The sequence below is a fragment of the Hyla sarda genome, chromosome 9 (assembly GCF_029499605.1).
Source record: "Hyla sarda isolate aHylSar1 chromosome 9, aHylSar1.hap1, whole genome shotgun sequence".
NCBI classification, from domain to species: Eukaryota; Metazoa; Chordata; class Amphibia; order Anura; family Hylidae; genus Hyla; species Hyla sarda.
Genome location: NC_079197.1, coordinates 150,969,677 through 151,041,765, shown reverse-complemented (window position 1 = coordinate 151,041,765; position 72,089 = coordinate 150,969,677). Strand labels below are relative to the sequence as shown.

The 72,089-nt window shown below is 43.2% G+C and overlaps 1 protein-coding gene across 4 annotated transcripts; it reads right to left on the bottom strand.

The window, feature by feature from the left end:
- Positions 1-15,230: 15,230 nt before the first annotated feature.
- LOC130290728 (galectin-9-like) lies at positions 15,231-63,526 on the bottom strand. Of its 4 annotated transcripts, XM_056538758.1 has the most exons (14): positions 63,266-63,526; positions 62,914-63,021; positions 59,572-59,674; positions 54,090-54,154; positions 31,585-31,673; positions 30,511-30,706; positions 28,935-29,051; positions 27,364-27,405; positions 24,996-25,037; positions 21,826-21,864; positions 21,701-21,733; positions 21,534-21,622; positions 16,828-16,993; positions 15,231-15,457 (listed from the first exon to the last, which is right to left on the bottom strand). In XM_056538758.1, exons 4-14 carry the CDS (start codon positions 54,114-54,116, stop codon positions 15,314-15,316), a joined length of 984 nt encoding a protein of 327 aa, XP_056394733.1. In that variant the 5' UTR covers positions 54,117-54,154; positions 59,572-59,674; positions 62,914-63,021; positions 63,266-63,526; the 3' UTR covers positions 15,231-15,313. The 4 variants fall into 4 exon arrangements, with proteins under 4 accessions (XP_056394733.1, XP_056394734.1, XP_056394731.1 ...); XM_056538759.1 differs by lacking the exon at positions 54,090-54,154; XM_056538756.1 differs by lacking the exons at positions 59,572-59,674; positions 62,914-63,021; positions 63,266-63,526 and having other exon boundaries at positions 54,090-54,211.
- Between the last annotated feature and the right edge of the window lie 8,563 nt (positions 63,527-72,089).

The window sequence follows — 72,089 nt, the reverse complement described above, 5'->3', positions numbered from 1 at the left end:
TTGTAATGAATATTAGCACTATATCCACAAATGGGAATATCCATTAGGTAGATATATCACAGTGTATATACATGTATAACTACAGCAGGCATGGAAAGAGCAGCATAACAACCAGCAGGCGAGTGTAATAGTAGCCCGTATGGGAACAGTAGCATAAAGCCCACAACAAGGTGTTAGAGGCAGCATGGTAAAACTAGCACAGTGCTGTAGATATAACCGTGATCAGTCTAGGAATAGCCATAACAACCTTACCTCAGTAAGCAGAGGGCCCAGGCCTACTAGCAGAGTGAGACTCAGGAATCAGGACGCCATTTTGGTACACCTTCAGGTCGAGGGACATACATTACTCCCTTTTCACAGCTTGTATACGTGGAGCTGAGGGACAGAGATCACTCCCTGTATATGTGGTGCCGGGTTTTGGGCTGTGGTGATTTGGGGTGTACGGATGTCAATTCGTGACGCCAGGGCACAGTTACCCTACACGGTCCGAGCAGGAGATAGCTTCTCCTGGGCCAGGCGCGGGATAAAGAATACACCAATGCCAGGTTACAGATAACTATCTTTACTGTTGCTGGAGGTAGCAGCTATCAAACAGTACAGACCTTTGGGCAGAGTGTAACCCGGGGAGCTTGTCGCCTTGCTGGAAGTTTAAGTGGCTGTTGAATGCAGCCTTAAAAGGGGTACTCTGCCCTAGACATCTTATACCCTAGCCAAAGGATAGGAGATAAGATGTCTGATCATGGGGGTCCTGCTGCTGGGAACCCCTGCAATCTCTTCTGCAGCACCGCCTGTCATCTGGTTCACAGAGCAAGCTTCACTCCATGCCTGATGACTAGCGAGGCAAGGGGCCAGGGGATCATGACGACACGGCCCCGCCCCCTCCTGATGTCATGCCCTGCCCCCTAAATGCCAGTCTATTGGAGGGTGCATGGCGGCTGTTACGCCCCCTCCCATAGACTTGCATTGAGGGGGCGTGATGTCACAATCCTCTGGCCCCTGCATCGTCGGTCATCAGGCACGGAGCAAAGCTCACTCCGTGCACCAGATGACGGGGTGCTGCAGGAGAGATTGCGGGGGTTCCCAGCATCTGATCTTATCCCCTATCCTTTGGATAGGGGATAAGATGTCTAGGAGAGGAGTACTCCTTTAAGATTAGTAGCAGTGCACGCTGACTTGAAGTTTTAGCTGGATTGACTGGAGAGCTTTTCTCCAAGAGCTTTGCTTACCGCCAGGCTTTGACATTCACCTGAGACCTTTTCTTGAGATTTTGTGTGGCTGTAGAATTTTTTGTCTTCTCCCTCGGCTTCTCTTCACAGTACTTTACACTCCACTCACTGCAACTCACTCTAACTCCTAACACACTGAACTCAACTCCCCCCCCCCCCCCCCCCCCTACACTACTTAAAGGACATCTGTACTGCATGAATTTTACGTATTCCTGTGCTTGGGCTGTAAAAATAAACAAAATAAACTTCCTCACCTTCCTACGTTCCCCCATTGCTCCGGTACCGGCCTCACGGTCCTCCGCTGCGGTCCTTTTGCTGCTTCCTGGGGACGGGAACATCACAGAGCCGTCAGCGTATAACCGGCCGCAGCGATCTCCCGCCTCGGCCGGTGATAGGCTGAGCGCACTGTCATGTAAGGAGCCGGCCATACATGACAATGCGCTCACCCTATCACCGGCCGAGGCAGGACATCGCTGCGGCCAGTGATACGCTGACGGCTCTGTGACGTTCCCGTCCCCAGAAAGCAGCAAAAGGACCGCAATGGGGGGAATGTAGGAAGGTGAGTTGTAGTTTTTGTTTATTTTTACAGCCCAGCCACAGGAATATGTAAAATTCATGCAGTACAGATGTCCTTTTTAAAGGGCTAGGTTTTAGGGGTCCCTCATTGGAGCATCAGGGTTACTTGGTCACTCTGCCTTCCTTAACCCCTTAAGGACCCAGCCAATTTTCACTGTAGGACCTGACCATTTTTTGCACATCTGACCACTGTCACTTTAAACATTAATAACTCTGAGATGTTTTTACCTTTCATTCTGATTCCAAGACTGTTTTTTCGTGACATATTCTACTTTGTTAGTGGTAAAAAAAATTTCGATACTTGCATCGTTTCTTGGTGAGAAATTCCAAAATTTGATAAAAAAATTTAAAATGTTGCATTTTTTTTTTACTTTGAAGCTCTCTGCTTACAAGGAAAATGAATATTCCAAATAAATTATATATTGATTCACATATACAATAAAGTTGACCTACTTTTACATTTGGAAGACATCAGAGGGCTAGCAGCAATTTTTCACAAAATTTTCTAAATCGAAAATTTTTCTGGGACCAGTTCTGTTTTGAAGTGGATTTGAAGGGTCTTCTTATTAGAAATTACTCCACAAATGACCCCATTATAAAAACTACACCCCCCAAAGTATTCAAAATGACATTCAAAAGGTTTTTTAACCCTTTAGGTGTTTCACAGGAATACCAACAAATTGAAGGAGAAAATGCAAAATCTTCATTTTTTTTACACTCGCATGTTCTTGTAGACCCAGTTTTTGTATTTTTACAAGGGGTAAAAGGAGAGAAATTTTCCTAAAATGTGTAACCCAAATTCTCTCGAGTAAGGAAATACCTCATATGTGTATGTCAAGTGTTCGGCGGGTGCAGTAAAGAGGGCTCAGAAAGGAAGGAGCGACAGTGGGATTTTGGAGAGTGAGTTTTTCTGAAATGGTTTTCGTGGGGCATGTCGCATTTAGGAAGCCCCTATGGTGCCAGAACAGCAAAAAGAAAAAAAAAAACGCATGGCATACTATTTTGGAAACTACACCCCTCAAGGCACGTAACAAGGGGTCCAGTGAGCCTTAACACCCCACAGGTTTTTCACAACTTTTTGTTGAAGTTGGATGTGTAAATGATGATTTTTTTTTTTTCACTAAAATGCTAGTTTTCCCCCAAATTTTAAATTTTAACAAGGGATAATAGGACAAAATGCCCCCGAAAATTTGTAACCCCATCTCTTCTGAGTATGGAAAGTGGACGTCAAGTGCTCTGCTGGCGCACTACAATGCTCAGAAGAAAAGGAGTCACATTTGGCTTTTGAAAAGCGAATTTTGCTGAAATGGTTTTTGGAGGGCATGTCGCATTTAGGAAGCCCCTATGGTGCCAGGACAGCAAAAAAAAAAAACACATGGCATACTATTTTGGAAACTATACCCCTCAAGGAACACAACAAGGGGTACAGTGAGCCTTAACACCTCACAGGTGTTTGACGACTTTTTGTTAAAGTCGGATGTGTAAATGGAAAAAAAAAATTTTTTTCATTAAAATGCTGGTTTTTCCCCCAAATTTTAAATGTTTACAAGGGGTAATAGGAGAAAATGACCCCCAAAATTTGTAACCCCATTTCTTTTGAGTATGGAAATACTCAATGTGTGGATGTCAAGTCAAGTGCCTCTGCTGGCGCACTACAATGCTCAGAAGAGGAGGAGCGCCATTGATCTTTTGGAAAGAGAATTTGGTTGGAATAGAAGTCAGGGTCCATGTGCGTTTACAAAGCCCCCTGTGGTGCCAGAACAGTGGAACCCCCCCCCCCCCACATGTGACCCCATTTTGTACACTACACCCCTCACAGAATTTAATAAGGGGTGCAGTGAGTATTTACACCCCACTGGCGTATTTACACCCCACTGGTATCATATTTTTATTTGACATATAAGTGATGTGACCAAGTATTGAAATATCTCCAGCTGTTTTGAAGTTATACTGCAACTCCCAGCATGCCAAGTTTTGCAGCACTTGGAGGCGTTCTGGTTGGTAAACACTGATATAGAAGTAAGGGGACAGATTGGGTTAAAAATGTTTGGGGAGATTCTCAAAAACTACTGTAATTTCTGTTCCAGCGATATTATTCACACCTTTTTTTTTTTCTCCTCACATTTTCAAAGGTCTCTTTTGCTGCTATGAAAATATGTGAAAATTCATTTTCGCGCCACTTTTGTTTTTTTTCCGCACCCAAAATTATTTTTTTGCAGCCATGTTTTTTTTTTTGCGACAAAATTGTACATTTTTGCGGCAAATTTTACATCCCAGAAAATTCTGGCGGAAACATCTCACAAAATATTCATAAATATTCCATGGTTACTAGCACCCAGACAAGCGATAACTGTATAAATAAAACATTTCTGATCTTAAAGGGTACCGCTCATCAAAAAAACTTTTGATATATTATAGATTCATGTATGCAGAATAACTTTACAATTGCATGTTATTAAAAAATATGCTTCTTTCTATTTAATTTTACACTTTGAAGAAATGACCACTAGGGGTCTCCCTACCAGTCCCGGCAGCAAGCATTTCAGACTCATGCCGGAGTCCTAAACACTACCAGCTGCCAGTCTGCTTTGTTCACAAAGGAGAACACTCAGAGCTGCCAGCCTGCTTTGTTCACAGCCTGTTTGGCTGTGAACAAAGCAGGCTGGCAGCTGTGAGTGTTTAGGACTCCAGCATGAGTCAGAAATGCTTGCTGACAGGACTGATCGGGAAAAATACAATAGAAAGAAGCCTATTTTTCATTAACATGCTATTGGAAAGTTATTCAACATTCATTAATCTAAAATATATCAAAAGTTTATTTGATGAGAGGTACCCTTTAAATGTGAGTGCAGGTGCAGTGACCGAGAAAAAAATAAAAAAATGTTTGGTTTTAAAAAAAAATATTTTTCAATAATTTTATTTTTTTTTTATAATTAATTACTGATAATTTAATAATAAAAAAAAGCATAAAACTACAACCATTTCTGTGATTTCTACACTATCAAAAAGCTGGTGTGAAATTTTAAATGTAAACTGGACTCTCACCTCTTTTAAAATATCATGTAAAGCAGACAATATGCGTGGACACGCCCACTTTTACAAAACTGATGTGAACAGTCTAAACCGCGTCAAAATTTTTTTTGAGAATCTCCCCTCTGCACGGTAGAGCGAGGGAGGGCGTTTCTACATTTGCACAAAATTTATCGAAGGACGTGCACAACTTTAGTACCCCATAAAACCAGATCTTCAGAAAATACCTCAATTGTGATTATAGGTCATATAATTTTCTCCTCATGGCAATTTAACATTTCTGGGGGGGAAAAAAATGCACTTCAAATAAGAAAACACATTAAGGGTGCGATCAGACGAGCGGATTTGCAGTGGATGTTACGCTGCAGATCCGCCGCTGAGGCACCTCTATATGCTGTCTTTACATGTGCCTGCTCGTAGCAACAATACACACGTGCAGACACAATGAAACGATGTGCGAGTCGCCGCGCATGCGCGTTGTACTTGCACACATCGCGACTGCTCCCCCTGCTCAAAGAGCTGCTGCCTGCGATGTGCGAGTATACTGCGCATGCGCGTGGCGACTCATATCGCAGTGTGTCTGCTCACATCGCAGTGCGTATTGCCGCTCCAAGCAGGCACATGTAAAGCCAGCATATAGGAGGTCCTTCAGCGGCAGATCCGCAGCGAAATCCGCTGCGAAAATCCGCTTGTCTGAACGTACCCTAAATCTGCAAACAATGTGAAATGACACCAACCCATGTATGCGTATAAGCAGTTTATCTAATCAGATCACCTATGGGCTACTGGTGCCGGAGTTCAACCAACTGAACGGCTGAGACCCATAAGTGGGTTGGTGTCAGTTCACATTATGTGCGTTTTCTTATTTAACTGGTTAACGACCAAGGACGTGTATACACGTCCTTGTGTCGTTAACTGTATGACGCGGGCTCCACACTTGAGCCCGCACAATACTGGCCGGCCCCAAGCTGATTCTTGTAACTGAGGGCTGGCGATAATAGCCGACATGCAGCGATTGCGGGCTGACAGCGGCGTCTAAAGGGGCATTTAAACAGTCATTGGTCCAGTGGGGTGGATCCCCCCCCCCAGCACAATCAAGGGGGACATGCAATTCTGAAGTAGCCAAGGGGGCTCACCTCTCCTGCTGCGCTGGTCCCGGCTCTCGCATTGATAAAGCCTGGTTGAACCAAGCTTTATCAATTGACTGCAGAGAACACAGATCAATGTAGTTTTATGGACCTCCATTGATCTGTATGAGGAATCTACTGATTCCTCCTAAAAGTTCCCTAAGGGAACTAATAAAGTGTAAAAAAAAAAAAAAAAAAGTCAATTAACCCCTTCCTTATTAAAGGTTTAAATCACCCCCGTTTCCCAAATTCCTCATAAAAATATATATAATAAAAATAAATGTGTGTATTGCCGCGCGTGTAAATGTCCCAACTATAAAAATATAATGTTAATTAAACCGTGCGGTCAATGGCGTATACGTAAAAAAATACCAAATTCCAAAATTGTATTTTTGGTCACTTTGTATACCATAAAAATTTTTTTTTATATAAAATGAACAAAGTCCCATGAAAACAAAAATGGTACCGATAAAAAAAATACAGATCATGGCGCAAAAAATTAGCCCTTAAACATCCCCGTATACAGAAAAATAAAGTTATAGGGGCTCAGAAGAGGACATTTTTAAACCTACCAATTTTCCTGCATAAAGTTATAGTTGCTTAACCTCTTAAGGATGCAGGGCTATTAACCCTTAAGACGTGGCATTCAAAGTTGATCACCACGTCTAAAGTGACAAAAATATACTCCCGGCAGCTGGTGAAATCGCAATGTCCCGATCAGCTAGAACGCGAGCAGAGGGTGCCTTACGTCCAATCAGAGATTGATTGCTCCAAGCCTGAAATCCGCCGATAACACTGATCATTGCCATGTTACTGCATGGCAGTGATCTGTGTAGCAGGTCAGTGTGTGCAGTGCTATAGCCACTAGAGGGGGCTATAACACTGCAAAAAAAAAAAGTGTTAAAAAAAAGTTAATAAAGATCATTTAACTATTTCCCTAATAAAAGTAAGAATCACCCTCCCCCCCTCCTTTTCCCATTTAGAAAAAAACTGTGAATAAAAATGTGGTATAACTGCGTGCGTAAATGTCCGAACTATAAACATATATCATTAATTAAACTGCACAGTCAATAGTGTAACTGCAAAAAAATTCAAAAGTCCAATTTAGCGTATTTATGGTCACGTTTTATATCATGAAAAAATGAATTAAAAGCGATTAAAAAGTCAGATCAATACAAAAATGGTACCACTAAAAAATTTAGATCACTGCGCAATAAATGAGCCCTCATACCGGCCCGTACGCATAAAAATAAAAAAGATATTGGGGTCAAAATATGACAATTTTAAACGTATACATTTTTGTGCATGTAGGTTATGATTTTTTCCAGAAGACAAAATGAAACCTCTATAAGTAGGGAATCATTCTAATCATATGGACCTACAGAATAAAGATAAGGTGTCATTTTTACCAAAAAGCCCCCAAAAGTTAAAAAAAAAAATTTATTTTTATTTTTTTAGCCTCACAAATATTTTTTTCTAGTTTTGCTGTAGATTTTGTGGTGAAATTATTGATGTCATTACAAAGTAAAATTGGTGGCGCAAAAAACAAGCCCTTATATGGGTCTGTAAGTGAATAATTGCAAGCGTTATGATTTTTAGAAGGTGTGGAGGAAAAAACTCAAAAATGAAAAAACCTGTGGTCCTTATATAGGGTAAAATCTGATGATTGGTTCTCTTTAACGCTTGGCAAAGCTTGATTGACGTTCCGCGTCATCGCTCTGCTCACTGAACAGACGGAGCAGAGCGATGACGCGGCCCATCAATCAAGTGGAGGGGGCGTCGCTTCCTGCCGAAGGATGGGACTAGGTGAGTGGAGCTCCCCCTCCCAGGGGACTACTTACAGGCATGGCGGTGACTAGTTTTTAACTTCATATCTTCACCATCCCTGGGGGCAGGAACGTCCCCGGGGATGGTGAGGATAAAGATTTTACCCTATATAACCCTTTGCCAAGCGGTATTATATAGGGTAAAATCTGATGATTGGTTTTTAAAAAAACAGAGCTTATTTCTTTCAAAAACCACTCCCTGTCTGTCTCTAAATTGGGTGTGGTTCTGCAGCTCGGTTCCATTGAAGTGAATGGAGCCAAGTTGTAATACCACACCCAACCTGGAGACAGAGAGGGAGCTGTTTTTGAAAGAAATAATCTCTGTTTTCGATTCCTGGATAACCCTTAAAAAAAATGCTGCAATGTGGAGAAAACAATTTGCCCTATAACAACAATGAATGTGTTTTTATGAAGCTGAAGTTTGTCAGGGTTGGTGTATGCAATAATCAGTGTATAGACTAGCCTGCTATATCTCCTGATCCAATAGAGATAGCAGCAGCAGTATACAGATAGTACTGTGAAGGGTAGGGTCTGGAAGCTGCTAGGAGGGATTTGATAGGAAGTCAGCTGGTCAGATATGGCTGGATCTGAGCTGGAATGAAACAAATGGTACTGTAGAAATTGTAATGTTGAGTGCACATCGTATGGGCCAAAAACGAAACTGGAGTATTTACAGTATTCAATAGCACATTGTCAGTACTTTAGATAAGTACTTTATACTTCTCTGCTCATCTTTACGGTGCTTCATTTCCCATCTGTTCTTAGGACTGCCACACAGCGTACACGTAAAAGTGTCATAAAGTACATGTATACAGTATAACACTGACCCTCAGTGCACATAATCCGGTCATAATGAGTGCAGACATACCAGGCCAGCAACATACAGTGCACAGACATGATGCAGTATATATTATAGTGATAGTACCCAGATATAAAGTGCCACACATAATATTATAGTTTATTATTATTATTTTTATTTTTTTACAAAATAACATAGAACAACTAGTAAAGTGCTCCGGGTGTGCCTTGGCACACCCGGAGCACTTTACTAGTTGTTCTACAGGGTGGGCCATATGGATACACCTTAATAAAATGGGAATGGTTGGTGATATTAACTTCCTGTTTGTGGCACATTAGTATATGTGAGGGGGGAAACTTATCAAGATGGGTGGTGACCATGGCGGCCATTTTGAATCCAACTTTAGTTTTTTCAATAGGAAGAGGGTCATGTGACACAACAAACTTATTGGGAATTTCACAAGAAAACAATGATGTGCTTGGTTTTAATGTAACTTTATTCGTTCATGAGTTATTTACAAGTTTCTGACCACTTATAAAATGTGTTCAATGTGCTGCCCATTGTGTTGGATTGTCAATGCAACCCTCTTCTCTATATACTACTATATACACCGCAGGAGAAATGCTAGAACAGGCTTCCAGTATCCGTATACACTGCTATATACTACTATATACACCGCAGGAGAAATGCTAGCACAGGCTTCCAGTATACGTATACACTGCTATATACTACTATATACACCACAGGAGAAATGCTAGCACAGGCTTCCAGTATCCGTATACACTGCTATACACTGCTATATACTACTATATACACCGCAGGAGAAATGCCAGCACAGGCTTCCAGTATCCGTATACACTGCTATATACTACTATATACACCGCAGGAGAAATACTAGCACAGGCTTCCAGTATCCGTAGTTTCAGGTGCTGCACATCTCGTATCTTCACAGCATAGACAATTGCCTTCAGATGACCCCAAAGATAAAAGTCTAAGGGGGTCAGATCGGGAGACCTTGGGGGCCATTCAACTGTCCCACGATGACCAATCCACTTTCCAGGAAACTGTTCATCTAGGAATGCTCGGACCTGACACCCATAATGTGGTGGTCACCATCTTGCTGGAAAAACTCAGGGAACGTGCCAGCTTCAGTTCATAAAGAGGGAAACACATCATCATGTAGCAATTTCACATATCCAGTGGCCTTGAGGTTTCCATTGATGAAGAATGGCCCCACTATCTTTGTACCCCATATACCACACCAGACCATCAATTTTTGTGTTCCAACAGTCTTGGAGGGATCTATCCAATGTGGGTTAGTGTCAGACCAATAGCGGTGGTTTTGTTTGTTATCTTCACCATTCACATAAGTTTCCTCATCACTGAACAAAATCTTCTGCGTAAACTGAGGGTCCTGTTCCAATTTTTGTTTTGCCCATTCTGCAGCACCTGAAACTACGGATACTGGAAGCCTGTGCTAGCATTTCTCCTGCGGTGTATATAGTAGTATATAGCAGTGTATACGGATACTGGAAGCCTGTGCTAGCATTTCTCCTGCGGTGTATATAGTAGTATATAGCAGTGTATACGGATACTGGAAGCCTGTGCTAGCATTTCTCCTGCGGTGTATATAGTAGTATATAGCAGTGTATACTGATACTGGAAGCCTGTACTATAATTTCTCCTTCGGTGTATATAGTAGTATATAGCAGTGTATACGGATACTGGAAGCCTATGCTAGCATTTCTCCTGCGGTGTATATAGTAGTATATAGCAGTGTATACGGATACTGGAAGCCTGTGCTAGCATTTCTCCTGCGGTGTATATAGTAGTATATAGCAGTGTATACGGATACTGGAAGCCTGTGCTAGCATTTCTCCTGCGGTGTATATAGTAGTATATAGCAGTGTATACGGATACTGGAAGCCTGTGCTATAATTTCTCCTTCGGTGTATATAGTAGTATATAGCAGTGTATACGGATACTGGAAGCCTATGCTAGCATTTCTCCTGCGGTGTATATAGTAGTATATAGCAGTGTATACGGATACTGGAAGCCTGTGCTATAATTTCTCCTGCGGTGTATATAGTAGTATATAGCAGTGTATACGAATACTGGAAGCCTGTGCTATCATTTCTCCTGCGGTGTATATAGTAGTATATAGCAGTGTATACGGACACTGGAAGCCTGTGCTAGCATTTCTACTGCGGTGTATATAGTAGTATATAGCAGTGTATACGGATACTGGAAGCCTGTGCTAGCATTTCTCCTGCGGTGTATATAGTAGTATATAGCAGTGTATACGGATACTGGAAGCCTGTGCTAGCATTTCTCCTGCGGTGTATATAGTAGTATATAGCAGTGTATACTGATACTGGAAGCCTGTACTATAATTTCTCCTTCGGTGTATATAGTAGTATATAGCAGTGTATACGGATACTGGAAGCCTATGCTAGCATTTCTCCTGCGGTGTATATAGTAGTATATAGCAGTGTATACGGATACTGGAAGCCTGTGCTAGCATTTCTCCTGCGGTGTATATAGTAGTATATAGCAGTGTATACGGATACTGGAAGCCTGTGCTAGCATTTCTCCTGCGGTGTATATAGTAGTATATAGCAGTGTATACGGATACTGGAAGCCTGTGCTATAATTTCTCCTTCGGTGTATATAGTAGTATATAGCAGTGTATACGGATACTGGAAGCCTATGCTAGCATTTCTCCTGCGGTGTATATAGTAGTATATAGCAGTGTATACGGATACTGGAAGCCTGTGCTATAATTTCTCCTGCGGTGTATATAGTAGTATATAGCAGTGTATACGAATACTGGAAGCCTGTGCTATCATTTCTCCTGCGGTGTATATAGTAGTATATAGCAGTGTATACGGACACTGGAAGCCTGTGCTAGCATTTCTACTGCGGTGTATATAGTAGTATATAGCAGTGTATACGGATACTGGAAGCCTGTGCTAGCATTTCTCCTGCGGTGTATATAGTAGTATATAGCAGTGTATACGGATACTGGAAGCCTGTGCTAGCATTTCTCCTGCGGTGTATATAGTAGTATATAGCAGTGTATACGGATACTGGAAGCCTGTGCTAGCATTTCTCCTGCAGTGTATATAGTAGTATATAGCAGTGTATACGGATACTGGAAGCCTGTGCTAGCATTTCTCCTGCGGTGTATATAGTAGTATATAGCAGTGTATACGGATACTGGAAGCCTGTGCTAGCATTTCTCCTGCGGTGTATATAGTAGTATATAGCAGTATATAGAGAAGAGGGTTGCATTGACAATCCAACACAATGGGCAGCACATTGAACACATTATATAAATGGTCAGAAACTTGTAAATAACTCATGAAAGAATAAAGTTACGTTAAAACCAAGCACATCATTGTTTTTCTTGTGAAATTCCCAATAAGTTTGATGTGTCACATGACCCTCTTCCTATTGAAAAAAAACTAAAGTTGGATTCAAAATGGCCGACTTCAAAATGGCCGCCATGGACACCACCCATCTTGATAAGTTTACCCCCTCACATATACTAATGTGCCACAAACAGGAAGTTAATATCACCAACCATTCCCATTTTATTAAGGTGTATCTATATAAATGGCTCACCCTGTATATTATTTAATCTCTGATGCTGGGTGACATTTTCGCATAAGCGTGGTTCTACGCAGAACCAATCATTTAATGCTGCGTTATTTTATTTATTTTTTTATTAATTTATTTAGTTTTTACTAGTCAAGAACATACGAGACAATCCATTCATTATGCAGTCAAAATACAAAGCATGTCAGACTGCTCCTAGTCAGATACCTATATATATATATATATATATATATATATATATACACATATATATACACAGAGGAAGAGGTACCCTATCCAGAGAACCCATTGATATCCTACGGATATATTATTTTTTAGTCGATTATGGAAAATCAAATAAACCTATGTCTACTGTAAGCTAAGTCAGGTATCAAATTACAGGCAATACAAGTCTATGGAGGGGGGAGGAGGGAGATGGAGGAGGAGTCCCTGTGAACACAGCAGCAGGACAGAGAGAGATAATACAGCAGATAGAAGTCTGTGAGTAAGGGCGGGTTCACACCACGTTTTTCAAGTACGGTTCCCGTATAAGTTTTCATTATAGAAAACGTATGGAACCATATTGAAAACTGTATACATAGACAAACAATTGAATATGGTATGCATCCGGTTGCGTACGGTTTGCTTGCAATACGTTTTTTTTCCTGTACTCAAAACCGTGGTTGACTACGGTTTTGTCTCCGGGTTAAAACCGTACTGCAACCGCATATGTCTTTTTTTTTTTTTTTTTTTTAACATGGACGTCAATGGGAAACGCACATGTATACGGTTCCATACGGGAAACCATATACGGTTTTTACTTTGCACATGCACATTTGCATCCTAAAGTTTTAAAATTTTCAAAAATGAATTTATTTTAAATAAAATTTTCAAAAACGCATACAGTTAATTTTTTTCCCATACTTTCCATCCGTTTTTTTTTTGCCATCCGGTTTTCTTTAGAAAAACTGATTGAAAACAGTATGGCAAAAACGTTGTGTGAACCCAGCTAAGGCTGGGTTCACACCACGTTTTTTTAAATAAGGTTCCCGTATACGGCTGTGAGGAGGGGGGGCGGGGCTTAATTGCGGCGCCCGCACTCAGCCGTATTCGGGAACCGTATTTAATGCATGTCTATGAGCCAATCGGAGTGAACCGCAGCCTCCGGCTCGGCTTCGTTTTCGGCCGTATGCGGTTTCCCGACCGTAGGCAAAAACGCGGTAGACCATGTTTTTGCCTCTGGTTGGAAAACCGTATGCAAACCGTATGCGGTTCTTTTAACATTGTTGTCTATGAGAACCGTACACAGAATTTCAGAATACGATTGCACATGGTTTTTGTAATCCGTTTTTGGAGTTGACACATGCGCAGAAGGAATTTCAATAGAACAATAGTAACTTTATTAAATTGCTGGAAAACTAATTCCAACAAAATTGCAAAACCGTTGGCAAAAACTGATGCAAACAGATAGAACCGTACATACTTTTTGGAACCGTATATGGGGAAAAACTGTATTTGGAGTCATACAGTTGCATACGGTTTTTGCCATACGTTTTTTAGTGGAAAACCGTATACAGTAACCGTATCTGAAAAACGTGGTGTGAACCCAGCCTACGAGGCCTCACCCCAGGGCTGTATTGACATATTAGACTGTTCACTGCTGATTTTATATATTTTTTTTCTTCCCTCAGGCTGTATAGTCTTCTTATGGAGACATAAAAGTCTGCTTCCCCCCTCTGTGTGTGAAATGTACGGCCTTTATGCTCTACTCACCAGCTCTGGGAGAACTGCAAATTACACATGAAGCCTGGAGAGCAGAAATCTGGTGAAAAATACCATTTGCAAGTCATATAATGGCCAGAAATAGTGCTGTTCCTCATGTTCACATACAGGGCAGTTTATCCTGATAAGTCACCTAAAATTACAGCTACGCTTTATAGTAAGTTTTTATGTTAAAGGGGTTATCCAGAAAAAAACTTTATATATATATATATATATATATATATATATATATATATATATATATATATAGATATATATATATAGATATATATAGATAGATAGATAGATATCAACTGGCCGCAGAAAGTTAAACAGATTTGTAAATGACCTATTAAAAAAAATCTTAATCCTTTCAGTACTTATCGCTGCTGAAGTTGAGTTGTTCTTTTCTGTCTAAGTGCTCTCTGATGACACCTGTCTCGGGAACGGTCCAGAGTAGAAGCAAATCCCCATAGCAAACCTCTTCTACTCTCTGCAGTTCCCGGGACAAGCAGAGATGTCAGCAGAGAGCACTGTTGCCAGACAGAAAAGAACAACTCCTCTTCAGCAGCTGATAATTATTGGAAGGATTATGAGTTTTTAATAGAAGTAAAATTTACAAATCTGTTTTAACTTTCTGGAGCCAGTTGATATAAAAGAAAAGTGTTTTCCTGGAATACCCCTTCAAACATTTTTTCAAAAATGTTTTTGCTGATGTTTTGCTCTATTTTTATAATAATCCTGAAATCCTGCAGTATTCATTCTCCCCACTAGGCCTAAACCTAGGCTATGATTTACTGTTCTGTCTGTGATGATAAGGGGGAGACTGCTTGAAAGTGATCACGAGTAGATAGAAAAGACAATAGAAGCTCAGCCTCCCCTTCACATATAGAATGACTTCTGCACAGGTCACAGAGCTTGCTTGCAGACCTGTCCCATACAAAGAATAAGGTCGGGAGTTTATTGTGTATGTCCATGAGGCTGTTTAAAATAGCTCAAGCAAATTGGCTTGCCCCGTAATGTACTAAAAACAAAATAAAAAAAATCATAATATAGAGACAAATGTAATTTGTTTTCATTATCTGGCAGTAATCGGTAAGAAAGAAATCTGGGTGACATATTCCCTTTAAGATTTGGAGACCATGGGGGAGATTTATCAAAACCTGTCCAGAGGAAAAGTGGTCCAGTTGCCCATAGCAACCAATCAGATCGCTTCTTTCATTTTTAACAAGGCCTCTGCAAAATGAAAGAAGCCATCTGATTGGTTGCTATGGGCAACTGGGCAACTTTTCCTCTGGACAGGTTTTGATAAATCTCCCCCCATGTGTCTGGTTTAGGCTCCATCTAATTCTTCAATCCTGAATGAGGTTAGTACTGGACAAAGGTCAAGGTGACTTCTCCTCCAACTTCAATCATGTCAATTTGGTTGAATGGTAGGCGGTGGACATAGCCGAATAGTTTTGTTCCATTAGAATAGACGCCAAAGGAGCCTCCCTCATTCCTGATTTCCATCTGGTAATGAATAATATGAAAGATAAATGATTATTTACAGTACAGTGATCCCTCAACTTACAATGGCCTCAACATACAATAGTTTCAACATACAATGGTCTTTTCTGGACCATCGTAAGTTGAAACCAGACTCAACATACAATGTACAGACAGTCCAGATCTGCGAAACGTGTCAATGGCCAGAAGAACCGACCAATCAGAATGGCCATTCACTGGTAAAACCCCTGTATTACTGAAGTGTATGCACTGACTGGTGTCTGGTAGCGCCCCCTACAGTACAGGGAGGTATAACATGTTCTGTACTCTTTACCTGTATTACTGAAGTGTATGCACTGACTGGTGTCTGGTAGCGCCCCCTACAGTACAGGGAGGTATTACATGTTCTGTACTCTTTACCTGTATTACTGAAGTGTATGCACTGACTGGTGTCTGGTAGCGCCCCCTACAGTACAGGGAGGTATTACATGTTCTGTACTCTTTACCTGTATTACTGAAGTGTATGCACTGACTGGTGTCTGGTAGCGCCCCCTACAGTACAGGGAGGTATTACATGTTCTGTACTCTTTACCTGTATTACTGAAGTGTATGCACTGACTGGTGTCTGGTAGTGCCCCCTACAGTACAGGGAGGTATTACATGTTCTGTACTCTTTACCTGTACCAGGATTAGCTGCTCCTTTGGACACCAGGTGAGGACGGCTCCATTACTTTTTTACTTACAGGACCCTGAAGAAGCTCCTGTCCTCTACATAGACCAGTGTTTCCCAAGCAGGGTGGCCCCAGCTGTTGCAAAACTACAACTCCCAGCATGCCCGGACAGCATTTGGCTGTCCGGGCATGCTGGGAGTTGTAGTTTTGCAACAGCTGGAGGCTCCCTTCTTGGGAAACACTCACATAGACAGTGATTACAGCTCCCAGCAGATCTTTCTTACTTTTATATGTAAGGATTTGCTTTATCTATATTAGTTATCTACTTTTTTTATTTTATTTTAATTCTCACTTTTTCCTATTTTTGGATGACATTTTGGTGCATTTAGAACCAATTACCAGGTTTCCATAGAGTTCTGGTCTCAACATACAATGGTTTCAACATACAATGGTCGTCCCGGAACCAATTAATATTGTAACTTGAGGGAGCACTGTACTGGTGTCCAATCTCTTTAATGGCGTCGTCCAGGATTAGAAAACATGGCAGCTATAGAAATAACATTACACCTCTTCATGGTTTGTGTCTGGTATTGCAGCTCAGCTTTGTTGAATTGGGTTAAGTTGCAATACCACACACCACCTGTCCACAGGGGGGCGCACTGTTTTAAGATAGCCACCGTGTTTTCGAACCCCTGAGCTTTAGCTTTGAACACTTGTCTTTACCTGAAAGCTTTGTCCGGGATAGAATGGCATGTATGAGGTCTGCCTTTCCTCAGGACCCCAGGTGCCTCTGTCCTGAGTATTTCTTACTAATGCTCCTTCTCTGAAACGAGGGTTGATATGAAGGTGAATATTCCTTGTCCTGCTGTTTAGAAGATTGACGTGGAACCTGGAATGGTGACAATCACATGTATTTTAACTGTAACCCAACTTAGACTCATAACTCAAGGTGTGTCGTAAAAGCAGTGCCTTTTTTATTACAGCTATGAAAAAGCAAAGAACCCCTTTAACGGGGTACTGCGGAGAACTTAACCTATAGCACATCATTTTCCTCTCACTAACTTATTTAATTGTCTAAATATCATTCATTAGCTATATAGAGCAGTTTCCCCTCTCTCAAGTTGTCACTTACAACGAAGGAAACAAATCATCCAGCCATCCACCCTGTCTCTGTCTAAGTCTCTCTCTGAAAGCAGCCCCCACCTCCCTGAGAAACACAGACCATGAGATTTCTGCCCTGCACGGGTGAGTCATGTTTCCTTTAGTGCTGGGAGGTGTTTGCAGCCTCAGCCAATCACAGACTGAATCTCTCTGCTTACAGAGAAGGAGGGTGTGGGCTGCTCTCAGACACGGAGCTGGCCGCAGTGAGAGCAGAGCTGCAGTGATTGTCAGGACTCGTAGTATTATGCTGCAGGAGGTGGGAAGGTTGGCAAAGAATATCAAGCAGCCAGAGAAGTCAACAGGGGCCACAAGAGCCATGCACATCAGGCAGGATCATTAAGGCGAAGTCTCCACTTGGTTTTTTGTCCTGCGTTTTTAGGGATTAAAAAAACGCCTGAAAAATCGCCATTACAATCTCCGTCATCATGCGTTTTTTCTGGCTTTTTTTCCGGCGTTTTTTCTATTTGTGTGGAAATTGCACCTTGGTGTTTTATTAAACGCAATGTATATATTTTATAACCCAATTTTTATTATTTTTTTTAATAAAGTGTGTGTTTCACTTTTTTTTTCTCTATTTTTTTACATTTTTTAGGTAGTACTACTACTCCCAGCATGGAACACACTGTTCCATGCTGGGAGTAGCAGTACCTGTAGTAATAGACTGATCGCCCCGGGTCTCAGTCCTGACACCCGATGCGATCGTCCATTATATAGCAGAGATGCCGCTGTATACAGCGCTCACATCTCTGCACTATAGTCCGGCCAGTGATGTCATTCATGTTTCCCACCCAGAGCTGTGATTGGCCGGATGGTTGCAGCCGGAGTATAGTGCAGAGCAGGGATGTGAGCGATGTGTACAGCCGCTCCATCTCTGCTATAGACAGGACGATCACAGAGGGTGTCAGTAGTGACATCCACTGTGATGTGTCCTTAGGCAGGCACTACTACTCTCAACATGGAGCACACTCTGCTCCATGCTGGGAGCTGTAGTACCTGTATTAATAGACAGATCGCAGCGAGTGTAACTTCTGACACCCGCTGCTATCTGTCTATTAATGCAGGTACTACAGCTCCCAGCATGAGGCAGAGTGTGCTCCTTGTTAGGAGTAGTAGTAGCTGCAGTTATGGAAAGATCACAGCGGATGTCACTCCTCCTCAAACCCGCTGTGATCCTCCTGTGTAATGTATGGATGCGGCCGGTGCTCTCCTATGGTCCCCTGCACGGCCGTATATATACACACATTCCTATTTCTCACAGAGAATCTGGCCAATCACAGCTCTGCGGGAAATATGAATATGTGTATACATATACATCAGGGCAGGGGACCATAGAAGAGCGCCCGCCGCATCTATATATTATACAGGAGAATCGCAATGGGCGATCTGTCTATTAGTACAGGTACTACTACTCCGATCATGGAACAGTGTGTTCCATGCTGGGAGTAGTAGTACTAACTAAAAAAAAATGTACAAAAAAAAGTGAAAAACACACACACACACTACATTTTTATAATTGTTGGCTACATTTTTATTTCCCCGCACACATAAATTGATCCCTGTTTAAAAAGTAATAATTTTTTTTTTTAAATATACATTTCGTTAGATACAATTTTTTCCTTCACTATTGTATATATGTATTTTTTTTATTTTAATGGTACCTTATGAAATTTTATTAAAAACAGGTATCTACATCACTTTTTTGGATTGCTAAAGTCCAAAAAAGATTAAAAACCGCCTGCAAAAACTACAAAGTTAAACTCCACATAGCGTTTTTCTTGGCGATTTCTCACTCCCATAGACTTCTATTGGTGCAAAAATGCAATGATTTTGCGAAAAACGCCAGTTTGAGGGACATACAGCGTTTTTTTCAAAACGCCAAGGAGCTGAAAAAAACGCAAAAAAAGTGAAAAAACGCCGAAAGGATTAAAAAACGCCAAAGTGAAAAAACACCAAGTGGAATTCGAAATTTGCAATTTCTCAATGATTTACAGCTAACATCTGGCCGCAGCGTTTTTTGGCCAAAAAAACACCATGTGGCAGAATTGGCGTTTTTCCTGGCGTTTTGCCGAAAAAAACAACAAGTGGAGACTTAGCCTTACAGGGAACATATCTAGGTAGTGTGGTGTTTTTTTTCGCCCCCCTGGAGTACCCCTTTAATTTTGTGCAAACCAAGGAAGCACATGTTGAATTGATGTGATGTCCTGTTTCTGACCTTGGCTTGTACTTATCTACTGATGCATCCACCAGAACACAGATTAATTTTGGTCTGTTTCTGCATGGCCTACTGAAATACATTATTCCTAGGGGGTCTATTCTTCAAATATGCAAAACATGGCGAAACCATTCTGCACTCTGGTGATTTGCCCCCAAGTCCTCTCTAGATGGTGGTGTTCTCTGTTTTACTAATACTGTCAGACCAACTTGGAGCATAGAGTACATCGCCTGCATATTGCATATTTCCCATATAAATCCTAAAGAATTTGTTGGTAATCCATATAGGAACACACCTGTCAGCTCCATAATGGATTTAATAAATATATATAATCATTTATATTTTAATTGATAAAATTACTTCTTTTACATCTGCTTAGTTTGCTCAATATTAGCTGACCAGACAGAAATCCGCCCCTCCCCCACCAGTGCAGCATGAAAATAAAGATTGAACTGTTTGCAGAGAGATAAAGTAATGTCAAAATGACATATGGATATTTGGGGAGAAGAACAAGGTTAATAATTGCTTAGCGCTTAGAAGAAAAACAAGTCAAACTTGCGCATGACAAAAAAAACTATGTACACGTAGACTATAAACACTCACACGTCACTAATAATTAAAGGGTAACTCATTAAAATACATTTATTTTTGCTTAAAAAGCTCAAGAGCACATTTCCCCCCATCTTATACACAGACTTAGGACCGAAGCCCAAACACAGAAAGTGCAGCCTGGAGTGCTGAGGGGGGTGTGTCCAGCCTCATCCAATCATAGCTCCTCTCACATATAACTGGCATATGCTGTTGGTTGGACCCCCCCCCTCAGCACTCCAGGCTACACTTTCTGTGTTTGGTCTTCGGTCCTAAGTCTGTGTATGAGTTGGGGGAAAATGTGCTCTTGAGCTTTTTTAAGCACAAATAAAACATAGAAAACTTCATTTTTTAAAAACTTAAGTACATTAGAAATCTTTTTTTATTTACTATAAGTTGTTTTAATGAGAGTTACCCTTTAATCAATATTGTGTGGGGGGTAATTTATGTTAATTCTGAAGTCTATATTAACCCCTGTGAAATGCTGTAATAAGAAAGGAAGGAAGATTTTTCTGTACTGAACAACGTGTCAGTGTGTTCTCCACTTCGCCCCTCCCCCACCAGTGCAGCATGAAAATAAAGATTGAACTGTTTGCAGAGAGATAAAGTAATGTCAAAATGACATATGGATATTTGGGGAGAAGAACAAGGTTAATAATTGCTTAGCGCTCAGAAGAAAAACAAGTCAAACTTGCGCATGACAAAAAAAACTATGTACACGTAGACTATAAACACTCACACGTCACTAATAATTAAAGGGTAACTCATTAAAATACATTTATTTTTGCTTAAAAAGCTCAAGAGCACATTTTCCCCCATCTTATACACAGACTTAGGACCGAAGCCCAAACACAGAAAGTGCAGCCTGGAGTGCTGAGGGGTGTGTGTCCAGCCTCATCCAATCATAGCTCCTCTCACACTTAACTGCCATATGCTGTTGGTTGGACCCCCCCCCCCCTCAGCACTCCAGGATGCACTTCCTGTGTTTGGTCCAAAGTCTGTGTAGGAGTTGGGGGAAAATCTGCTCTTCAGCTTTTTTAAGCACAAATAAAACAGAGAAAACTTCATTTTTTTTAAACTAAAGTATATTAGAAATCTTTTTTTATTTGCCATAAGGAGTGCAATGGCAAAAATGAGTTTTTATGAGAGTGACCCTTTAATCAATATTGTGTGGGGTAATTAATGTTAATGCTGAAGTCTATATAAACCCCTGTGAAATGCTGTAATAAGAAAGGAAGGAAGATTTTCTGTACTGAACAACGTGTCCGTATATTCTTCACTTCGATGCATGCATCAAAACATTATTGATTTGGACGGGAATTTGCCCCAAGTCCTCTCTAGATGGTGGTGTTCTCTGTTTTACTAATACTGTCAGACCAACTTGGAGCAATAGAGTACATCGCCTGCATATTCCATATTTCCCATATAGATCCTAAAGATTTTGTTGGTAATCCATATAGGAACACACCTGTCGGCTCCATAAGAGATATTTCCCATAATAATGATGTTTCCATTTCTGGCAAAGTTTTTCTGAAGAGCAGCCTGAAAGGGCATCACCTATGGAGAACATAGCCATGAGTGCGATCATAGTAAAGAAAGACACTGTAAGTATAGTAGAATGAGTAGCCATCATACCGGGTTATGCACAGTCATGGGAGCTCGCTGAGGCTGATAAGAAATAAAAACATATATAAGTCACGTCATACACTGACTACTATTATTGTAAAGACAAATAGACTTCTATAATCATATAGACTCACCATGGGGGCTCCAAAGACAGGCATCTGCACACTTGGTACCTAAATCAATAAGAGTACATTTATTAAGCTATACCATATATTCACACTCACCATGGGAAATCCCCAAAACACCATGAGGGTCATTTATCAAGACCCAAATCAGCCTAAATTATTATTATTATTATTATTATTTTTTACTGCAGGCTCATAAAGTGTCCGTTTTGTGGGTGTGGTTTCCTAGGCGCGCAGTTTACCTACGGATTTAGGACATGTGACTTTTGCAAAAGTCGCACAGCTTCGCGTTGCGCGAAGCTGTGCGACTTTTGCAAAAGTCACATGTCCACTTCAGCCGGGACCAGGCACGGACAGCCAAACTACCCGGGCTGACAAATGCCTGACAAATTTAGTAGATCAGCTTGCTGCGCAAATCTGTGCAATATTTTTTTTTTTGTCCTACCCTATTAACCCCTTAAGGACTCAGGGTTTTTCCATTTTTGCACTTTCGTTTTTTCCTCCTTACCTTTTAAAAATCATAACCCTTTAAATTTTCCACCTAAAAATCCATATTATGGCTTATTTTTTGTGCCACCAATTCTACTTTGCACTGACATTAGTCATTTTACCCAAAAATTCACGGCGAAATGGAAAAAAATCATTGTGCGACAAAATCGAAGAACAAACGCCATTTTGTAACTTTTGGAGGCTTCCGTTTCTACGCAGTGCATATTTCGGTAAAAATGACACCTTATCATTATTCTGTAGGTCCATACGGTTAAAATGATACCCTACTTATATCGGTTTGATTTTGTCGCACTTCTGGAAAAAATCATAACTACATGCAGAAAAATTTATACGTTTAAAATTGTCATCTTCTGACCCCTATAACTTTTTAATTTTTCCACGTACAGGGCGGTATGAGGACTCATTTTTTGTGCCGTGATCTGAAGTTTTTAACGGCATGATTTTTGTTTTGATCGGACTTTTTGATCACTTTTTATTCATTTTTTAATGGTATAAAAAGTGACCAAAATACGCTTTTTTGGACTTTGGAATTTTTTTGCGCGTACGCCATTGACCGTGCGGTTCAATTAATGATATATTTTTATAGTTCGGACATTTACGCACACGGCGATATCACATATGTTTATTTTTTATTTTATTTACACTGTTTTATTTTTTTTATGGGAAAAGGGGGGTGATTCAAACTTTTATTAGGGAAGGGGTTAAATGACCTTTATTAACACTTTTTTTTAAACTTTTTTTTTGCAGTGTTATAGGTCCCATAGGGACCTATAACACTGCATACACTGATCTCCTATGTTGATCATTGGCGTGTATTAACACGCCTGTGATCAGTGTTATCGGCGCTTGACTGCTCCTGCCTGGATCTCAGGCACGGAGCAGTCATTCGTCGATTGGACACCAAGGAGGCAGGTAAGGGCCCTCTCGGTGTCCTGTAAGCTGTTTGGGACGCCGCGATTTCACAGCGGCGGTCCCGAACAGCCCGACTGACTAGCCGCTTATAAAGGGTTAATACCACACAGCACCGCAATCGGCGATGTGTGGTATTAGCCGCGGGTCCCGGCCGTTGATGAGCGCCGGGACCAACGCGATGTGATGCGGGGTCGCGCTGCGACCCCGCTTCATATCGCGGGAGCCGGCGCAGGACGTAAATATACGTCCTGCGTCGTTAAGGGGTTAAAGGGGTACTCCAGTGGAAAACATTTTTTTTTTTTTTTTTAAATCAACTGGTGCCAGAAAGTTAAACAGATTTGTAAATTACTTCTCTTAAAAAAAAATCTTAACCCTTCAAGTACTATTTAGCAGCTGTATTCTACAGAGGAAATTCTTTTCTTTTTTTTAATTCTTTTTTGTCTTGTCCACAGTGCTCTCTGCTGACACCTCTGTCCGTGTCAGGAACTGTCCAGAACAGCATAGGTTTGCTATGGGGATTTTCTCCTGATCTGGACAGTTCCCAATATGGGCATCAGGTGTCAGCAGAGAGCACTGTGGTCAAGACAAAAAAGAAAATAATTTCCTCTGTAGCATACAGCAGCTAAAAAGTACTGGAAGGGTAAATATTTTTTTATAGAAGTAATTTACAAATCTGTTTAACTTTCTGGCACCAGTTGATTTAAATAAAAATAAAAAAGTTTTATTTTACCGGAATACCACTTTAAGTTCACTCATTACCTACCTACTCCTGTTTTTTTTTAGAACACTAGCAACGAGTAGATATCTTAAAGAGATATTCCAGGAATTATTTTATCTGACTATGCTTCAGGGGTTACAGTTAGTGTAGATCATAATATAGTGTCTGTACCTGTGTTTGGCTGGTCTGGCAATTCTTATGTGATCTTTGCCCTGATGTTTATTTTTAACAGCATACAAAATGAGTGTTGTCTCAGCTTTTCCCAGGTTGCAGTGGGGCCCGACAAATGACATGACTAGTCAGATGTACAAAGCGAGCATGGCAGTGCTTCAGTGGGTGGAGTTGGGACATTGTAGTTTCACACAGCACAGAATGTGGGAAACTCAGGTTTGCTCCAAAAGGGTGGGGTGGCTGATGTGTCAGAGGGAGAAAAATGACCTCACACTTACAAACAAGGGATCATGGAACTTGTAGTTGGAGGGAGGAAACTCCAACAGGAAACAGCCATTGTACAAAAAGATAGCAGCAGTATAGTGGAACCAATATACAGACATTTAACTCCAAGACAAGCACTGATCCTTCCTAAGCATGTCCATCACTCTTTGGCAGGTAAGTACTAAAATCCCATTATGGTGGATAACCCCTTTAAGGGTCAACCCTAAGGTTTTGAAGCAGCCATATTATTTTGCCCCAAAAAGCTATATTTAAAGCTATGTTCACACTGCAGCTTGAGGTTTAATTCAAAGGCTCCTTTGGGGGTTCTGTTACTTTTGACACAGCACATGGTAGAATTCTCCTCAACCCGACAGAGCCTCATCATTGCAATGGGATCCATTGACCCCTTTTTTTGAATCTGTCATGTCCAGCAGTGTCATGTCTACTGAAATAAACAATGCAGATGTGAACAGAACCTAAGATGCCCTATGAAGAATCCACTTTGTGGTCAGTAAACTGAACTGTATACTCGGATGCAGCAGTATTATTACTACAGCTCCCTATCTGGTCCAGTCCACAAGTCTATATAATCCTATGTACTCACCATTGGTGTGCTGTACATTGGAGGTACAAATGAATTTTGAGCCTAAAACAGGACAAAGAAGAAGAAGGGAACAGATGTCAGTAAGTTAGTTCTGCATATTATGGATAGGATGATACCAGATGGGAAGGATACCAAATCCCCAGCAGAGCTTCATTTAGAAAAGCTTTCCAACTTTTGTAGTATTTGCCCTAAAGGGGGCAGTGTTCTAATAATGAGCGTTGTCAGTGAACTCTATGATGAAGTACAAATACATACAAAAAACGGAGCTACTCACCAAATTATTGGTGAACAAAGTATGAAATCTTTATATATAGACAAAATGACATAAAAATTTAAAAACGCATGATAAAAAGAAGGAAAACAGCACAGAAAGGCAGCTATCCTGGAACATGATATGTTAAAGGGGTAGTCCAGTGGTGAACAACTTATCCCCTATCCTAAGGATAGGGGATAAGTTTGAGATTGCGGGGGGTCCGACCGCTGGGGCCCCCTGCGATCTCTCTGTACGGGGGCCAGGCTCTCCGGCCAGATAGCGGGTGTCTACCTCCGCACGAAGCGGCTGCCGACACGCCCCCTCAATACATCGCTGTGGCAGCGCGGGAGATTGCCGAAGGCAGCGCTTCGGCTCTGCCATAGAGTTGTATTGAGGGAGCGTGTCGACCGCCGCTTCGTGCGGAGGTCGATATGCCCCCTTCCCGCGGGCTGTTGGGGCTCCGTACAGGAGATCGCGGGGGGCCCCAGCGGTTGGATTTTGTCTATAAGGGTGCGTTCACACGCTATTACTAGCAGCGGTTTCATGCTGCGGGAAATCTGCTGCGAGTTACACTCCCATTGATTTGAATGGGTCCACAGACAGTCCGCAATAGTGTCAGATTTGCGGACTGTCCGCGGACCCAATTAAATCAATGTTAGCGTAACTCGCAGCGGGAAACTCGCTACTAGCGTGTGAACGCACCCTGATAAAGATTTCATACTTTGTTTACCACTAATTTTGTGAGTAGCTCGGTTTTTCGTATGTATTTGTTGTGAGTTGGGGTCTACAAACAGTATATAGGCATTTCTATATCCAGTGGGTTGGTTACTTTTATATGGAAATTAGACCGTAATTTGATAGGTCATTGCTATTTTGGATACTATTGCCCCATGTATGTAGGTTTTCACATGTTTGGCTTTTCTATGATGAAGTAGTAAGTTGCCCCCAAATGACAACCGCCCTGAAATTCAGTGGTCCCCAAGCGGAAGTTCAGAAGTGTGAATGGGAGTGCGGAATCCCATAGAAGTCTATGGGCTTTAATTTGAGGCGGAATTCCACAAGCAGAAATTCTGCCGTGTGAATAGACCCTTAGGTTCACACTGCAGAATCTCTGGGCAGAATTTCTACCGGAGATCAAGCCGGCGGCACTAGGACCCCAGGAACTGCATTGCTGTCCCCATACAGTGACCCCTCGACCTACGATGGCCCCGACATACGATCATTTCAGCATACGATCACTCTCAGAGACCATCACATGTTGAAGGCAGCATCAACATACGATGCTTTTGTATGTCGGGGCCATCGCATAAACGGCTATCCGGCAGCGCTGACTGCTTCAGCTGCCACCGGATAGCCGTTTACGGTGCCCCGTGTGGTCCGCTGACGATCACTTACCTGTCCTCGGGGCTCCGGCGCGTCCTCTTCGGGATCCCCTGCATCGTCGGCGCTCTCCATCGTCATCATCACGTCGCTGCGCACGCCGTCCCGTCATCCAATAGGAGCGGGGTGCGTAGCGACGTGATGGCGGCGACGAAGAGTGAGGATGCCGGGGAAGCAGAGGCCTTGCCGGAGCGTCGGGGACAACACGGGGACGCGGTGACAGTGATGGAAGGCGACATCCAGGGCAGCGGTGATGGTCCGGAGCGGCAGGGACAGGTTAGTACAACTTCCTCTAACAGTGGTCTACAACCTGCGGACCTCCAGATGTTGCAAAACTACAACACCCAGCATGCCCGGACTGTCCGGGCATGCTGGGTGTTGTAGTTTTGCAACATCTGGAGGTCCGCAGGTTGTAGACCACTGTCCTATACTTTACATTGCACGGATCCCTCAACATACGATGGTTTCAACAAACGATGGTCCATTTGGAACGGATTACCATCGTATGTTGAGGGACCACTGTAGATCTTTTGGGAGATATGCTCAGAAATGCATTGACATCTATGGGGACGGCAATGCAGTCTGCATGGTCCTAGTGCCGCCGGCTTCATCGCCGCCAGAAATTCTGCTCAGAAATTCCACAGCCTAAGACATTTCATAAGACAACTCTTATTGGCTTGTTTAGAAGACTGGTTTAAGTAGGTGTTCTTCCGTCCATAATATGAATGTACTTACATAACCTGGAGTGTACGGTGGTGGAGCTGGTGACATTTCAGCCTAAAATTATAACAAGAACATGTATAATATCCATCATAGACCTGGTCCTCCTGACCAAAATAATAAGTGGAAAAAACAATGGCTGAAATACTAAACAAGCTGAAATTCTAAGCAGCCAGGACCCAAGTTGATCCAGATAAGATCCTGTCTGATATACTAAGTTAGTGTTTCCCAACCAGGGTGCCTCCAGCTATTGCAAAACTACAACTCCCAGCATGTCCAGACAGCCAAAAAGGAAGGAGAAAAAGAAGGCCCTTGCATCCGGCGCTGCTCGGTCCAAAGATGGTTCAGGGAAGACGTGGGTTACATTAAAATAGTTTATTTAAATGTAATAATAAAACTATTTTAAAAAGCATGCAGGCAATGACGCGTTTCGGGATCAGCATATCCCTTCTTCAGATTGCAGATGTATATAGAAAAAATAAAAATGGACATTAAATAGACAGCAAATGGGCGCCAAAGAAGATATTCCAGGTCAGATGGTGCATTTTCCTGAAGAAGGGCCTGTTCCAGGCCAGAACCGCGTTGACATTTGCTAAATTGCTAAAATAAAGTTTCAAGATTATCATTAACTATGTGGAAACAGCTTTATTTTCCCACCAAGACCAGCCCTGCAGAAAAGCATCTTATTGATGCTTCACAACAGAACCAGTATTGTCTGTCCAGTAGGATCGCATGATGCAGGATTTAAAATGACTGTACTGTGTACTGAGACGTTGTGCTCTGAGCGCAACATCATATGGTTAGAGGATAGTCCCTGTTTCTACTGGGCATGAGGGGCGTGTCTGTGACATCACGACCCCCGCTGCCTGCAAAAGGGCGCCAAAGAAGATATTCCAGGTCAGAGGGCGACACGCCCTCTGACCTGGAATATCTTCTTTGGCGCCCATTTGCTGTCTATTTAATGTCCATTTTTATTTTTTCTATATACATCTGCAATCTGAAGAAGGGATATGCTGATCCCGAAACGCGTCATTGCCTGCATGCTTTTTAAAATAGTTTTATTATTACATTTAAATAAACTATTTTAATGTAATCTACGTCTTCCCTGAACCATCTTTGGACCGAGCAGCGCCGGATGCGAGGGCCTTCTTTTTCTCCTTCCTCATCCAAGCACCTCACGGGTTCCTGCACAGGACACCGGTCTAGGCACCTTTGGCTGCAGCACGGACACCAACAAATACCCCTCAAAAGGGGAGACACGCTTAACCCTCAAGAGGGTCACCAGGTGAGAGCACACCTTGTTGGGGGATCCACTTGGGTTCACTTGATTTACGATATCACACGAGGCGCTGTCCTCTTTTCTTTTATTCCCTCATTCTCTTTTCAGACAGCCAAAAGGCTGGTTGGGAATCACTGTACTAAGCAGTAAGGACTCCTGCTTTGGTTCAACTAGCCAAACAGAGGTCCTCGGGTGGACTCAGGCTCTGATACAATCATAATCCCCTAATGTCACCGGGCCCTAAAGATCCAACAAAAACCTGTTTAGTGCTGACTCTGTGAACAGGACTGTAATAATGAATACTTACAGATGGAAAGAAGGTGACACAGTTAAGACTGAGGTCACCAACAATTTGTAGGGACTGGATGGTTTGATAGGGGACACGATGACGATATTCTAGTAGGTACTGACCATTCACAGTCACCTGAATGGAGATAAAATATGAATTGAATACAGTTTATCATCATTAATAATATTCTTAAAGAAGATCTGCAGCAATATATAACTTATCTCCTTTCAGCAGAATAAGTATTTGATCACGGGAGGTCTGACTGCTGGGACCCCCGCTATCTCCCATATGGGGATCCGGCTCTGCACGGCTAATGCTCGTGTCGCCGACCTCACTAAGTGGTTGACAGACACACCCCCTCCATTCAGCTCTATGGGAGAGGTGGGGATGCACGAACGCTGCATCTCCGCTTCTTTGATAGAGATACATGGAGGGGGCGTGTCAGCCACGGCATCATGCTGCAGCGGGGAGAGCCAGGGCCCCACAAACAGGAGATTGCTTTGGGGTCCCAGATGGTGCATTTTCCTGAAGAAGGGCCTGTTCCAGACCAGAACCGCGTTGATGTTTGCTAAAATAAAGTTTTAAGATTATCATTAACTATGTGGAAACGGCTTTATTTTCCCACCAAGACCAGCCCTGCAGAAAAGATCCCTTTTTTTTTCCTACTGATTGCTTCACGACAGAACCAGTATTGTCTGTCCAGTAGGATCGCATGCTGCAGGACTTGGGATTTAAAATGACTGTGTACTGAGGCGTTGTGCTCTGAGCGCAACGTCATATGGTTAGAGGATAGTCCCTGCTTCTACTGGGCATGAGGGGCGTGGCTGTGACATCACGACCCCCGCTGCCTGCTATATGAGTACCCCTTTAAGTTTACATAGGGTATGCCCTCTGGAGGCGTGCCCTTAATGGCGGTCATGGAACACCTCTAGCCGCTTGGTGAGGTTTCCTAGTTGTGTATAGGCAAATCACGTTCTACTTTCATCCGAGCACAAATCTGTTTTACACAATGTATCAGCGTTGTGTCCAGGGAAGGAGAGAGATATGTGATGCTGGGATCTTTGGATCACAGAGTTTCCTACATTGATTTGTTATTTTTCCAGAAGGTTATCAGTAAGTACTGTGAATATGCAAGACACAAGTGATAAGTACTAGTGTTGAGCGGCATAGGCCATATTCGAATTCGCGAATATTCGCGAATATATGGACGAATATTCGTCATATTCGCATATTCGTAATATTCTCGTTTTATTTTTGCATATGCGAATATTCGCGCGTGTGAAAATGACCACATTCGAAAATTTGCATATGCAAAAATTAGCATAAACGAAAATTCGCATATGCGAAAATTAGCATATGCTAATTTTCGTATATGCGAAAATTCGCACACCAGTCTCACACAGTAGTATTAGAGCCTTCTTACACCACACAAGCTGGAAGCAGAGAGGGGTGATCACTGTGATGTGTACTGTGAAGAAAAAAAACACGAATATTCGTAATTATGAATATATAGCGCTATATTCGCGAATATTCGCGAATTCGCGAATAAAATTCGAATTGCGAATATTCGCGAGCAACACTAATAAGTACCTACCTGAAAGCCATGACCTAACACCAAGATGGATATATCAAAGAAGGTCTTTCGCTGGAACGGCATATTATTTTTTCTCTCCTCAGAGCCCCAGCAGCTCTTTTGCATTGTGTTGCATACAATGACATTTCCTTCATTAAATCGGGGGTTAAAGTGAAATGCAATATCATTGTTGAAGCAGGTAAAGTTGATAGCAAACCTAGAACAAAAACAAAAAACAATACAGCTTTACCTAGTTGATTTCTACATGGGGGCATTGACATAAATGTGATTCACGGATGATAGAACTGGAGGAAATCAATACCTTAAAGAGTACCTCTCATGATCATGTAAAATTTTATAATCCACCCAGGTCACTGCCCCATCATGATAAACCACCCCCAGACTTTATTTTTACTATTTTTTAGTTTTCTACCTTGATATTGCTCTATATTTTCTTCTCAGTCTCAGTCAGATTCATAGACTGGGAAGGGGCGTTCCCCAGCAGATGTGACATCATCTGAAGCCATACAGGGGAGAACTTCCTCCCTCACTCTGCTACACACAGCCCAGAGCAGTTCAATGTGAGATGAGCTATGATCGGATAAGGTTTTTTTTTTGTTTTTGTTTTGCTTATGTGCTACACATTTATACCATCAAGGAGGGGTTGATAAATTTGGTGCAAATAAGCAAAAAACAATAAATCCCTTCAGAACACCATTTTGTATGATTCCTCCTCTCTTCTGCGACTTTTTGCACACTTAAAAAGTGTTCTCCAAAGACAGTTTTGTAAGCCAGGTCTGACCTGGCTTAGGTTAGTGACTTTTCAGAAGGGGTTTGCAACTTTTTATGCCTATGTGCGACATTCACACATTATAAATTCACAACCACTTCAAAGTGGAAACTGAATGTTGCTTAAGTAAGGCTGCTTGCTACTTTATGCGTACCCAAAAAAGTCACAAAAAAAGTGCTTAGGCGTACATGCGACATTTTGTGCACCTTGGGTAAGCAAAACAAAGTAAGGAAAAAAGCTCTAGATGCAATGATAAATCTCCCCATAAATGATCCCTTACGTTTGGGATTCCCCATCTCACTTACTGTTTGGCATGGCTGTGGGCTTGTCCTTGGATTGACACTCTCTTGCCTTCTGTAATCCCCCCGAGGAAAGCACTCTGGAAGGGGACACTCTGCAAAATATGGCAAAAATAAATACCATGAATTAGCAGAACATTTTATTGTTTTTTGGTATACTGTATCTAAAACCTATGTATTATTCATATGTCTCAGTAATGGAGGGACCTTAACCCCTTAAGGAACGTTTTTTTTTTCCGTTTTTGCATTTTCGTTTTTTGCTCCTTGCCTTTAAAAAATCATAACTCTTTCAATTTTGCACCTAAAAATCCATATGATTGCTTATTTTTTTGCACCACCAATTCTACTTTGTAATGACGTCAGTCATTTTGCCCAGAAATCTATAATAAAATGGGAAAAAAATCATTGTGCGACAAAATAAAAAAAAATAAAAAACGCCATTTTGTAACTTTTGGGGGCTTCCGTTTCTACATAGTAAATTTTTCGGTAAAAATGACACCTTATCTTTATTCTGTAGGTCCATACGATTAAAATGATACCCTACTTATATAGGTTTGATTTTGTCGTACTTCTGGAAAAAATCATAACTACATGCAGGAAAATGAATACATTTAAAAATGTCATCTTCTGACCCCTATAACTTTTTTATTTTTCCGTGTATGGGGTGGTATGAGGGCTCATTTTTTTGCGCCGTGATCTGAAGTTTTAAACGGTACCATTTTTGCATTAATAGGACTTATTGATTTTTTGGGATTTTTTTTGCGCGTATGCCATTGACCGAGCGGTTTAATTAACGATATATTTTTATAATTCGGACATTTCCGCACGCGGTGATACCATATATGTTTATTTTTATTTTTATTTACACTGTGTTTTTTTTTTATGGGGGAGGGGTTAAATGATATTCATTCACTTTTTTTTTCACTTTTTTTTTGCAGTGTTATAGCTCCCATAGGAAACCAGTGATCGATGATTCTGCCGCTTGACTGCTCCTGCCTGGATCTCAGGCACTGAGCAGTCATTCGGCGATCGGACAGTGAGGAGGCAGGTAGGGGCCCTCCCGCTGTCCTGTAAGCTGTTCGGGATGCCACGATTTCTCCGCGGCTATCCTGAAGAGCCCACTGAGTTAACCGGCACTTTTTACTTTCACTTTTAGCCGCGTGGCTCAGCTCTGAGCGCGCGGCTAAAGGGATAATAGCGCGCGGCGGGTCCCGGCTTCACTATGACCCGGGCCCGCCGTGATATGATGCGGGGTTACCGCGTAACCCCGCGTTATATCACGGGAGCAGGACCAAGGACGTACCTGTACGTCCTTGGTCCTTAAGGGGTTAAAGGGGTACTCCGGTGAAAAACTTTTTTTTTTTTTAAATCAACTGGTGCCAGAAAATAAGTTACAGATTTGTAAGTTACAGGAAAATGTATAAGTGCAGCTCACAATTAATAATTGACACAATCCGAGGTCAAACAGGGCATGCAACTATACCTCAGTTACAAGAAGAAAATAGAAAAATCGGTAGAAAATTTGCCCGGACCTTCCAGGAAAGTGTGAATAATTATAGTTGTATACTCTATAAAAAATCAATTACTAGGGTCGTGCTTCAATGATAATTCAATTAATTTATTAAAATAATACAGTAGACTGTTGAGATCCAATTAGCTCCTAGCAGGCTATAACTACCCCTCCCCCTTACTACAATAATTAATTAAATAATAACTGACACAACAACAATTCAACTTTTCCGTGGGTGGGGATCGGCCACAGCTTTATTTATAAAATTACTTATATAAATAACAATTTAACTGTAACAAAGACACCGATTGGCTTCTTGCCAACCCGAGAGGTGCTGCCACACTGTCCTGTGTGGAGGTCTACCCCGGGTTGACCCCGCTTTCACCGTCTTCTTACCGCCACGGAGGAGACCAGTTAGCCCTACACTGGGCTCCGACCCCCACCCAAGAGATACTGGATAGCCAACACCTGGGGCCAACTCAGCCCCCCGAACACACCCAACACATTTCCTCTCCAGGAAATCCGCCCAACACATTACCTCTCCAGGAAATCCGAGGTACCTGCCGCCAGGTCCTATGTTTTTTATTTTATTTTTTATTTTTTTTGTATTCACTAACTCTTGTGTGAACTCATTTCTCAGACTCGCCCATACACCGAAGAGTGCAGCAGCACTCGCACCACCTTGCGGAAAGCCGCTCGCAAAACAAAAACACGTGGGAAACATCAAACTGGGCGAAAATAGCAACGCAACATGCAGATCGCCCGCGCCCCACGCGCTGCGCTACCCTCTCCGGAAACCGAGCCCTCTCCGCCGACACCGATACAAAAAGAGAGCGAATCCCAAACTCACAACACCCCATCCTACAAAGAGAAGCCAAAACCCAAAACAGACAATCGAGGGCGGGGAGCATAAAAGAAAAAAGGGGGGGGGGGGGGAGGCCCCCACCGCAGTCCAGTCAACAATAGGATGACAACCGGAAAAAACAGTAATTCGTGGACCCTCATGCAGCACAAGCTGTGTGTCCCAGATCGCCTAAGCAATCTCGGACCGACGGACCTGAAAACGCACAAAATAGGCACCCAAAAAACACATCAGACACCCAAGTGCCATGGAAGGAGACGAGGAGAAAGAAAGTGCCCCATCCACCTAGCCCCGAAAAAAGCCAGCGCAAAACCTCGGATCAGAAAAAACGACGCAAAAGCGACAACCAAAAATCCGATCCACAGCCGCCACCAAGCGACCCAAAAACTGATAGGAAAAAACGGTCGCCGACAGCAAGGCCACCCGCTCTCGGGCCCAGCCCCTAGGTATACACCAACATCCCACCAACCGCAAAGCAGAAAAGAAAAATCACCCCCCGCCATGCGGCAACCTCACCCCACTGGATCGCAGCACAGCGGGAAAGCACTTTTTTTTTTTTTTTTGCACTGAGTAGTAGGTGATTCACACGAACAGGTGAAGATGCCCAGCGTCACATACTAAGAATGTTAATTGGATACATGCAGAATACAGCCCAAATCTCGAACCTCCTTGGATAGGAGACATAGCAGTTAACTTATTTTATCACAGCCTATCAAAACGAAATAGGAAGTCAAACAGCAGAACCTTGTAGGTACAAAAAACAAATCCCCTAACCACAGACACATTTGGAACCTTCGGGACCCTCCTCGACTGTAGACATCCCGACCTCCACACCAACCCCAACCACTCGCAAGCGCCTCACCGTGAGTGCGACCAAGTTGCAGGAGCCACCAAAGCGGACCAAGAAATACACCACTCTCCACGATGACCCACAGGCCGAAAATTTAACCACAACTGTATCACTCAGTCCTACCCCGGGACCCGAACCCCGGGTGGTCTCCCATTCCACAGCCACATGAGCAAACCTTCCGACTCCACCCGAGGGAGCAACCTCCGGAACCACTGCCAGAGAACGGGACAAAGTGTCAACACCCAATACCGACCCCAGGGAGTACAGCCGCAAAATAAACCTTATCTCCAAACAGCGAAGCACTAGGTGCAACAAGCCGAGCGCAGGAAGAAAGCCGAAAGAAAGAAATAATAGCAGTGACAACGCCCCAAATGTCAGACCGACAAAACGCCCCCGATCACTCAAATCACACCCAAAAAAGAAAAGCATCACCAAATTAGAGCGCAACCAAGCGCAGGGGCCACGCCAACCCACACAGTACCGTTACAATCCTAGAACATGAACTGCCGAAGCAAGCACCCAAAGTCCCACAACCAACACCAAAGGAAAAAGCGCAAACAAAAAACCCAAGCATGGCAGAAACCCACTGATTACCAAGACACCCAGTAGTAAACCACCCTGCAGCACCACTGGAAAACCAAAACACCACACCAACAACCAACCAAACCAGCCACACCTGGGAACAGAGCGAGCTCCCCATGAGCTGCAACGGGGGACTGAAAGCAGGCCTGTCCACTGCATTACGCCTGAAAAAACCTCAACCAACCGGAACGTCAGCCCTTAGTGCACCAGGGGCACATATGCGGGGGCACAGATACCACACACCCTCGGCAGCCAGAGACAACCTGCAGGAAAAAACTCCGCCCAGAACCACATGCCACGTGGAACATTCAGTAAACCAGCAAGGACCGGAACCGGGGCACCTAGCGAGCCCCGAAGAAACCAAAACAGAGAAAACGCAATTACTCCCTGACCATAGGAAAGCAGCAAACCAACGCCAACACGGCATGCGGAAGACATGCTAATCTCCTCAAAATCGTTTCAATTTTAACATACATGCTGCCGAAGCGAGCACAAGATTATGGACGCTTCACAAATTTGCATGTCAGCCTTGCAGCAACAAACCACACCCCAACAAGTGTAGAGCACAGGAGAATCACCCTCCGGAATACCACCACGAACAGAAGAAACCACACAGGCAAGACAAACGGAGACACAAGCAAAACCTACCCCCAGAGACTCAAGCGAAACCTACCCTCCGCCACATCAGCCAAAGCCCCCAGCACGACATACAGGAGTCCCATGCCTACATGAGATTGGGCGAAACAGGAAAAAACAGCAGACAAATATACTAGGACAATGGAGCAGCGGAGAGAGACTACAACTTAAGATGGAGAGATAAACCAAACAAAAGGGGAGAAAACCCAAAGAAACAAAACCGTGACTGGGTGGCAGCCACCGATTCAGGAAAAGGAACAAGCCTCGGGAGCTAAGTCAGCAAAACCCCGGCCACCTAGAGCGTAAGGCCAAAAGACCACACACCCAAGCGCGCACCGCAGAAAATGATACCCTACCAAAGCACCCCATCAAGAAGAGACGTACCCAACTCACAACCAGAGACCAACACAGATATACACCCATATCCGCGACCCAAACTTAACAAACACACGGGAACAAAAGGACGAACACTACACAGACCTAGCCATAAGCACACAAACCAGGGAAGGGGCAAAGCCCCACATCAGAACACGCACCAATTCCAGAAAATGGAGAAGCACAACAGAGGGAGGAACCACTTCACCACCGCCGCAGGCGTGGGACAAGGCACGCTGGAGACCGCCGGAAACCACGCCGGGAAAACAGCAGTAGAGGACTCCGAGGGAGAACCCTGCGGGAAGAACCGAAACACCTACTCCCCGCAGGTGAGCAGAAGGCCCAAAAAACACCGCCTGTGCCGCCCCCCAGGGCCAGAGCGAGAGCGGCGACAAATACGTCTATGCCCCCATCCGGCCCAAGAGGGGGAAGAGCAACACGAAATCAGGGGAGCACTCCCTACCCCTCCACGGGGGGCATTGGAGAGGCAGGAGGAAGGAGGACAGCAGCGGCAGCAGAGGGGGGAGGGGGGGGGGGGTTGGGAACTCGGGGCAGAGAGGTGATGGGGAGGCAGTGACTGCAAGAACCATGGGGAGCACTGGAAGAGCACGAGGAAAAAAGGGGGGGGGGCAGCAGCAGCCACGGCAGCAGTGGGCAGGGGGGGGAGTGCTAGTGTGGTGGGGGTAAGGAGCCGGGCAAAGGAGTGGGGACGGTATGAGGGCTCATGTGGTTTGCGTTGGGATCTGAAGCTGTCCGCAGTACCATTGTCGTTTCGATCAGAGTTTGAGATCGCAGTTTTTCACATTTACGGTATAAAAAAGGGTCAAAAATACGCTATTTTGGACTGTGAAATTTATTTATTCAAGTAATATTATTACTTATTTATGTATTTTATTCATTGAATTATTTAATTTTTTATAGTTAATTTTTTTTTTTTTATTATACACGTACGCCATAGACGGAGCGCCTAAAATGACGATATTATTATTATTATTTTTTTTTTATTTGTTTTTAAATTTATTTATTTATCTATTTATTTTGTTTTTTATACTACGGACATGTACGCACGCGGCGATACCACACATGTGTATGTTGTTGTAATATACACGACGCAGTACAGGTGCCGGTGACGTCACTCATCCGGCGCTTGTACTGTGGAGGGGAGAAGACGCGGGCCCCTGCTGAGGAGATCGCTGCGTGGGATATCAGGTGAGCATCCTTTTTATTTATTTTTTAACCCTGCATACACCTATAGGGAAGGGGGGTGCTCTGTATATACCTATGGGAAAGGGAGGGAGGACGGGGGGTGCTCTGTATATACCTATGGGAAAGGGAGGGAGAGGCGGGTTGCTCTGTATATACCTATGGGAAAGGGAGGGAGAGGGGGGGGTGCTCTGCATATACCTATGGGAAAGGGAGGGAGAGGGGGGTGCTCTGCATATACCTATGGGAAAGGGAGGGAGAGGGGGGTGCTCTGCATATACCTATGGGAAAGGGGGGGAGAGGGGGTATGCTCTGTATATACCTATGGGAAAGTGCCCTCCTATGGGAAAGGGAGGGAGGGGGGGTGCTCTGTATATACCTATGGGGAAGGGAGAGAGTGGGGTGTGTGCTCTGTATATACCTATGGGAAAGGGAGGGAATAGGGGGGGGGTGCTCTGTATATACCTATGGGAAAGGGAGGGAATAGGGGGGGGGTGCTCTGTATATACCTATGGGAAAGGGAGGGAGAGGGGGGTGCTCTGTATATACCTATGGGAAAGGGAGGGGGAGAGGGGGGGGGGGCGCTCTGCATATACCTATGGGAAAGGGAGGGAGAGAGGGGGGTGCTCTGTATATGCCTATGAGGAAGGGAGGGAGTAGGGGGGAGTGCTCTGTATATACCTATGGGAAAGGGAGGGAGAGGGGGGGTGCTCTGTATATACCTTTGGGAAAGGGAGGGAGAGGGGGGGTGCTCTGTATATACCTATGGGAAAGGTAGGGAGAGGGGGTGTAGCTCTGCATATGCCTATGGGGAAGAGGGGGGGGTGTAGCTCTGCATATACCTATGGGGAAGGGGGGGTGTAGCTCTGCATATACCTATGGGGAAGAGGGGGGGGGGTGTAGCTCTGCATATACCTATGGGAAAGAGAGGGGGGTGTAACTCTGCATATACCTATGGGAAAGAGGGGGTTACCTGGCTACCTACCTACCTGCTCTTTTACTGTGCAGGACACCAAGGAGGGCATTATTGCAGTTTGTGGGCCTATAGATGGGCAGATTGTGTATAGGAGAGGAGGGCACTAAAAAATGCAGAGTCTGACATGTTTTTCCTGCAGATGTTAAGAGATCCACATAGCGGTCTTATCCGGACGGAGAAGGAAAGAGGACGCCGCTGATCAGAAAAGACGTAATTGTGAGTCCCAAAATGTAACTGTAATCACTTATATGGTATACACATCCTGTGTACAGCTGATATCTACCGCCATATGGTCCTGTATATAATCACTTATAAGATTCTTTATAGTATACGGGTCTGTGTGTAGTGGTTTTATTCAGTACAGTATGGCGGTATTATCCAGTTATTGTGTGGTGGTATATATTTACTCCTTGTATACCAGTATAATTGGTCATTGAAATTTACCTACTTTAAAGTGTTTCTTACATACCGTATTTATCGGCGTATAACACGCACTTTTAAAACTTAAATTTAAGGCAAAAAGTCTGCCTGCGTGTTATACGCTGATAAATCTTATGGTCACTGATTTAAAGCGGCCGCAGCAGCGTCTGCTTGTTAAGTATTAACAGCATGGCCGCGGCCACTTTAAATCAGTGACCAGCGGCGCCTCCTCCCCGCTCTGTCACTTGTTTTCTCCCACACAATCCACAGGTACTGGTGTGGTGGATAGTGTGGGAGACGCTGATTAAAATGAGCCCTACCTTGTCCGTATCTGCCCTACCTTTTAATCAGCGTCTCCCGCACTATCCACCACACCAGTACCTGTGTATAGTGCGGGAGAACCTCCCCCCTCTCTCATCATTCCCCCTTTTCCTGCTTTTTATAGTTTTGTTTATTTTCCTTACCTGTCTGCGCTTCGGCAGGTCAGGTCAGGCGGAGGGTCTTGCAGGGTCAGTGAAGCAGATTAGTTATGTCCTCTGCCGGCTTCTCTGTGCGGCATCACTGACGTCACTTTTCATTTCCTGTAGTCGCCGCCGAAAAGTGACATCCCTGATGCCGCACAGAGAAGCCGGGAGAGGACGTAACTCATCTGCTTCACTGACCCCGCAAGACAGCCGAAGCGCAGACAAGTAAGGAAAGGGGAAGAGTGGTCTTCAAACTGCGGACCTCCAGATGTTACAAAACTACAACTCCCAGCATGCCCGGACAACAGTTGGCTGTCCGGGCATGCTGGGAGTTGTAGTTTTGCAACATCTGGAGGTCCGCAGGTTGAAGACCACTGGATGCCATAGGAGGAACATGATGGGGGGATGATGAGACAGGGGGAAATGATGAGGGGGGGGGGAGGGAATGATGGGGGGATGAGACAGGGGGAAATTATGAGGGGGGATAATGAGGGGGGAATGATGAGGGACATGATGAGACAGGGTGGGGAGATGATGAGGGGGAATGATGGGGGACATGATGAGACAGGGTGGGGGGATGATGAGACAGGGTGGGGGGATGATGAGGGGGAATGATGGGGGACGATGAGACAGGGAGGGGGGATGATGAGGGGGGAATGATGGGGGACATGATGAGAGAGGGTGGGGGATGATGAGGGGGGAGTGATGGGGGACATGATGAGAGAGGGTGGGGGATGATGAGGGTGGAATGATGGGGGACATGATGAGAGAGGGTGGGGGATGATGAGGGGGGAATGATGGGGGACATGATGAGACAGGGGGAAATGATGGTGGGGGGAGGCACTAAATGCTTAATGTCTGTATGACTAGTGGTGGTCTATGACAGGGGGGAATGATGAGACATGGGGGGATGATGAGACATGGGGGGGGGGTGATGAGACATGGGGGGTGGCGATGAGAGGTAAATGTGGCACAGGGACTGATAAAAGGGAAGGAATGATGTGGCACTGGAGGGGACGGGACCAAACTGAGGTGCAGAAGAAAACGAAGTTGGGGGGATGATGTGGCATTTAGTCCAAGTCATTTATTTAACATTTTATTTTTTTAACTTAAATATCCCTGTTAAAATGGGGGTGCGTGTTCTACACCAGTGCGTGTTATACGCTGATAAATACGGTATATAAATTAAAATTTATTGTGTGTGGGATTTGGTTGGAATAGGAGCGTGGCAGAAGATTGACGAGCTGCAGAGCCTAGCAGGGGCCCTTGCCTTTTTTTGGGTCCGGGTGCCCTGAGTGTTGTCAGTCCGCCCCTGGGGGGAGGGTGCCAAATGCTCTAGGTACGCCCCTGGGACTGTGTAAATGTAGGACTGTAGTAGAGTAAACTGTATAGAGATCTTAAATCCATTTTTATTGCCAAAAAGTGTTTTCATTATGCAAAAGTAGTACAATAACAAATGGGAGAAAATCAAGGGGCACTCACCAGGATAGTAGCAAAAGTTTAATTGCTTAGTGTAGTGTCACATAAAAGCTGGGAAACAACAATGCTGGTGGCCCTGGGACCCCCTCTATCTCCTGCGCGTCACCTCATGATCCGATGTACAGGGCAAACTCCGCTCCGTGCCAGATGACCGGCGACCACAGCCATCGCGCCCCCTTCATTCATGTCTATGGGAAGGGATGTGACGGCTGTGTAATAGACATGGATGGAGGGGGCATGGCATCAGGAACATGGAAACTCCAAGCTTCCGTGTTCAGCGCGTCTGCGGTGCCGGCCAAGAGATTGCGGGGGGTCCCTTTTGGATAGGGAATAAGATGTATAGGGGCAGAGTACCCCTTTAATGAAGTTATCTGCATAAGCTAGTATAATTTTTTTATATATATATCTTTATTGTGTTGAAAAGGGTTTTATCTATGGCAAAGTACAATTTCACTTTCATATTTGCTCACAGCAATAATCTGTTGGACTTTGAACCACTTTGATGTAAACGTCATAAATATAATCCTACAAGCTGTAAAAGTGCCCAACTCATAAAAAAAATATGGTAGTTGTGTTTGCATTAGGAAGCAGAATATGCTTCTTAAAATAATCACTGCACTAACAATGGGTAGGTTCTATTTAAGAATCCTTAAAGGGGTATTCCAGGAAAAAACTTTTTTATATGTATCAACTGGCTCCAGTAAATTACTTCTATTAAAAAATCTTAATCCTTTCAGTACTTATGAGCTTCTGAAGTTAAGGTTGTTCTTTTCTGTCTAAATCCTCTCTGATGACACCTGTCTCGGGAAATGCCCAGTTTAGAAGAGGTTTGCTATGGGGATTTGCTTCTAAACTGGGCGTTTCCTGAGACAGGTGTCATCAGAGAGGATTTTAGACAGAAAAGAACAACCTTTACTTCAGAAGCTCATAAGTACTGAAAGGATTAAGATTTTTTAATAGAAGTAATTTACAAATCTGTTTAACTTTCTGGAGCCAGTTGATATATAAAAAAAAGTTTTTTCCTGGAATACCCCTTTAAATGTGTAGCATCACAAGAAAAACCTTTGCATGGGCCGTATTAGTGCACAACATCCACTCAGACCCACCCTCTATGAGTAAGAGCAGAGAGACAGTTAATATCAGCTGCTCCCACACAATAAGTATGTTATGAGCTTGGTTCTGGTACTGTTTATATGTAATAAGCTTGGTTCTGGTACTATTTATCTACACTGCTCAAAAAAATAAAGGGAACACTTAAACAATACAATGTAACTCCAAGTCACTGACACTTCTGTGAAATCACACTGTCCACTCAGGAAGAACACTGATTGACGATCAATTTCACATGCTGTTGTGCAAATGGAACAGACAACAGGTGGAAATTATAGGCAATTTGCAAAACACCCCCAATAAAGGAGTGGTTCTGCAGGTGGTGACCACAGGCCACTTCTCAGTTCCTATGCTTCCTGGCTGATGTTTTGGTCACTTTTGAATGCTGGCAGTGCTTTCACTCTAGTGGTAGCATGAGACTGAGTCTACAACCCACACAAGTGGCTCAGGTAGTGCAGCTCATCCAGGATAGCACATCAATGCGAGCTGTGGCAAGAAGGTTTGTTGTGTCTGTCAGTGTAGTGTCCAGAGCATGAAGGCGCTACCAGGAGACAGGCCAGTACATCAGGAGACGTGGAGGGGGCAGTAGGTGGGCAACAACCCAGCAGCAGGACTGCTACCTCTGGCCACCCCCAGGACGAAGGACCGTACCGAAACATACTTTGGGGGGTCCCCAGGTTGTGTGTTGTATTTCAACTTGGTTCCATTCACCTCAGTGGAACTGAGCTGCAGAACCACACCCAACCTGGAGACAGACAGGGAACAATTTTTTTAAAGAAATTAGCTGTTTTTCTATTCCTGGATAACCCCTTTAATGGAGATGATTATATATATATACACACATACACATATGTGATGTCCTAGTACGGGATATAGTCCCGTACAGTTCCTAGGCCCTGTCAGGTTGAGTCCCTCTGTGTCCTAGGGGCCCTCCTGCAGTGTCTCCCCCATAATAATATATCTAATATATAGTGTTATGTGTGTTATGTATTAAAGGAGAACTACGGGATTGAAAATTTTATCCCCTATCATAAGGATAGGGGATAAGTTTCAGATCGCGGGGGGTCCGACCGCTGGGGCCCCCCATGATCTCCCGTACGGGGCCGCGGCTCTCTGCATAGAGAGCGCGTGTCGACCACCGCACGAGGCGGCAGATGACAAGCGCCCTCCATTTACTCCATTTACTGCTATGGGAGAGCCGAAGCGCTGCCTTCGGCAATTTCCGGCTCTCCCATAGCAGTGTATGGAGGGGGCGTGTCAGCCGCTGCTTCGTGCGGTGGTCAACACGCCCTCTCTAACCAGAGAGCCGGGGGCCCCAGCGGTCGGACCCCCCGCGATCTAAAACTTATCTCCTATCCTTAGGAAAGGGGATACATTTTTCAATCCCGTAATGCTACCGTTAACCCTGACCTGGTCTTGGACTATTATTGCCCTGCCTAACCTTGGGATAGCGGTACTACAGTTCGGGTAATTACCGGGAAAACCACGCCCTGTCGTCACGAACATTTAAGGGTTCATAACACCTGCCCCTGTGCTACAACATTTGCCCCATACACCTCACCTTTGCACCCCGTGGCTCACCACACATACACACACAAACACACACATGTACATGCTATTGGATTTTGCCACAAATTAGTTTTATTATTAACATATATATATATATATATATATATATATATATATATTTTTTTTTTATTTATTTTTTTTTTGCAAGATTAACCCTAGTACAGTAGTTCTGATGATGTCGGGATCTGGCCGTGTGTATATAGTTTTTGAAATATTAAGCCCTCCAGGAGTGGAGGAGTTATTTTTGGCAGAAAATCTATTTGCTGCTGCTGACATTGTTGTGTTTGCCTAGTCTTTAATAATATTTGGTATTGCACTTTAATGGTTAAAGGAGTAGTCCAGTATTGGAAAACTTATCCCCTAACTTAAGGATAAGTGACACGCTTTCCGCAATATCTCTATGGGAGAGCCGGAAAGCTGCCTTCGGCCATAGCGCTGTATTGATGGGGCGTGTCGGCCGCCACTTCGTGCTGTCGTTGACACCCGCTATCTGGCCGGATAGCTGGGGCCTTGTACGGGAAATCACTTAGGATATGGGATACGTTTTCTGTACTACTGCTAGAAGTTTTACTGTACTTCTAATCTATCTCTCAGAAGGAGAGCCGCGGTGCTGGGTGGGAGATTGTTGGGGGTCCCAGCAGTCGGACCCCCCGCGATCTGACACTTATCCCCTATGTTTAGGATAGGGGGATAATTTTTATCTATCCTAGAGATCTCCTTTAACCCAGTACAGATACCGCTACAGAGTCCTCTCCTGGCATCACAGATACTCGACCTCGTCACCACATATGATTTTTAGCAAAGGAGAAAACAATAGAGATTGGAAGGTTGGGGACTACTGGCGTATACTGCAAAATCTCATGTTTTCCAGCAATGTAAGGGTGCATGCACACTACGTTTCTTAAGATACGGGACCGTATACGGCTGGGGAGAGGGGGGCGGAGAGTCGGGGGCGGGGCAACCGCACGCTGCCGTATGCGGTCCTGTATCTAATGTATTTCAATGAGCGACCGGAGTGAAACGCTGCCTCCGGTTGGCTCCGTTTTGGCCCGTATACGGTTTCCCGACTGGATAGAGATGAGCGAACTTACAGTAAATTCGATTCGTCACGGACTTCTCGGCTCGGCAGTTGCTGACTTTTCCTGCATAAATTAGTTCAGCCTTCAGGTGCTCCGGTGGGCTGGAAAAGGTGGATACAGTCCTAGGAGACTCTTTCCTAGGACTGTATCCACCTTTTCCAGCCCACCGGAGCACCGGAAAGCTGAACTAATTTATGCAGGAAAAGTCAGCAACCGCCGAGCTGAGAAGTTCGTGACGAATCGAATTTACTGCAAGTTCGCTCATCTCTACGACTGGACCTTCAAACGTAGTCAACAGCGTTTTTAGGTCCGGTCGGGAAACCGTACACGGGGCAAAACGGAGCCGACCGGAGGCAGCGTTTCACTCCGGTCGCCCATTGAAATACATTAGATAGGGGACCGCATACGGCAGCGTGCGGTTGCCCCGCCCCCCTCTCCCCAGCTGTATACGGTCCCGTATCTTAAGAAACATAGTGTGAATGCACCCTAACAAATGTATTTATACAGAGCAACAGAATAGAAATGTGTAAAAAAAACAACAAAAAAAAAAAACAATATAGAATCAATAGTATTAAAATAAAAATAAAAAATCTTTAAAAAACAGAATTTTTTGGTAGCCTCAAAGATGCCAAATAATATTAATCATGATCTTATAGTTTAAAAGAGTGGTCTCCAAACGGTAGCCCTGTAAACTGTTGCAAAACTACAACTCCCAGCATGCCCGGACAGCCGTTGGCTGTCCGGGCATGCTGGGAGTTGTAGTTTTGCATCCACTGGGGGGCCACAGTTTTGAGGCCGCTGTATCTAGACTATAAATAGAGATAGGAGTGAATAAATCAGTACTTACGGGATTGTAAATGGGCGCGAATGCTGCCATGTGTTGTTTCTGGTCGTGCGCAGGAATAAGTGAGAAAAGTTTCGTTTCTAAGGGGGAAGTAGGGAATGACTAAAAGAAAACAGGAAGTACAGTACAGAGGTCATAGGGAGGTGTATTATGTACTGTAGGTGTAAGTATTTATCTTATGCAAACAATCTCTAAAATGGTACGGCTAACTTTCGACTTCACCATTGCATTTTCCTGTATTTTTTTTTTCTTGCCTTTTTTTTGTCGTTTTTGTCTTTGAGTGGAAATTGCATTTTTGGCACCTTTGATGTTTTTATTCAAAATTTGTTGGGTACCAAAGAAAATAAAAAATAAAAATGCAGTAGGGATGGCAAAAAATTTATTTTACGAAATGTATAGTTTTATAATGAAATTGTAATACAAAATGTAGATAGGGGCCATTTAAAAGTAAAAATAATATTTTTTGTTATAATTAATTTTGTAAAACTTTTTATTTGTAATGTATTTTAATAATGTGTGTGTGTGTGTGTTTTTACCTTTTTTTTTTCTTTATTGAATTTTTTTTTTGTGTAGTACTACTTCTTCCATCATCAGTGACATAGCTATAGAAGTCACAAAGGGCCTGCAGCGTACCCCGATTTTGGACGGCCGCAGCCCCCGAACGGAAGGTCGCAGGGACTCGGTAACCAAAGATTGCTCTTAAAGGGCCACACACGTGGTTAAAGCGGCACTCGGTGTGACCGGTTTGCGTCAGTTACTGTTCCTTGTAGGAAGGTCCCACCGACTAGTTTGAGGGCTCATCTGAAAGGTCTGATTGGGGCCCCACAAGCGGTTCGACACCTTTGTGTGGCCACGGAACAGAAGGTCGCACGGACTGGGGTCCCCTGAAAGGTCTATATCTCCTCTACCACCCCTAAAAATGTGGGGACCCTAGCCCAAAAGGGGGCCACACCAGTAGTCCCAGACTTTGGCCAGACGCCGTTCGAGATCGGAAGGTTTGATTGACTAGCTTAAGGTCCCCTGAATCTGATGAATCTCCTCTGTCTCCCCTGCAAATTTGGGGACCCTAGCCCATAAGGGGGCAACTGTGTGTGACTTCCAGGGGGGTGGGCACTTTTTTAGCAAAATTGTTGCTGGAAAAGGTGCGCCCGAGGCCTGGAGGAGTTGACGTCTTTCACCGGTGACCGCTAGGTTCCCAGAGTCAACCTGCAGGTCACCTGGTTAGCTGGTGCTCTCTGGGTAACAAACACATCATGTGAACAATAGGTAAGTAGAAGAAAAGACAAGTGCACTCACCACTTCATATGCTTCATCTATATTTATTGTTCCATTTGGGATACAAAGACACAGGTGCAGTGAGACGACAAAGACGCGGTGTTTAGCGGGCTACGGAACCATTCGGCACAGACTTGTGCTTCTTTAGGCCCCTTACTATGTCATAGGTGGAAAGGTTTGTTTAAAAAGGCCCCCACCGGAAGGGGTAACCTAGGTAACATGTATACAAAGATCCAATACCTAGACAGAAAACACCTGTACTAAGTACAAAACATCAAACAGGGAGTTTTAAAAACATATACATGTAAAAACAACATCTTAACCTCATGAGAAACACTGGATAGAGGTTCCGGGTTGCAAATCTAAAACATTATAGATATCTTTACAAACACGCACTGAGCTCATTGCGATCATTTAGACCAAGTGGTCCTGTTGCGTTTATATAAGCAATCCAGAATGCTTCCTTACGCAATAACTTCGATTCTTTATCTGCAAACCTAACTGACTTCTCGACTCTTTCAATGGCTCCAAATCTCAGTGTATCAGGGAGACCACCATTCATATCATGTATGTGACCTATCAGCCGGGAGGCTCCTACACCTGTCCTTAAGGAACGAAGGTGTTCGCTCACAAGGTGGAACAGCGGTCTTATGGTTTTACCGACATAGAAAGAAACGCATCAACAAATGAGGACATACACAGTAAAATTGTCGTCTCCCTGCACCTGTGTCTTTGTATCCCAAATGGAACAATAAATATAGATGAAGCATATGAAGTGGTGAGTGCACTTGTCTTTTCTTCTACTTACCTATTGTACAGTGAACTGCACCTATTACAAGTTTGGCACCACCGATATCTGTGCTCCGGACAGTCAAGCTGCATTATTGTGTCTTATGAGATTGGTTCAATAAGTGTGTGAAGCAGCGATGCCAGGTCATTTTCTTTCTTTACACCATTATTACATCATGTGAACACATTTTCATGTGACTAATTCAGAGGTCCTTAATACATAACACACATAACACTATACACTATATATAAATTACTATGGGGGAGACACTACAGGAGAGCCCCTAGGACACAGAAGGACTCAACCTGAAGGGGCCTAAGTACTGTACTGGACTATATCCCGTACTGGGACATCACATAACTTTTATTTAATTCATTAAAAATTAATTCAATACATTTACATAATTATTATAAATGGATCTGGTGTATGATGATCACTTAACCACGATACAAAAAATAAAGTGATAATCATACACCAGTTCCATGTATATGAATTATGTATAATTTCGAGAGAAATTGCACTACAAATTTTGGGGGGCTTTTTCTCCTTTTACCCCTTATGAAAAGGAAAAGTTGGGGTCTACACCAGCCTGTTAGTGTAAAAAAATTTTTTTTTACACTAACATGCTGGTGTTGCCCTTTACCTTTTATTTTCACAAGAGGTAAAAGGAAAAAAAGACCCACAAAATTTGTAACGCAATTTCTCCTGAGTACAGAAATACCACATATCTAGGTGTAAAATGCTCTGCGGGCACACAACAAGGCTCAGGAGTGAGAGCACACTATGTACATTTGAGGCCTAAATTGGTGATTTGCACAGGGGTGGCTGATTTTACAGCGGTTCTGACATAAACCCAAAAAAATAAATACCCATACATTTTGGAAGCTACACCCCTCACGGAATGTAACAAGGGGTACAGTGAGCATTTATGCCCCACAGGTGTCTGACAGATTTTTTGGAACAGTGGTCCGTGAAAATGAAAAATTTAATTTTTTTGTTTGCACAGCCCACTGTTCCAAAGATTTGTCAAACACCAGTAGAGTGTAAATGCTCACTGCACCCCTTATTAAATTCTGTAAGGGGTGTAGTTTCCAAAATGGGGTCACATGTGGGGGGGGGGTCCACTGTTCTGGCACCACGGGGGGCTTTGTAAACGCACATGGCCCCCGACTTCCATTCCAAACAAATTATCTCTCTAAAAGCTCAGTGACGCTCCACCTCTTCTGAGCATTGTAGTTCGCTCGTAGTGCACTTGACGTCCAAACATGGGGCATTTCCATACTCAGAAGAAATGGGGTTACAAATTTTGGGGGGCATTTTCTCCTTTTACCCCTTGTAAAAAAGTAAAATTTGGGGAAAAACCTGCATTTTAGTGAAATTTTTTTTTTTTTCATTTACACATCCGACTTTAACAAAAAGTTGTCAAACACCTGTGGGGTATTAAGGCTCACTGTACCCCTTGTTACGTTCCTTGAGGGGTGTAGTTTCCATAATAGTGTGCGATGTGGGGGGGGGGGGGGTTGCTGTCCTGGCACCATAGGGGCTTCCTAAATGGGACATGCCCCCCAAAAACCATTTCAGAAAAACTCACTCTCCAAAATCCCATTGTTGCTCCTTCGCTTCTGAGCCCTCTAGTGCACCCGCCGAACACTTGACATACACATATGAGGTATTTTCTTACTCGAGAGAAATTGGGTTACAAATTTTGAGAGGATTTTTTTCCTTTTACCCCTTGTAAAAATTCAAAAACTGGGTCTACAAGAACATGCGCGTGTAAACAATGAAGATTTTGAATTTTCTCCTTCACTTTGCTGCTATTCCTGTGAAACACCTAAAGGGTTAACACACTTAATGAATGTCATTTTGAATACTTTGAGGGGTGCAGTTTTTGTAATGGGGTAATTTATGGGGTATTTCTAACCAGAAAACCCTTCAAATCAACTTCAAACCTGAACTGGTCCCTGAAAAATTTTTATTTTGAAAATTTTGCGAAAAATTGGAAAATTGCTGCTGAACTTTGAAGCCCTCTGATGTCTTCCAAAAGTAAAAACATGTCAACTTTATGATGCAATCATAAAGTAGACATATTGTATATGTGAATCAATATATAATTTATTTGGAATATCTATTTTCCTTAAAAGCAGAGAGCTTCAAAGTTAGAAAAATGCAAAATTTTCCATGAAATTTTGGAATTTTTCACCAAGAAATGATGCAAGTATGGACAAAAATTTACCACTAACATAAAGTAGAATATGTCACGAAAAAACTATCTCGGAATCAAATTTATAAGTAAAAGCATTCCAGAGCTATTAATGCTTAAAGTGACAGTGGTCAGATTTGCAAAAAATGCTCCCGTCCTTAGGGTTATAATGGGCTCCGTCCCCAAGGGGTTAAGGTATTATGCGCTGTTCCACTGGATTTAGGGGATTTAGTTGCGGTCCAGTAGTCACGCTAGCTTTAGCGGGGGTTAGTTAGAACTCATGGTTTAGTTCAGCTGAGGCCGGTAGGTTTTCAGGCTTAGCATGTCTTTGCAAGTTGCGCAGATCCGTCCTGCTAGTCCGGCATCCACGAGAGCAGCAACCCAAGAGATAATTGGCTACAGCTCCCTTTTATGGGCAGGGGCTGGACTAGAGCTAATTGGTCCAATACTTGTGTCAATCACCATTACAAAGGATTATGGACCCAAGGACCTCCAAAGGTCCTCTAACATACCATAGAGGATATTAGTGTTGCTTGCGAATATTCGCAATGCAAATTTTATTCGCGAATATTGCATATTCGCGAATATTCGTGAATATAGCACTATATATTCGTAATTACGAATATTGTTTTTTTTTTTTTTTCACAGTACACATCACAGAGATCATCCCTCTCTGCTTCCAGCTTGTGTGGTGTAAAGAAGGCTCTAATACTACTGTGTGAGACTGGCGTACGAATTTTCACATTTGGGGAAAATTTGCATATGCAAATTTTCACTTATGCAAATTTTCGCATATGCTAATTTCCTCACATGCAAATGTTCATTTATGCTAATTTTAGGATAACGCAAATTTTCGCTTATGCGAATTTTCACATATGCGAAAATATTACGCGAATATTACGAATATGCGCATTTAGCGAATATATGATGAATATTCGGCCATATATTCGCAAAATATCGCAAATTCGAATATGGCCTATACTGCTCAACACTAGAGGATATTAACATGGTCACATGACTGAAGGTCCTGTGACGCTAATAAGGTAAGTATACTAACATTATATTAAATATATATTATTACTAAATATATACATATATCAACATTATAGAATTAGAGTAGAGGAGTGGCGACTAGGGGCTGTCCCACCTGGGGGACCCTACCTGAGCGTAGTGTAGTTACTCTGACTTTGGGGACCACCCCACTAGGTACGGTATGCAATACGATACCGGGACACCACATAACCAAGGAAGGTACCAGTGATCATGTGACTGATAGGGTGACCTATGGGACCCCTCCAGAGTCTCCCCTATATAAACTAAGGGAGGAGCTAGTTCAGTCTCTTGAGTTCCAGTCTTATCTGAGCTACAGTAAAGTCAAGACCTGAAGAGAGTGTCTGGTGTCCTGAGGAGACCCAAGGCCGACCACGCAGCCACACTTCTACCAACCAAGTGTCCCACAAGTGAAAGTCAAAACCTGGTAAGCTACATACGGGGTGAAGTCAGTCATGTCAAGTCAGTCAAGATCAGTCTGTATACAGACAGTATGGGCCTTCAGCAAATTCTCCAGATCCACTATAGGTCCCAGCGAGCCCTGCGGTCTCTGAAGTCACTGGTCACCTCCTTGGGCCTAACTGAGCTGTCAAGACTGTTACACCTGTCTACCTCAGTAAAGCTGCCGTTGTTCTGTAACTTGGAGTCAGAGTCATTATTTGCCCCCGTGCCTAGCCCAGAATCCAGCGGCCATACCTCAGGTGGTGTAGAGGTTAAACCACGCCCTGATGTCATGAACACAATGGGTTAATGCCATCTGCCCCTAGGGAAATAACATTTACCCTCACCCCAGATATATATGGGGGAAGTTTATCAAAACCTGTGTAGAGGAAGAGTGATGCAGTTTCCTATTGCAGCCAACAAGATTCCTTCCTTAAAGGGGTATTCCAGGCAAAAACGTTTTTTTAATATATCAACTGGCTCCGGAAAGTTAAACAGATTTGTAAATTACTTCTATTAAAAAATCTTAATCCTTCCAATAGTTATTAGCTTCTGAAGTTTTCTGTCTAACTGCTCAATGATGATGTCATGTCCCGGGAGCTGTGCATGATGGGAGAATATCCCCATAGGAACTGCACAGCTCCCGGGACACGAGTCATCAGAAAGCAGTTAGACAGAAAACAACAACTCAACTTCAGAAGCTAATAACTATTGGAAGGATTAAGATTTTTTAATAGAAGTAATTTACAAATCTGTTTAACTTTCCGGAGCCAGTTGATATATATAAAAAAAAGTTTTTGCCTGGAATACCCCTTTAACCCCTTAAGGACACAGGACGTAAATGTACGTCCTGGTGAGGTGGTACTTAACGCACCAGGACGTACATTTACGTCCTGTGCATAACCGCGGGCATCGGAGCGATGCCCGTGTCATGCGCGGCTGATCCCGGCTGCTGATCGCAGCCAGGGACCCGCCGGCAATGGCCGACGCCCTCGATCTCGCGGGCGTCCGCCATTAACCCCTCAGGTGCCGGGATCAATACAGATCCCGGCATCTGCGGCAGTTCGCGATTTAAATGAACGATCGGATCGCCCGCAGTGCTGCTGCGGGGATCCGATCATTCAGAACGCCGGACGGAGGTCCCCTCTCCTGCCTCCGTCCGGCTCCCGGCGTCTCCTGCTCTGGTCTGGGATCGAGCAGACCAGAACAGGAGATCACCGAAAACACTGATCTGTTCTATGTCCTATACATAGAACAGATCAGTATTAGCAATCATGGTATTGCTATGAATAGTCCCCTATGGGGACTATTCAAGTGTAAAAAAAAAATGTAAAAAAATGTAAAAGTAAAAGTTAAAAAAAAGTGTAAAATCCCCTCCCCCAATAAAAAAGTAAAACGTCCGTTTTTTCCTATTTTACCCCCAAAAAGCGTAAAAAACATTTTTTATAGACATATTTGGTATCGCCGCGTGCGTAAATGTCCGAACTATTAAAATAAAATGTTAATGATCCCGTACGGTTAACGGCGTGAACGAAAAAAAAAAAAAGTCCAAAATTCCTACTTTTTAAATACATTTTATTTAAAAAAAAATTATAAAAAATGTATTAAAAGTTTTTTATATGCAAATGTGGTATAAAAAAAAAGTACAGATCATGGCGCAAAAAATTAGCCCCCATACCGCCGCTTATACTGAAAAATAAAAAAGTTATAGGTCATCAAAATAAAGGGATTATAAACGTAATAATTTGGTTAAAAAGTTTGTGATTTTTTTTAAGCGCAACAATAATATAAAAGTATATAATAATGGGTATCATTTTAATCGTATTGACCCTCAGAATAAAGAACACACGTCATTTTTACCATAAATGGTACGGCGTGAAAACGAAACCTTCCAAAATTAGCAAAATTGCGTTTTTCGTTTTCATTTCCCCACAAAAATAGTGTTTTTTGGTTGCGCCATACATTTTATGATATAATGAGTGATGTCATTACAAAGGACAACTGGTCGCGCAAAAAACAAGCCCTCATACTAGTCTGTGGATGAAAATATAAAAGAGTTATGATTTTTAGAAGGCGAGGAGGAAAAAATGAAAACGTAAAAATTTAATTGTCTGAGTCCTTAAGGCCAAAATGGGCTGAGTCCTTAAGGGGTTAATTGTTTATAAGGCCTCTGAAAGATGTAAAACAAATCTGATTGATTACTATGAGCAACTTCCACACTTCTCCTCTACAGGTTTTGATAAATCCTCCCATAGTGTGTAGCAGGATCATCTTAAGGGGCACAGTATTTAAACTGAAGGAGAACACTGTGTGGTAGCATTATATCTAGGGGCACAGTGTGGTAGGGTTATATTCAGGGGCACATTATATGGCAGTATTATATTTAAGAGCACAGTATGTGCCAGTATTATATTTAGGAGTATAGTATGTGGCAAGGTTACATTCAAGGACACGGTGTGCGGCAGAGTTATGCTAAGGGAGCGTCTGGGCACACTAGGAGTTGTAGTTGTGGTTGAGAAGCACTAAAGTGAGAAGAATATGTTGTCATTCTATGAAGGACCAGAAGGGGGCACTATGCTCATATAAATATGTCACCTGCACCTCAGCGTCACTTATAGAAGGTGTCTTATATCTCAACATAGATTAGATCATTTGTTTATTTCATTGCAGGCCCATTTTGAGCAGACCTTACCCTTTTTGTCAGGCACAGGGGAGAGAAAGGGTCCTTTAATGGACCCTTTTAAGCATCTCCTTTGATCATATCTGCCTTTGACTGCTTGAATCATTGGGACATACCATCTCGTTACCTTTACTTCCTCCCATCTGGCTCCTGTTATTTAGACTGTGAAGGACGCCAACTCCTGGAAATGTAACCATTTAATATTTGGATGTCAGGATTACCGCAATCCCCTTTATGTGGAATTTATGGCTCCTAGGATTGAATGTGATTAAAATAAATAAATAAAGCTGCAAATACAGTGAAAAAGCTTAAAGGCTTGCATTGAGGGGGCGGGGTGTGACGTCACATGGGGCGGAGCCGTGATGTTACGATACTCCGGCCCCGTGATTGTGATTCATCAAACCCAGAGTGATGTTCGCTCCGGAGGCTGATTATAGCGGGGTGCTGCATGAGAGATTGCAGGGGTCCCCAGTGGCAAGACTCCGCGATCCGGCATCTTATCCCCTATCCCTTGGATAGTGGATAAGATGTCTTAGGGCCGGAGTACCGCTTTAAGCATGGATGGGATAGGTATAAGGCTATCCTTCATATAAGACAGTGCCAGGGACTATTCATAGTATTCAGAATATTGGGCGGACTAGATGGGCCAAATAGTTCTTATCTGCCAGTGCATTCTATGTTTCTAGGCTGGAAGCATGAACTGTGCCACCCTAATGAACTGTGCCACTGCTCCCCTTACGAACTGTGCCACTGCTCCACCAATGAACTGTGCCCTGCTAATTAACTGTGCCACTACTCCCCTAATGAACTGTGCCACTACTCCCCTAATGAACTGTGCCATTGCCTCACTAATGAACTGTGCCCCTGCTTCACTAATGAACTGTGCCCCATAATTAACTGTGCCCCTGCTCCACTAATGAACTGTGCCCCTGCTCCACTAATGAACTGTGCCCCTGCTTCACTAATGAACTGTGCCCCTGCTCCACTAATGAACTGTGCCCCTGCTTCACTAATGAACTGTGCCCCTGCTCCACTAATGAACTGTGCCCCTGCCTCACTAATGAACTGTGACCCTGCTTCACTAATGAACTGTGCCCCTGCTTCCCTAATGAACTGTGCCCCTGCTTCACTAATGAACTGTGCCCCTGCTTCACTAATGAACTGTGCCCCTGCTTCACTAATGAACTGTGCCCCTGCCTCACTAATGAACTGTGCCCCATAATGAACTGTGCCCCTGCCTCACTAATGAACTGTGCCCCTGCTCCACTAATTTGTCTGGTTTCTTTTTCCTGTACACGAAACTGTAAACTACCACAGTTTTTGGTCCAGGTGAAAAACCGTATGTAAACCGTATATGTTTTTTTTGTTTAACATGGGAGTCAATGTGACCCGTACAGAACCGTATGTGTATACGGTTCCATCTGGTTTTCACCGTACGGTTTTTGACACCAACATTTTTTTTTTCTTGGAATTTCAATCAAACAAGTGAAACGTTATTCATAATGGAGTAAAAAGTTAAAAACGTATTCGTTTTTTTTCTTAAAAACTGAGGCAACCGGACATCATTTTTTTCAAACCGTATGCGGTTTAAAATTTGTACAAAGGTTTTGATACAGTACCGCTGGGTCATGGGGATATTATCACCGAATGAATGTCAAAAAGAACATACTACTGAAATATACAATACATAAAATAACTCAAATGTATACCGTATTTATCGGCGTATAACACGCACTTTTTAGGCTAAAATTTTTAGCCTAAAGTCTGTGTGCGTGTTATACGCCGATACACCCCCAGGAAAGGCAGGGGGAGAGAGGCCGTCGCTGCCCGCTTCTCTCCCCCTGCCTTTCCTGGGGTCTAGAGCGCTGCTGTCGGCCCTTTTCACCCCCTGGTTATCGGCGCCGCTGCCCGTTCTGTCCCCCTGACTATCGGTGCCGGCGCCGATAGCCAGGGGGAGAGAAGCGGCGCCGACAGCCAGGGGGAGAGAAGGGGCAGCGGCACCCATTGCCCCGTTGCCTCCCCCCATCCCCGGTGGCATAATTACCTGAGTCGGGTCCGCGCTGCTCCAGGCCTCCGTCGTGCGTCCCCGGCGTCGTTGCTATGCGCTGAACGGCGCGGCGCATGACGTCAGAGCGCCGCGCCATGCAGAGCAACGACGCTGGGGACGCACGACGGAGGCCTGGAGCAGCGCGGACCCGACTCAGGTAATTATGCCACCGGGGATGGGGGGAGGCAACGGGGCAGCGGCGCCGACAATGGGTGCCGCTGCCCCTTCTCTCCCCCTGGCTATCGGCGCCGGCACCGATAGTCAGGGGGACAGAACGGGCAGCGGCGCCGATAACCAGGGGGTGAAAAGGGCCGACAGCAGCGCTCTAGACCCCAGGAAAGGCAGGGGGAGAGAAGCGGGCAGCGACGGCCTCTCTCCCCCTGCCTTTCCTGGGGGTATATCGGGGTATACACGCGCACACACGCACCCTCATTTTATCATGGATATTTGGGTAAAAAACTTTTTTTACCCAAATATCCTTGGTAAAATGAGGGTGCGTGTTATAGGCCGGTGCGTGGTATACCCCGATAAATACGGTACTTGTTGTTAAAACAAGCTTTAAACTTTTAAATAGTTCTATTGTATTTACTAGATATGAGCGAACTTACAGTAAATTCGATTCGTCACGAACTTCTCGGCTCGGCAGTTGATGACTTATCCTGCATAAATGAGTTCAGCTTTCAGGTGCTCCGGTGGGCTGGAAAAGGTGGATACATTCCTAGGAAAGAGTCTCCTAGGACTGTATCCACCTTTTCCAGCCCACCGGAGCACCGGAAAGCTGAACTCATTAATGCAGGAAAAGTCATCAACTGCCGAGCCGAGAAGTTTGTGAGGAATTGAATTTACTGTAAGTTCACTCATCTCTAATATTTACAAGGAATTTAACTATAACAGAGATAAACAAGCATTAGGCATGGCCGAGTAGTAGATCAGATGAAGGTCAAATGATCAGTAGACATGGGCGGATGTACCGTGTACCATGTTCATAAATGGAACTGATGGGCACAATTAGAGGCAACAAAGCCTCAAAGCAGCAAATATATAGGTATCGTGCATTGGTTATTTTAAGCTATTTTTTGTCTTTTGGCAAAAAATCATTTGGTGGGGGTGCCCAGCAAAAAAAATTTTCCAAGGGGTACCCGAAGCTGAAAAAGGTTGGGAAACAATGGCCTTACAATTTACATTCTATACCAGTGGTCTCCAACCTGCGGACCTCCAGATGTTGCAAAACTACAACTCCCAGCATGCTGGGAGTTGTAGTTTTGCAACATCTGGAGGTCCGCAGGTTGGAGACCACTGTTCTATACAATATCTAGCGGCACAGGGTAAATCGCCATGTAACCATTGAAGCCAGTTCCATTCCGTTCCTTCAAAGTTGGGGAACAGTACCATCTATTGGCAAGTTCATGCCACTGCACAGTAAGATCACAAGATGTTCCTTTTTTTTTTTTTTAGCTCTCACTAACCACTTCCAATGATTAATACATTTTCCCATAAAAAATAATAAACACCACAATCTCCAAATCACATGTAAGTTATATATATATATATATATATATATATATATATATATATGTGTGTAATTTTATGTCTGATACTTGTCTTTGTTTGTACCCCATAATTGTAAGCGTTGCGGAATCTGTAGGCGCTATATATAAAAAAAAAAAAAAAAAATATATATATATATATATATATATATATATATACATATATACATACAGCATCTTCCACTAAGTACAAAAATAAAAAGAACCTCGGGTAGGATTTGTAATCACTACCTCCTGTTTTGGTAATAGGCAAAATAGTAACATAACCCATTACACTACAATGTGATTGCTTAAATATTCAGCTGAACTTTGTAATAGGCCTAACATCCAGCGCACGTTAAAGAAAATAAAGTAAAAAAAATCACAAAGCTACAACTTTAGAATCTGGACTCTAAAGTTCAACAGATAATATACAGTCATGTCATAAATGTTGGCACCCCTGAAATTTTTCTAGAAAACTGAGTATTTCTCACAGAAAAGGATTGCAGTAACACATGTTTTACTATACATATGTTTATTCCCTTTGTGTGTATTGGAAGTAAACCAGAAAAAGAGAGGAAAAAAAAGCAAATTGGACATAATGTCACCAAACTCCAAAAATGGACTGGACAAAATTATTGGCACCCTTTCAAAATTGTGGGAAAATAAGATTGTTTCAAGCATGTGATGCTCCTTTAAACTCACCTGGGGCAAGTAACAGGTGTGGGCAATGTAAAAATCATACCTGAAAGCAGATAAAAAGGAGAGAAGTTCACTTAGTCTTTGCATTGTTTGTCTGCGTGTGCCACACTAAGCATGGACAACATGAAGAGGAGAAGGGAACAATCAACAATCTCAAGGTTACAAGTCCGTCTCCAGAGATCTAGATTTGCCTTTGTCCACAGTGCGCAACATTATCAAGAAGTTTGCAACCCATGGCACTGTAGCTAATCTCCTTGGGCGTGGACGTAAGAGAAAAAATGAAGAAAGGTATCAACGCACAATAGTCTGGATAGTGGATAAGCAGCCCCAAACAAGTTCCAAAGATATGCAAGCTGTCCTGCAGGCTCAGGGAGCATCAGTGTCAGCGCAAACTATCTGTCGACATTTAAATGAAATGAAACGCTATGGAGGAGACCCAGGAGGACCCCACTGCTGACACAGAGACATAGAAAAGCAAGGCTACATTTTGCCAAAATGAACGTGAGTAAGCCAAAATCCTTCTGGGAAAATGTCTTTTGGACAAATAAGACCAAGATAGAGCTTTTTGGTAAAGCACATCATTCTACTGTTTACTGAAAACGGAATGAGACCTACAAAGAAAAGAACACAGTACCTACAGTGAAATATGGTGGAGGGTCAATGATGTTTTGGGGTTGTTTTGCTGCCTCTTGCACTGGGGGCCTTGAATGTGTACAAGGCATAATTAAATCTGAGGATTACCAACAAATTTGCGTCCGAGATCCAGCAGGACAATGACCCCAAACATACATCAAAAAGCCCCCAGAAATGGATGACAACAAAGCACTGGAGAGTTCTGAAGTGACAGCAATGAGTCCAGATCTAAATCCCATTGATCACCTGTGGAGAGATCTTAAAATTACTGTTGGGAAAAGGCGCCTTCCAATAAGAGAGACCTGGAGCAGTTTGTAAAGGAAGAGTGGTCCAATATTCCGGCTGAGAGGTGTAAGAAGCTTATTGATGGTTATAGGAAAACACTGATTTCAGTTATTTTTTTCCAAAAGGTGTGCAACCAAATATTAAGTTAAGGGTGCCAATAATTTTGTCCAGCCCATTTTTGGAGTTTGGTGACATTATGTCCAATTTTTTCCTCTCTTTTTTTGGTTTAGTTCCAATACACACAAAGGGAATAAACATGTGTATAGCAAAACATGTGTTACTGCAATCCTTTTCTGTGGGAAATACTTCACTTCAAAAATTTCAGGGGTGCCAACATTTACGGCCATGACTTGTATGTATCTATTAGCTACGTAGATTACAGTGCTGCTGTATGCAGAGACTCACAGATGACATCTTCTCTGATCAGTTGTTCACTTTCCTCTTTCTTCTCCATCTGGCCCAGACCATCATGACGTTTTCTTCCAGTCACAACTCTTTGCCACAGAATCTGCAATACAAACATTTTAGGCTGTGCACTTTTCTAGCATTACATCCCCTTTTCCCCACCTATAGGGTCCCAAACGGTAATAATTCTGCCGTTTAGCATAGTAAAACAGTAAAGTGGGTAGGTAAGTGGGTTGGTGGGGATGGAAAGGTCAGGTGAGAATGCCTCCATACTCCCCCACAGACAGGGCCTCTAGCCTCACCCAAATGCCATTAGCTTTCCCCACAAACAAAATTTCTACCTGACTCCCACCGACCACCCACAAATGCTTCCAGACTCAAGTTCCGAAAGGATAACATAAGAAAGAAAGCCTCAGGCAACTCAGGTCCCATTAGTTCCAGTCTGGCGTGAGCCCTAACACAGGATTTCTAAGTTTGTTAGCTCCAAAGTTTTATCCAAGTTATTCAGTCAAGTTCAGACCAGTCTAAAGTATATTTCAGCTGAACAAGAAGCTAGTGAGCATGGACTACAAGTCCCATAATGCCTTGAACTGTGATTCTTAAAGCATCCTTGGTGAACATTTCATTAATTACTGAACTGTTCCTGTTTAACCTGCAAGTTCCTAAAGTTGAAGTAGTTTCCGTAACCCTGCATATGTGGTCTTTATTGCATCAGCGCTTGGCCCAGGAAGCTGCTATCCTTGGAGTGTGGAGGTTAACACTACCCTGGCGTCACAAACTCTATTTTAGTCACAACACTCCATGAGTCTAGTGTATATCCAGAGTATAGTGTATAGTTGAAGAGAGGTGACGAGGAGTGTAGAAGGGTGTAGGGAGGCATGCATTGGTACAGAGGGGCGTAAAGGGGTAACAGAGGAGTGTGCATGGGTGACAGAGGGGTATAGAGGGATGTACATGGATGACAGAGAGAGTATGTAGAGGGGTAAAATGAGTGTAGAGTGTGACAGCTTTGTACAGGGGGGAAAGAGATGTGTACAAGGGTGACATAGGAGTGTAAAGGAGTGTGCATGTGTTGTGTCCCAGCACCAAAGGCTGTCCTGTGGCTTCAGACCTGCAGCACAGGTGTTGGGCCCACTGAGAGACTTATTGCTGTGCTAATTATGTCTCAGCACTTTGACAAGAGTTAATATATTTTTTATAATAATTTTATCTTCTGTTATCTTCTGTATGTTATTTATGTGTTACTGTGACTTTAAGCAGAGGAACAGTGTATCCCATGTCACCATGCCTGCCAATGGGAACCCCTAAATTCTAGCCCATATAGTGTAGTTGGGGGGAGGAGTTGCCCCAGATCAGTCTGAGCATCAGTGTGGTAAAGGTGTAAGGTGTGTTGTGTGTTCTAAGGGAAGGCCCAGATCAAATCCACTTTATCCGGTTATTCTGCAAGGATCGCACATACGGTGAAAGTTCATGCCCTGGCGGAGGAAGCTACAAGACCTTGACAGAACCCAGCTACCAGGATCATTCTTCAAGTCTCTCAAGTCAGTATCAATTTATTGGGTAATGGCACCACTGGGGGGAGAGAGGGGTGTAGAAAGGTGAAGGGGGGCTGTAGATGGGTGTACAGGGGTGACAGAGGGGCATATAGGGGTGAGAGGATACCCAGAAAAAAAGAGCCGGAGCATCCCCATCCCATCCCTATGTGGTGCCATGAGTGGGTCAGAGGAGAGCAGGCCATTGTGCATTCATCCAATGAGTGTTCGGGAGGGAAGTTTAAAAAAAAACTTCCATCTTTCCTTACAGGCCAGAAGAAGCTCGAGCACCGAGCGAAACAGAGTCTGTCGCCAGACAGTGAATGCCCCCCACTGTGATCCCTCTCCCACCTTTTGTATCTACCTTTTATATGTGAGTATGAAATAAAGAAATTACCCTGGAAAAGAAGTTTTTGGTGAGTTTGCCGACTTTTTCTACCATTCCTCTTTGCTTCAAGATTTGTGATTCACTATTCATAGTCAGAGCACCACCAATACTTCGGGGAACACTCCTACACGTCCCATAGTCCAGTAACGTGAGAATATCAGCAGCAGTGCCGGACATTACACTCTTTGTTTGAATTTTTTTTTTGCAAATGTTTAATGTATATTGGATACAATGTAGTACCCCCAGATTAACCCCCTCCCCCCAGTAGGCAGGTAGTACCCCTAGATTAACCCCCTCCCCCAGTAGGCAGGTGGTACCCCTAGATTAACCCCCTCTCCCAGTAGGCATGTAGCACCCCCACATTAACCCCCTCCCCCCAGTAGGCAGGTAGTACCCCCCGTACCCCAGGAGGGGGTTCATCTGGGGGTGCTACCTTCCTACTGGGGGAAGAGGGGGTTAATCTTGGGGCACTACCTTCCTACAGGGCGGGGGGTGGGGGTTAATCTGGGGGTACAACCTTCCTACTGAATGTTTAATGTATATTGGATACAATGTAGTACCCCCAGATTAACCCCCTCCCCCCAGTAGGCAGGTATTACCCCCAGATTACCCCCTCCCAGTAGGCAGGTAGTACACCAGATTAATCCCCTCCCCCCAGTAGGCAGGTAGTACCCCCAGATTAACCCCCCCCCCCCCAGTAGGCAGGTAGTACCCCCTGTACCCAAGGATGGGGTTCATCTGGGGGTGCTACCTTCCTACTGGGGGGGGAGAGGGTTAATCTGGGGGTACTACCTGACTACTGGGGAGGCCCAGATTAACCCCCCCCCCCCCCAGTAGGCAGGTAGTACCCCCTGTACCCAAGGATGGGGTTCATCTGGGGGTGCTACCTTCCTACTGGGGGGGGAGAGGGTTAATCTGGGGGTACTACCTGACTACTGGGGAGGCCCAGATTAACCCCCTCCCCCCAGTAGGCAGGTAGTAGCCCCAGATTAACCCCCTCCTCCCCCAGTAGGAAGGTAGTACCCCAGATTAATCCCCCCCCCAGTAGGCAAGTAGTTAGGGGTACTCACTGTCAGAGTCACTGAGATGTAACTAACGCCGTGCGCCGCGCACAGTCACGTGACGGGCTTAGAAACATAAAATAATATCGCCACTCCATATTAATTCTGCAGTGACTAAATAATACCACCATAATGTAAGGAAATAAAAGCCACTATACACAGACCAGTATCACTAATAACACCACAATACAAGGGACATATAATTCCGCCACACCATGACCACTACCATTACCACTGCCTAACACTGCTATATTGTTATTGAATAAAAAACACTATACAAAAGATCAATAACCCCTATATAGGAGTAGATTTGAGCTGTACACAGGGGCTGCAGACCATATAAGTCATTATAGATACATACTCACAGGGGCGTCTTCTCTGATCGGAGTCGTTCACTTTTCTCTTTCTTCTCCATCTGTCCTGGGTCATCATGAAGACGTCTCCCGATCACAACTCGTCTTCACCGAATCTGCCAGACAAACATTTTAGGCTTCTCACTACAGGACTTTGTATAAAATCCTCACCTCTATACAAACCCCCTATATGTATTACACTGCCCCATATAGTAGTCCCTTCTGTGCCCCTGTATAGTATTACGCCCCAACATTGTCCTCATACATTATAATGCCCCCTCACATGGCCCCACACATAATAATGCCCCCTGACATGGCCCCTTCACACAGCTCCATGGAAAAACGAAAAACACCACTCACCTCTGCCTCGTTCCCCCGCTGCTCCTGCAGCTCCACTTCTCTCAGCCTCAGCAGAGCCGCTGCCGCACAGGAAGTCCGGGCTGGAGTGACAGGACAGAGTTGGCGGCTCCTTCCTGTCACATCAGCCGCCGCAGCCGAGCGCACGCTCAATACTGTGTGCGTCTTAAAGGAACACTCAGTGTTGGCTGTGGTTGCTCAGGGATTCGGGGCAGGTGTCCCGAATCCGTGGTCGCCCCTTTCACCTCCTGGCTCAGTCGGAGGGGATGTGATTTGACCCGCAGGTGAATGGTTCAGTTATGCACATGCAGGGACTGTGCCAGCATCGGTCCCAGCATGTGCATAACTGAACCATTCACCTGCGGGTCCCATCACATCCCCTCCGACTGAGCCAGGAGGTGAAAGGGGCGACCACGGATTCGGTACCCCCCTGATGGCGGCCCTGGGGTCGGGGCACAAAAAGGAGCTGGAGGCAGCGACTTCAGTCTCTGCCTCCCGCTCCAGGCAGGCTCTTGCACTGCTGGCCCGGCAGGCCGACAGGGCGAGCTGCCTGCTGAAAGGGATAGCGAAGGAGGACAGGCAAACACCGGCTCTGCTTCGGGGCTCTGGGCCATCTCGGGGCCCCAAGCAATTGCTTGGTTTGCCTGTCCTCTTGCGACGGGCCTGCTGGGACCCCACACAATTTCCTGAATGGGGCCCAAGCTCTCCCTGCTGCAGAGAACAGCGTGTCACACTTCATACATTATCTATGGGAGTGCCAGAGAGTACAGCACTTGTGTGTCTTCGGTGCACCTGTGGTGGCCCAGTACAGGAGTTGCACCCATGTTCCCTTGCTGTCCTGTTTGGTGGACTCTATAGCCCACATTTATCATTGTCTTTAGACAGTTTTTTGTGTCTAAAAAAGGGGCAAAAAAGGAGCAAGCAGGGTTTTTTGTGCCTTTTTTTGCGCCTTTTGGTTTACACATTTTTGCTGATTTTGAGTTGCAATCCACTAACAAGACGCGCCGTCCGCACTGATCAGGCCCACACTAGCCAGGGGACAGTTGGAGCAGCCGAGCCAGCCAGCAACCAGTCTGCACCAGTCAGCCAGGTACAGAGAAAAAGCAGTAGCACCACCATCATCCAGCAGGCGGGGGGGGGTGCTGGTGGATGATGGGGGTGCTATTTCTGGGGGAGGTGTTGCTGGTCACGGTGGATGATGGGGGTGCTATTTCTGGGGGGAGGTGTTGCTGGTGGATGATGAGGCTGCACCCCATCATCCACCAGCACCCCCCCAGCAGTAGCATCCCCATCATGCACCAGCACCCGCCCCCCCCCCCAGCAGTAGCACTCCTATCATCAACCAGCACCCCCCCAGCAGTAGCACCCCCCAGCAGTAACACCCCCATCATCCACCAGCACCCTCCCCCAGCAGTAGCACCCCCATAATCCAGTTTTGCAACAGCTGGAGGCCCCCCTAGTTGGGAAACACTGATCTATCCATCAATCAATCATCTATCTATCTATCTATCTATCTATCTATCTATCTATCTATCTCTCATCTATCTATTATCTATCTATCCATCCATCTATCTCCTATCTATCTATCTCATATCTATCTCATATCTATCTATCTATATCATATCTATCTATCTCATATCTATCTATCCATCTATTTATGTATCTATCTATCTTTCTATTTATCTATCTATCTATGTCATATCTATCTCAGATAGATGAGAGATAGATGAAAGATAGATAGATATATAGATAGATAGATACATAAATAGATGGATATATAGATAGATATGAGATACATAGAAAGTTATATAGATGATAGATAGATATGATATAGATAGATAGATAGATAGATAGGAGATAGATGGATATGATATAGATAGATAGAATATAGAAAGATAGATAGATAAAGAACAATATGATGCAGCATGCCACAAGTTTGCAGAAAATGGTGGTTTATTCCATCTTGTACATAGACTATGCACATGATGGAATAAACCACCATTTTCTGCAAACTTGTGGCGTGCTGCATCATATTGTTCTTTGTCTGGATTGAGGAACCAGTGGACCCAGGTTCCAAGTATGCGGGCACCCCAACTTCTCTCTAATCTCTGGATTTTGGTTGTGCCGTTTTTATTTGTTATAGATAGATAGAAAGAGATAGTATCTATCTATCTATCTATCTATCATCTATTTATCTATCTTTCTATCTATCTCATATCTATCTATATATCCATCTATTTATGTATCTATCTATCTATATTTCATCTATCTATCTCTCATATCTATCTATCTTTCATCTATCTATCTATCTATCTATCTCTCATCTATCTGAGATAGATATGAGATAGATAGATAGATAAATAGAAAGATAGATAAATACATAAATAGATAGATGGAGATAGATAGATAGATAGATAGATGATTGATAGATAGATCAGTGTTTCCCAACCAGGGGGCCTCCAGCTGTTGCAAAACTACAACTCCCAGTATGCTCATAAAGCCAAAGACATGATGGGAGTTGTCGTTTTGGAATAGCTAGAGGCCCCCTGATTGGGATACACTGATCTATCTATCTCATATCTATCTATCTAGCTATCTATCTATCATCTATCTATCTATCATCGATTTATCTATCTCATATCTATCTATTAATCTATATTATCTAAGTGTTTTATCCCCCCATGTATGTGTGACGTTTCGATAGCTTCCCGCCATCTTTATCATACGTACAGTTGTACATTCTGTAGTCTCTGTGACATCACTGTGCTTCATAATAAACTGTGACATCACTGTGCTTCATAATAAACTGTGACATCACTGTGCTTCATAATAAACTGTGACATCACTGTGCTTCATAATAAACTGTGACATCACTGTGCTTCATAATAAACTGTGACATCACTGTGCTTCATAATAAACTGTGACATCACTGTGCTTCATAATAAACTGTGACATCACTGTGCTTCATAATAAACTGTGATATCACTGTGCTTCATAATAAACTGTGACATCACGGTGCTTCATAATAAACTGTGACATCACTGTGCTTCATAATAAACTGTGACATTACTGTGCTTCATAATAAACTGTGACATCACTGTGCTTCATAATAAACTGTGACATTACTGTGCTTCATAATAAACTGTGACATCACTGTGCTTCATAATAAACTGTGACATCACTGTGCTTCATAATAAACTGTGGCATCACTGTGCTTCATAATAAACTGTGACATCACTGTGCTTCATAATAAACTGTGACATCACTGTGCTTCATAATATACTGTGACATCACTGTGCTTCATAATAAACTGTGACATCACTGTGCTTCATAATAAACTGACATCACTGTGCTTCATAATAAACTGTGACATCACTGTGCTTCATAATAAACTGCGACATCACTGTGCTTCATCATAAACTGCGACATCACTGTGCTTCATAATAAACTGTGACATCACTGTGCTTCATAATATACTGTGACATCACTGTGCTTCATAATAAACTGTGACATCACTGTGCTTCATAATAAACTGTGACATCACTGTGCTTCATAATAAACTGACATCACTGTGCTTCATAATAAACTGACATCACTGTGCTTCATAATAAACTGTGACATCACTGTGCTTCATAATAAACTGTGATATCACTGTGCTTCATAATAAACTGTGACATCACCGTGCTTCATAATAAACTGTGACATCACTGTGCTTCATAATAAACTGTGACATCACTGTGCTTCATAATAAACTGTGACATCACTGTGCTTCATAATAAACTGTGACATCACTGTGCTTCATATATAAACTGACATCACTGTGCTTCATAATAAACTGTGACATCACTGTGCTTCATAATAAACTGTGACATCACTGTGCTTCATAATAAACTGTGACATCACTGTGCTTCATAATAAACTGTGACATCACTGTGCTTCATAATAAACTGTGACATCACTGTGATTCATAATAAACTGTGACATCACTGTGCTTCATAATAAACTGTGACGTCACTGTGCTTCATAATAAACTGTGACATCACTGTGCTTTATAATAAACTGTGACATCACTGTGCTTCATAATAAACTGTGACATCACGGTGCTTCATAATAAACTGACATCACTGTGATTCATAATAAACTGTGACATCACTGTGCTTCATAATAAACTGTGACGTCACTGCGCTTCATAATAAACTGTGACGTCACTGCGCTTCATAATAAACTGTGACGTCACTGCGCTTCATAATAAACTGTGACATCACTGTGCTTCATAATAAACTGTGACATCACTGTGCTTCATAATAAACTGTGACATCACTGTGCTTCATAATAAACTGTGACATCACTGTGCTTCATAATAAACTGTGACATCACTGTGCTTCATAATATACTGTGACATCACTGTGCTTCATAATAAACTGTGACATCACTGTGCTTCATAATAAACTGTGACATCACTGTGCTTCATAATAAACTGACATCACTGTGTTTCATAATAAACTGTGATGTCACTGCGCTTCATAATAAACTGTGACATCACTGTGCTTCATAATAAACTGTGACATCACTGTGCTTCATAATAAACTGACATCACTGTGCTTCATAATAAACTGTGACATCACTGTGCTTCATAATAAACTGTGACGTCACTGCGCTTCATAATAAACTGTGACATCACTGTGCTTCATAATAAACTGTGACGTCACTGCGCTTCATAATAAACTGTGACATCACTGTGCTTCATAATAAACTGTGACATCACTGTGCTTCATAATAAACTGTGATATCACTGTGCTTCATAATAAACTGTGACATCACTGTGCTTCATAATAAACTGTGACATCACTGTGCTTCATAATAAACTGTGACATCACTGTGCTTCATAATAAACTGTGACATCACTGTGCTTCATAATATACTGTGACATCACTGTGCTTCATAATAAACTGTGACATCACTGTGCTTCATAATAAACTGTGACATCACTGTGCTTCATAATAAACTGTGACATCACTGTGCTTCATAATAAACTGTGACATCACTGTGCTTCATAATAAACTGTGACATCACTGTGCTTCATAATAAACTGTGACATCACTGTGCTTCATAATAAACTGTGACATCACTGTGCTTCATAATAAACTGTGACATCACTGTGCTTCATAATAAACTGTGACATCACTGTGCTTCATAATAAACTGTGACATCACTGTGCTTCATAATAAACTGTGACATCACTGTGCTTCATAATAAACTGTGACATCACTGTGCTTCATAATAAACTGACATCACTGTGCTTCATAATAAACTGTGACATCACTGTGCTTCATAATAAACTGTGACATCACTGTGCTTCATAATAAACTGTGACATCACTGTGCTTCATAATAAACTGACATCACTGTGCTTCATAATAAACTGTGACATCACTGTGCTTCATAATAAACTGTGACGTCACTGCGCTTCATAATAAACTGTGACGTCACTGCGCTTCATAATAAACTGTGACGTCACTGCGCTTCATAATAAACTGTGACATCACTGTGCTTCATAATAAACTGTGACATCACTGTGCTTCATAATAAACTGACATCACTGTGCTTCATAATAAACTGTGACATCACTGTGCTTCATAATAAACTGTGACATCACTGTGCTTCATAATAAACTGACATCACTGTGCTTCATAATAAACTGACATCACTGTGCTTCATAATAAACTGTGACATCACTGTGCTTCATAATAAACTGTGACATCACTGTGCTTCATAATAAACTGTGACATCACTGTGCATCATAATAAACTGTGACATCACTGTGCTTCATCCTGTAATTTGATGTCACTGTGTATAACAACCCTGTAGTGACATCACAGTTTATTTTTCTTGAACGCTGACTTCACTGTGTATATTTTCCCGGTACAACGACATCACTGTATAGTTACTCTCTACTGTGACAACACTGCGTTTATTAACCCTGTAGTGGCAAAACTGTTTATTGCCCCTGTACAGAGACATTACTGTTTATATTAACTCTGAACTGTGATGTCACTGTTTATATTAACTCTGAACTGTGATGTCACTGTGCATATTTACCCTGTATTGTCACTCGCAGTGCAAGGTAAATATGTACAGTGGCATTAGGGTATACAGGCTTAATATATACAATGATGTCACAGTGCAGTGTAAGTATCAACAGTGATGTTGCAGTATAGAGATAACACACAGTGATGTTATAGTTCAGAGATAATTTCCAGTAACAGTGATTTCCAGTACAGGGATAATACACACAGTGATGTCACAGTACAGGGATAATACACACAGTGATGTCACAGTACAGATATAATACACAGTGATGTCACAGTACAGGGATAATACACAGAGATGTCACAGTACAGGAATAATACACAGTGATGCCACAGTACATGGATAATACACACAGTGATGTCACAGTACAGGGATAATACACACAGTGATGTCACAGTACATGGATAATATACACAGTGATGTCACAGTACAGGAATAATACACAGTGATGCCACAGTACATGGATAATACACACAGTGATGTCACAGTACAGGAATAATACTCACAGTGATGTCACAGTACATGGATAATACACACAGTGATGTCACAGTACAGGGATAATACACACAGTGATGTCACAGTACATGGATAATACACACAGTGATGTCACAGCACAGGGATAATACACAGTGATGTCATAGTACAGGGATAATACACACAGTGATGTCACAGTACAGGGATAATACACACAGTAATGTCACAGTACAGGGATAATACACACAGTGATGTCACAGTACAGGGATAATACACACAGTGATGTCACAGTACATGGATAATACACACAGTGATGTCACAGTACAGGGATAATACACACAGTGATGTCACAGTACAGGGATAATACACACACTCATGTCACAGTACAGGGATAATACACAGTGATGTCACAGTACAGGAATAATACACAGTGATGCCACAGTACAGGGATAATACACACAGTGATGTCACAGTACAGGGATAATACACACAGTGATGTCACAGTACAGGGATAATACACACACTGATGCCACAGTACAGGGATAATACACACAGTGATGTCACAGTACAGGAATAATACACAGTGATGTCACAGTACAGGGATAATACACAGTGATGTCACAGTACAGGGATAATACACAGTGATGTCACAGTACATGGATAATACACACAGTGATGTCACAGTACAGGGATAATACACACAGAGATGTCACAGTACAGGGATAATACACACAGTGATGTCACAGTACAGGGATAATACACAGTGATGTCACAGTACAGGGATAATACACAGTGATGTCACAGTACAGGAATAATACACAGTGATGTCACAGTACAGGGATAATACACACAGTGATGTCACAGTACAGGGATAATATACACAGTGATGTCACAGTACAGGGATAATACACAGTAATGTCACAGTACATGGATAATACACACAGTGATGTCAGAGTACAGGGATAATACACACAGTGATGTCACAGTACAGGGATAATACACAGTGATGTCACAGTACAGGAATAATACACAGTGATGTCACAGTACAGGGATAATACACAGTGATGTCACAGTACAGGGATAATACCCAGTGATGTCACATTACATGGATAATACACACAGTGATGTCACAGTACAAGGATAATACACACAGTGATGTCACAGTACAGGGATAATACACACAGTGATGTCACAGTACAGGGATCATACACACAGTGATGTCACAGTACAGGGTTAATATACAGTGATGTAACAGTACAGGGATAATACACAGTGCTGTCACAGTACAGGAATAATACACAGTGATGTCACAGTACAGGGATAATATACACAGTGATGTCACAGTACAGGGATAATACACACAGTGATGTCACAGTACAGAGATAATACACAGTGATGTGTGCAGCTGGTATCTACCACTATAAGGCCAGTGTATGTGGGAGTATTGGTATTTGTAAAATGAATTTTATACAGTAACAATTGGTGTTAGTCGGTCATTAGTCAGTCACAATGGTAGTCGTGGTCATGGTGTGGCAGTATTATTTGTTTCTTGCTAGTAACGCACACAACTAACAGTAAGCACCTTTTGTCTGGAGGTGCTGACCATTTTTATTTTTTGTACTGGTATTATCAGTAATATTGGTGTCAGTAACAGTATGACCATAATATGTATGATGACAATATTTCCTCCCTGTATGCTGGTATTATTGGTAATATTGGTCTCAGTATACAGGATTTGGTCAGTTACAGTATGATGGTAATATGTATGGTGATAATATTCCTCCTTGTAAACTGATATTATTTGTAATATTAGTATCAGTATGCAGGTCATTGTTCGCACTAGCGTCTAGCTCACCGGTGCGGCATGGAGCCGCTTTGCCTGCACACCCTGGAATTAAAGCATGAAGTCTTGCAAAAGATTGGTGAGCTGCCTGTAATTTTTCTACATTATTGCGATTGGATGAACTGTCTTTACCTACATTACATGAGCACCACCATATTACAAGCCTGTGCTGTCTGATACTTTAGAGTCCGGATTATAGGACGAACGTATTTTTTGTGAACCACACAATACAGGTAGTGCCAGCACGCTTCTATCTACACATATATTACTTATGTTAATGTTTGACAGGGAACTGGCCAAAAAATAAGTGACATCACTTCTTCTCCACGTAGACACATGCTGAAGCTGCCTTTAAAGTCAATGAGATCTTCATGGTCCCCCGATGCTGCCCTTGGCTTGGATATAATTTGCACGTGCAATG

Excerpts from the sequence above, each read along its gene's own strand:
- LOC130290728 (XM_056538756.1), bottom strand. The coding sequence starts at position 54,170 with ATGGTTACATTTCCAGGAGTTGGCGTCCTTCACAGTCTAAATAACAGG. Across the intron at positions 29,052-30,510 it reads TGTTAGGTCATGGCTTTCAG|GTGACTGTGAATGGTCAGTA; the intron begins GTAGGTACTTAT and ends ATCTCCATTCAG. Across the intron at positions 16,994-21,533 it reads ATCTCTTATGGAGCCGACAG|GTTCCACGTCAATCTTCTAA; the intron begins GTGTGTTCCTAT and ends TCACCATTCCAG.